The 72,089-nt window shown below is 37.5% G+C and overlaps 1 protein-coding gene and 1 long non-coding RNA gene across 9 annotated transcripts; both read right to left on the bottom strand.

Annotated features, from left to right (window-relative positions):
• Positions 1-16,548: 16,548 nt before the first annotated feature.
• Positions 16,549-20,111, bottom strand: LOC104111653 (receptor-like protein kinase 5). Its single transcript, XM_018776139.3, has 2 exons — positions 17,271-20,111; positions 16,549-17,187 (listed from the first exon to the last, which is right to left on the bottom strand). Exons 1-2 carry the CDS (start codon positions 19,975-19,977, stop codon positions 16,760-16,762), a joined length of 3,135 nt encoding a protein of 1,044 aa, XP_018631655.2. The 5' UTR covers positions 19,978-20,111; the 3' UTR covers positions 16,549-16,759.
• An 11,474-nt stretch (positions 20,112-31,585) lies between these two features.
• On the bottom strand, positions 31,586-35,645 carry LOC104102392 (uncharacterized). Of its 8 annotated transcripts, XR_687685.4 has the most exons (6): positions 34,991-35,645; positions 34,226-34,279; positions 33,699-33,917; positions 32,882-33,327; positions 32,476-32,732; positions 31,586-31,821 (listed from the first exon to the last, which is right to left on the bottom strand). It is a non-coding gene; the product is annotated as an uncharacterized lncRNA (long non-coding RNA). The 8 variants fall into 8 exon arrangements; XR_001970455.3 differs by having other exon boundaries at positions 33,699-35,079; positions 35,465-35,645; XR_001970458.3 differs by lacking the exon at positions 34,226-34,279.
• Positions 35,646-72,089: the final 36,444 nt, after the last annotated feature.

Below are 72,089 nucleotides of genomic sequence, written 5' to 3' on the forward strand. Positions count from 1 at the left end.
TAAATATGTTTAATATGAAGTATTAGACATTTTAAATTTGGTATTGAAGCAACGTATTAAAGATTTTAAAATATTATTTTGCTAAATTATTTATTCCTGAATATTTTTGTAGGATTTTTGTACTCATTGTGATGGAGCCGTGGGATCTTTATTATGAAAAAATATTATTGATGATTATGTTGGCATGAGCCAGGAGCTTTTTATAGTGGAAAATATCGTTGATTTATTTTGGCAAATTAAAATATTTGGGCATTTGATGTGTAAATTGTGATATATTGTGATATTGATACGCATGCGGTGGTATAAGGTCTAGGTATTGAAACGCATGCGGTGAAATAATGGTGGCTTGATACGCGTGGCTAGTAGGGGGAACTACTAAAAGTCATGCGGTGTGACAAGGATGGCTAAAATGCCGGATGCTATTTAGGAAAAAATGTTTATTTACAAATAAATTGTGAAGGCTCCCGCGGTGAGATAAGGAAATGAGATATTGTGAATTTATTTATTATTTGGAACTACGAGGCGGTACCTCGGGAGTGCCCTTGTTGATATTGATTTATGGCCGTAGTTGCCTTTGATTTTAGTTGTGATCTTTCTTAAAGTTGAAAATAAATTCTGTTTTGTTTCCACGAGGTTTTTATTTGCCATTATTTTGTGTAATTAAATGTGACATACTACTTGATTCATTTTCATTGTCATTTATCTTATTATATTGTTTAAATATTTTTACCATGTCATTATTTATTCTCCAATAGGACCTGACCTCGTCACTACTCTACCGAGGTTAAGCTTGGAACTTACTAGGTACCGTTATGGTGTACTCATACTACGCTTCTGCACATATTTTTGTGCAGATCCAGATACATCTTATCAGACCAGGCATCAGTAAACTAGCCGTACGAGAAGACTTCAAGGTATATATGCCAGCGCCTGCAGACTCGGGAGTCCCCTTCTATTCTTGTTATGTTGCTTCCTTATTTTCTTTAGACTCTGTTATATAGAGATATTGAGGAGAAATTCTTAGAAACTTGTGACTTATTTTTACCGGGTTTTTAGAGTTGAAATTGTTTCAATTGTTGTTTATTTATTTCAGATATTTAGTATTATTCCGCATTGATAAGGTTACCTAGTCTTAGAGACTAGGTGTCATTACGACATCCTATGCAGGGAATTTGGGGTCGTGACAAGTTGGTATTAGAGCTCTAGGTTCATAGGTGTCATGAGTCACAAGCAGGTTTAGTAGAGTCTTGTGGATCGGTATGGAGACGTTTGTACTTATCTTCGAGAGGCTATAGAACTGTTAGGAAATATTCACTTCTTTGATTCTCTATCATGCGGCATTGATTTAGCTTGAAACATATATCTTATATTCCTTTGTATTCACTCATGTATGACATTATGCACTCGGTATCAGTTGTGCGTCAACGGTTCGTGATGCCGTAGATGAACTACGAGGGAGCCAGAGATGCTCAAACATTGCCTCAACATGTGGTTCCGACTGAAGATGCGGGCGCATTGAGAGATCACCTAGTGAATCATGTGGGGGTGCAATGGGCATTGGCGTCTGGTTGATTTATACAAGCTGTGAAGGTTATTATTGTGGATCATCGGACGTTGAGACCTATGACTTCGTGCCGAGTGGGGGGAGTCCACTACCAATGGGTGGATTGCGGGGTCATGTGTTATATCAGGTTTGACCTGAAATGTATATATGTGGTACTGAAAGGTTCCCTAAAATTTATACATGTTTAAGGTCTGAGATTTTGTAGAGGATAAGGTTGGGACTTGAGGTATGTACGCCTCCTTAATAATCATATACTTCAGTACCAAAGGAGTTATAGAAACAACTCTAAATTTACAGAAGGTCTACTCAGCGTGGACGTCACGGTTGCGGATTTTGGGGTGCTTTGGAGGAAGTACACGTGAGACCCCAGGTGTTTCTCTCTTCTCTTAAGTAATATACGTAACGTGGCGTGGTTATATTAGGTATATATGATTGGGTATAGCACATTGGGAGAATAAGACTGAGAATATGTGGTAATATCAAGGAACTAATCTAAAGCTTTAAGTCAAAGGAATCCCTTAAACAAAGGTTCATGGTTAAAGAAATGGCTCGGGTAGCACCCCGCGTGTTCGGAAGGTTTAAGTTAACTTGCACCTGTGGGATAAGACTAAGAGTGTATAATATGCTAAGAATAATGTGTTATGAGATATTATAATATCACATTGGTCACATGTTAAGTTTTGGAGTCAAGCAAGTTGCGAAATAAAGGTCGGCAAAAGTTATCGTAAATTTCTCTAATAAATTTTCTAAACTTTAGGTCAAATGTATCAGATCATTTATCCCAATATATAAAGAGTTATGGGACCCACAACCTACCAAATTGAAGGTCTACGAGTCTAGTTTGCATCCAAATAAATCTCACATCAAACTGACATTGGGGTAAAAGGTTATGACTGTTTTACCACGGACTGTCCGGGCTGAAATCGGGTCGCGAACCAGGTCGGGTCAAACAAGTGGTATAAGTCGGAAAATCCGACTTTTAAGACCCCAAAATATTTCATCTTCGTCCCAAAATAGTGAGAAAGCTTAATAGAGGGTTTCATGGTATTCTTGAGTGATTAAGGTGCGTTTTTAACGATTTCTATCGCTAAAGTTTGCCCCTGTGCCTAGAAGCGCAATATCTATGCTTTGCAATCGTTTTCCCCTTCTATTAGCTGTGTTTGGAGCTATTTTTGGAAGATAGAAAATTGTTGTTCTTGCTAGTTCTTCAGGATTTATACTTGGTTTGCCAAGGTAATCATCTTGGGACTCTTTTATGATCGTTTTTACAAAGTTCTACGGGCGTTTCGTCAAGTTAGGGTCATATGGCAAATTTGCCGATTTAAACTCATTTATGAACTGTTTATAGGTGCGTATAAGCTGCATATATATAGTGGTTTCGAAGCTTAGGATGTAAGGAATAACTTTCGTGAAGGAACTATAGGCATTCGGACGTTCGTTGGAGAGGTATGTTAAGGCTAAGCTTCGTCCTTCCTTTTAGCACGAATTTTGGGAAATTCCTAAGACGCCAAATGTGATATTTTACTATTCTGTTGCTAGAAAGACCTTCTGTGAAAGGCATTGGTATCGTAGCTGAAGTATTTTCATGATGCTATTAGGTTGATATTCCACTCGTTCGGTTAAAAAGGGTATTCGACATCTATATATGTCATTTTGTCAGCTTTCTTAAATATATGTCCATATATATGAATTCTTATTCGTCTTTGGGTTGTGTGACTTAAAAATAAAGGCATTTAGTATTTGCGATCAGTCCTTCTTCCTTGTTAAAGTGTATTTTAAAATCTCTAAAGTGACACGTCGATTTCAAAATTCTCAAATATAATTTTTATGTTTAAACTACTAAAACATTTGATTTTTTTTGAAATACTTTCTTTTACTAATTATCAAGAAATCGGGTATAAGGACTAAGTGAAGCACCTTAAGCTTTTTATGAACATATTCAGAGTTAAGTTATCTTTCTAAAAGTCGAGTTAAGTTTTTAAACTTATTAAAAAAGATACGAGGTTTCATGAGACATTTGTATGCGATACGAAGGTGATTATGTGATTACGAGAATAAGAGTACCAATGAGCCAAGGTTGGCTAAGTTCTTGTTATGGCCTATTATGTGCATTCAAAGTTCATATCATACATGACATATTATACATGGACTTCGAGCTATAATCGGAGGTAAGGGGCATATTTGCCCGAAAGACTATATATATTGTACAGATGGCCACAAGTTGGCAATATGATACCGGTTAGCTACCGGGAGAGACCGCCATTGCTAGCATTTGGTTAGGTATGTCATGCATTTACATCAATATATACGTATTCACGACATATGATTACACGAGCATACCATGCATATTTTATTACTTTGAGGTCGGATGTCGGCCATGGAGGCTATCAGAGTTTCAGTGTCAAGTGGTATCTTTATTACCTTTTTACATCAGCTATGTATGATTCTACTTTCTGCCTTACATACCAGTATATTTTTATTCGTACTGATGTCCCGTTTCCTGGGGACACTGCATTTTTGTTTCGTGCATGCAGGTCCAGGTAGGGACTCTGATCGACCCCTCCCCTAGGATTTCGGGGTTCAGCTGTGAGTTGGTAAGCTCCACCTCTTCCTGGAGCTTTCATAGGATGGTTACTTTTGTTGTACAGTTTGCATATAGTTGGGCCTTATCCCGACAGTGCTTATGACACTCTTAGAGGCTATTGTGGACATAATATTCTGGGTTTCTTTTTGTTGCTTTCAGTCTCCAGCCCATAGGCTTGGCATGTATATATAGGTGTGTAGGCATGTATGTCTTCAGTCGCGGCCTCGTTAGCCAGCTAGTATTTTATTATTTTGGCTTGTCTACCTATGTTTATATGGCTTATTGTTATTAATGTCATAACCTTACGGTCTAGGCTTAGTATTTCAGATGTTGTGCTGCCCGATCTGTTGGGCCCCCAGTCTAGTTAGCTAGTATGTTTAGTGGCTAACTCGATCGAATACAATATCGAGTGCCAGTCGTGCCTCCCCTAGTTTGGGGCGTGACAGTACAGTTGTTGATGAGATTTTGGACTATGTGGTTCGTGCCAAGATTTGTCTGTATGGAGCTCTATGTTTGTCATCGTTGTGTATAAATAGGGGCAAGGGTTACCCCAAAGAAGAATCGAAGATTATGCTAAGAAATGGGTCAGCATAACAAAAGAAGAAATTTGCCTTGGGAGAGATAATTCTCCACCGGTGTTCGTGGCAAGCCTCAGCCAATGCAATACCGCCCACTTGGCTTAGTTCTCAGAAATGCTTTTGAAAGAGTTTGTTTCCCGGCCTCTCCATAATGCATGACGCATATGGTTTGAATGGTTGCGTCAGATCACCATTGACGGTGTCAGAATATGCCATCAATTTCAATAAGTTAGCCTGTCATACTCCTACTTTGCTTCCTACAGCCAGAGGGCGAGTCCACAGACTCATTAAAGGACTCAATTATGATCGTAAAATTTTGTACGACTTGGGAGCTATAAGCTGATACTTTATTTTTGCTAGTTGTACAAATTGCCAAGATGTGTTCGGGGTAAGGAAAAAGGAAACTAAGGAGACCAAGACATCTGGAGGTTCTGGGGAATTCAGTGGATTCTACTCTACAAGTATAAATCATTATGGCGGGGGCTCAGGCAGTCGGCCAGCTCAGTCCGCACATCGGATTACTCGGGGTACTCTAGTAAGTTCTTTTAATGCACCACCGACATGAGTTCCTACAATGGTTATTTCAGTTATCTGGCACAGACTCAATATGAGCAGCCTAACCCGCAAAAGGGTTATTATGAATACGGTGATACTAGGCACATTATGAGAAAATTATCCCAAACTTGGGAGAGACTTATTTCATCAAAGCACTCAGGCTACGTGCCCCATTGCAGTTACTACACCACCCACACGACCATTTAGGGGTGGAGGACATATGGGTAGAAGGCGTCCTAAAGGTAGAGACCCAACCATTGATATATTTGTTTTATGGTATGACGAAGGTCGCTACATCAGTTGGTGTCGTTACAGGTATGACCTTGATATAATATAAAGGAATAATTTTCTTAACTTGATTCGGTTCTGAGTATCGAGACGATTCCTCCTATTGTTCTCCACTTATGAGTGAGCTTTATAATTCTCTAATCTACTTATGTGTTTACCCCTATTGGGAGATTTTATGGAGATATCTACGCCTATCATTTTGTGTTGGTCACTAATAAGAGCTGCGACGCTAAATATGGCTTTCTGTTACTCATTTCGGTAAATTTTGATATAAATTCTGAATAATTAATTGCTAATTGTGAATTATATGCCCTACCATTGTAGGGTTCATTATGTGTTGTGATTTGGTGTAACCGAAATTATTTAAAAGGAGAAAATGAAAATTTTTTATTGGCACGATGTGCATATTATTTGTGATTCAGAACTAAGGACGAGATCCTCACATTTCTATATAAATTGATATGTTTAAACCGAGCTACGAGATGCGGTGGAAGTTATATAAGGACGAGATCCTTGTGAGGAAAATTCTTGTATTTAAGTTCTCCCTTGTGAAATTAAATTTGTACTATAGTACTAATAGGGAATCATGCCTGTTAGGCTTATTTGAAAATTCTTATATGAAATTCTCTGTGCATAGTTGTCAAATTCATGTTGTAATTATTAATTTTTAACCAACGAGGTATGTGCCCGCCCAGGTGACGTTAAATGTGACTCGTTAATTCGGATAAATAATTATGAAATCTTCATGCCTTGCATCTAGTTATCAGTATTGTGAAGGTTTGCAACGAGATTTTTGTTAACATGAGGTTAAATGATGATTCTATAATTGATTACGAACAACTATTAAGACCAAATTGACCCAAGAGGGTGCCCCATTTATAGGGTCAGACGAGTGTGAGTTGAGCTTTCAGAAGCTCAAGATCCCTTTGACTCCGACACAAGTGTTGGTATTACTTACATGTTCAAGGTCTTATACTGTGTATTGTGACGCATCGCGTATTAGTCTCGACGCGGTGTTGATGCAAGATGGTAGGGTGATTGCCTATGCGTCCAGATAGTTAAAGGTACATGAGAAGGATTTTTCGGTCCACGACCTTGAGTTAGCAGCTATTGTTCGTGCCTTGAAGATTTTGGCGGCATTATTTGTACGGTGTCCATTGTGAGGTCTACACCGATCACCGGAGTCTACAACATCTGTTTAAATAGAAGGATCTTAATTGCGGCAGCGGAGATGGTTGGAGTTGCTTAAGGATTATGATATCACCATTCTATATCATCCTGGGAAGGCCAATGTAGTGGCCGATGCCTTGAGTCATAAGGCGGAGAGTTTGGGTAGCTTAGCATATTTACCGGTAGCAGAGAGGCCTTTGGCCTTGGATGTTCAGGCCTTGGCCAACCAGTTGGTCAGATTGGAAGTTTTCGAGCTGAGTCGAGTTTTGACTTGTGTGGTTTCTCAATCTTCTCTTTATGATCGTATCAGGGAGCGTCAGTATGATGACCCCCATTTGCTTGTCCTTAAGGATACAGTTCAGCACGGTGATGCCAAGGAAGTCGCAATTGGAGATGATGGTTTATTACGGATGCAGGGCAGGCAATGTGTGCCTAATGTAGATGGTTTGTGTGAATTGATTCTCCAGGAGACTCACAGTTTGCGGTACTCCATACATCCGGGTGCTGCGAAGATGTTGCAGGACTTGAGGTAACATTAATGGTGGAGGAGGATGAAGAAAGACATAGTGAAGTATGTAGCTCGGTACCTAAATTGTCAGCAGGTGAAATATGAGCATCAACGACTGGGTGGATTGCTACAGAAGTCAGAAATTCCAGAATAAAAATGGGAGCGGATATCTATGGATTTCGTTGTTGGGCTCCCACGGACTCGGAGGAAGTTCGATGTAGTTTGGGTGATTGTGTATAGATTGACCAAGTCAGCTCATTTCATTCTTGTGATTACTACTTACTCTTCAGAGCAGCTGGCTCAGGTATATATTCGTGAGATTGTCAGACTTCACGGTGTACCGGTATCTATCATCTCTAACCGGGGTACACAGTTTACTTTACGATTTTGTAGGGTTGTACATCGAGAGTTGGGTACTCGTGTGGATTTGAGTACAACATTTCACCCTCAGACGGACGTGCAGTCCGAACGCACTTTTTAGATACTGAAGGATATGCTTTGTGTGTGTGTGATAGATTTTGGGGGTGCTTGGGATCAGTTCTCACCAATTGCGGAGTTTGCTTACAAAAATAATTTCCAGTCAAGCATTCAGATGGCTTGGTATGAGGCCTTGTATGGAAGGCGATGCCGGTCTTGAGTGGGTTGGTTCGAACCGGGCGAGGCTAGACTTGGTTCAGGATACCTTGAAAAAGGTTAAGTTGATTCAGGATCGACTTCCTACATCCTAATCTAGACAGAAGAGTTATACCGATCAGAAGGTTCGTGATATTGCATTCATGGTTGGTGAGTGGGTATTGCTCTGAGTTTTGCCTATGAAGGGTGTGATGAGGTTCAGGAAGAAGGCAAAGTTGAGCCCTAGGTATATTGGGCCTTTTGAGATTCTTGAGAGAGTTGGAGAGGTGGCTTACAAACTTGCGCTACTACCTAGTCTCTCTGCAGTTCATTCGGTATTCCATGTTTCTATGCTTCGGAAATATCACGGCGATCTGTCTCATGTGTTAGACTTCAGTTCAGTTCAGTTGGACAAGGATCTATCTTATGTTGAGGAACCAGTGGCTATTTTAAATAGGCAGGTTCGAAAGCTGAGGTCAAAAATATTGCTTCCGTGAAAGTTCAGTTGAGGGGTCATCCGGTCGAGGAGGCGACTTAGGAGACCGAGCATGATATGCGCAACCGTTATCCACACTTATTCACCAGCTCAGGTACTTTTTCTAACTCCGTTCGAGGATGAACGTTTGTTTTAGAGGTGGAGAATGTGATGATCCAAAATGTCATCCTTAAATTTAATAATTAATTTTGTGTTCTAAGACCTCGAAAAGCACTATTTATCAATCTTCGACTTGCGTGCACATTCCGTAAATTTTTTTTGAAAAGTTTTCAGGTGAAAAAATGGATTAAAATATGAATTAGAGCTTTAAAACTCAACTGAGTTGACTTTGGTCAATATTTTGAGCAACCGGACATGGATCAGTATTTTGACAGTTCTGGTAAGTCCGTATCGTGAATTGGGACTTGAGCGTATGCCCGGAATCAAAATCCGAGGTCCCTAGCCCGAGATATGGAATTTTAATAAAAAATTAAAAGTTTAAGTTCAAGTAGTGACCGGATATCGAATTATGTGCAAACGACCCCGGAATAGGATTTTGATGATTCCAACAGCTCTGTATGGTAATTTTGAACTTAGGAGTGTGATCGAAATTTTATTTGGAAGTCCGTAGTGGAATTAGACTTGAAATGCCGAAAGTTGAACTTTTGAAAAGTTTGACCGGAGGGTTGACTTTTTGATATCGAGGTCAGAATCTGATTCTGTAAATTGTAATAGCTTCGTTATGTCATTTATGACTTGTGTGCAAAATTTGAAGTCATTCTGGATTGATTTGATGTATTTCGGCACAAGATATAGAATTTGAAAGTTCAAAGTTCATAGATTTTTATTTGAGGTGCGACTCGTCATTTTGATATTGTTTGATATGATTTGAGGCCTCGAGTAGGTCCGCGTTATGTTATGGAACTTGTTGGTATGTTCGGATGGGGTTCCGAGGGCCTCGGGTGAGTTTCAGATGCTTAACGGATCGAATTTGGATTTGGAGGAGGAGCTGAAGCAGCTGAGCTGCTGGTGTGATCGCACCTGCGCGAAAAAGGGCCGCAGGTGCGAGCTCATAGGTGCGAGAAATGATTCGCAGAAGCGAAAATGCATGGGCTATCCAGGCACCGCGGGTGCGAAGACCGCGGGTGGAAAAACAGTCATCGCGGGTGCGAAGACCCCAGGTGTGAAGAAATCACCGCGGATGCAAAGACCGCAAGTACGAAGAAATCACCGCGGATGCAAAAATCTTGGACATAATGTTAAAAACAGAGAGGGTTCCGAGTTTTGCCATTTTTGGACCTTCAAGCACGTTTTTCGGGCGATTTTGAGAGAGAGTTCAGGGAAAGCTTGAGGTAAGTCACATGTGATCATTGTTAGTCAATTATATTGGATTATCATTGAATATTTCGAATAGATTACATGTTTTTGAGGTGAAAATAGAGGATTTGGACCTAGGGATTTCAAAATGAGAATTTGAGATTTGGAGGTCAAGTTTATGTCGGATTTTTGTAAAAATGGTATGGTTGGACTCGTAGTTGAATGGACGTTCATATTTCGTAACTTTCGTCGAATTCTGAGACGTGGGCCCGTGTTGGCTATTTTTGAGTTAATTTCGGATTTTTATTGAAAAATATTGTATTTTCTTACAGAATTAATTCTATAATTTTTGTTGACTGAATCAAATTAATTATGACTAGATACGAGTCGACCGAAATCGAAAAATCGAGGAAAAAATATACTACTTTGTTAAATTGGAGCAAGTCGAGGTAAGTGAGTTGTCTAACCTTGTGTGGGGGAAATTTTCCCTAGAATTGGTATTAATTGTAATGTGATGAAAGTCGTGTACACGAGGTGACGAGTGTGTACACGGACTAAATGTGAAGGATTATGTTTTTAAAATTGTGAAGATCATTGTTGCATATTAATTAATTTATTAAATCTTGTTATATTCTCCATCATTGATTTGATTTGTATACTTTAAATTTGCTTGATCTTTTCCTGTTAATTGTTTTACCTGTTTGGTTGAAATATAGTTTCTTTTATTCTGTGCATTATTTGATTTTAGTTGTGATCTTTCTTAAAGTTGAAAAGAAATTTTATTTTGTTTCCACGAGATATTTATTTGCCATTATTTTGTGTAATTAAATGTGACATACTACTTGATTCATTTTCATTGTCATTTTATCTTATTATATTATTTAAACATTTTTACCATGTCATTATTTATTCTCCAGTAGGGTCTGACCTGACCTCGTCACTACTCTACCGAGGTTAGGCTTGGCACTTACTGGGTACCGCTATGGTGTACTCATACTACGCTTCTGCACATATTTTTGTGCATATCCAGGTACATCTTATCAGACCAGGCATCAGTAAACTAGCCGTACGAGGAGACTTCGAGGTATATCTGCCAGCGCCCGCAAACTCTGGAGTCCCCTTCTATTCTTGTTATGTTGCTTCCTTATTTTCTTTAGACTCTGTTATATAGAGAAATTCTTAGAAGCTTGTGAGTTATTTCTACTGGGTTTTTGGAGTTGAAATTGTTTGAATTGTTGTTTATTTATTTCAGATATTTATTATTATTCCGCATTGATAGACTTACCTAGTCTTAGAGACTAGATGCCATCACGACATCCTACGAAGGGAATTTGGGGTCGTGACAATTTTCTCTTCTTCTCTCTCATCTTTCTCTCTAGGGTTTTTTCTTCTCTTTCACCATAGCTCGTAAATCTTCAAGCTAACATAAAGAAATAATTTGGACTTCTATTTTATTTTTTATTCCAAAGTAGCATATCCACATTTGTTTTTTAAATGTGTGATTTTGGATGAAACAAATCCTATAGTGTGTAATTATTTTTGAGAATTTAAAAAAATTATACAAAACACATTTGTGAAATGAATTTATATTTGTTCTAAGTTAATTGAAGCAACAGACGCTCTGAGAAATGCCATTAGCACTCGTATTTTGAAAATACCATTTATAATTCTGATTTCAAAAATACAACTTATAAATCGCATTTATGAAATACAACTAATAAAATTCTGAGATTCACTCTATAAGTTCCCAGCATAAACATAAAATCTTATGCAAGTATTGTATATTTTTAATGTTAACGATAGAACCAACATAAATAGGCTAAGTATAATGGGTAAAGATATAAATATCTTCGATTTGTCTGCTAAAAAGTAGGAAACTTGACACCATTATTTGTTATAATATTTTGTGAAGTTTGCAGATAGCGTAAATTATACTCTTTTTTTTCAATTTACGTGACATAGTTTGAATTAACATAAAATTTAAGAAATAAATTAATATTTTTAAAATTTGTGATCTTAAACATGTCAAATATTTGTGTGGTTATAAAACTTTTGACATTTATGACCTTAGACTTTTGGAAAGCTTCCCATTAATAAGAAATGTAAAATTAATCATTTTTAAATATAAGAATGTGACATTAATGTATTTTCGAAATTAATCGTCCATTTATTATATCATTTAAGAATAGGGCAACTTTTATAACTAGACAAGATTTAATAAATTATTATAAATTTATAGCAGCAAATCTATAATTATATGGATAGCAAATTCTATAGCAAAAAATTGATCCACACCCATTAATCATCACCATTTTCCATTCATTTTGCACATTTTTAGGGATACTATACTACTAAACATAAGCAAATGCTATTCAGATTTGTTCCGTCCCCTTTCATATGAGAATAGCTCCATTTTTTCTTTCATTTTTTTTTTCTTTTTTTTCTTTTTTTTCCTTCCAAAAATATGCCTCTTGCTTAGTTTTTACAATTATTTTTTTATAATAATTTTATACTATCACAAACAAATACTATATTCTGATGGTTATACACTGTATGATTATGGTATGTGCATTTAAGTGTGAACCAAGATAAATATAAATTAAAAATACCAAATCTTATAATTCACAAAAAATACGTGGTATATATATATATATATATATATATATATATATATATATATATATATATATATATATATATAATTATATACTTATACAATAAACGAGATCTAAAAAATATTATTAATTATACTAGAAATATATATAGTATATAATATATTCATTATATATTTATGAAATAATTACTGACATATAGTGTCACGACCCAAAATCTCACATGTCGTGATGACGCCTATCTCAATACTAGGCAAGCCAAAAATCTCAATAAACCACCATTTCTTTTAAATTTGAAAATAAAATAATTAAATTCAGCAGAAGAAATCTCAAATTTTCAAATATATCACTCCCAAAACCCGGTGTCACTAAGTACATGAGCATCTAATGTGAATATAATATTTGACTGATAAAAATACTGCCTAAAAGTATTGAATAGTACAATAACTGAAGGAAAGAGAGACAAGGTCAGCGGACGCCAAGCAGCTACCTAGATAGTCTCCAACTGATAGTACTCTGAAATCTAACAATCTCCATGTCCGAAAGCATCTGGGTCTGCACACGAGGTGCAGAGTGTAGTATGAGTACAACTAACTCAATAAGTAACAAGACTAACCTCTGGGCTGAAAGAAATGATGAGCTTCGCAGGTACAGTCCAGTAAAAATAATAATACAGAAATGTAGGCATGCTTTCAAGTTCAACAGATAAACTCAGTACAAGTGAAATATATCAATACTGCATAATATAAGGAATATGACATCTCAGTAGCAAGACCTCCTGTAGATACTGGTCACAAATTATTCGGTCACTTGGTACAATTTATGGCCAGTCCATCCCCGGGGTGTTCTAACCCGTATATATATATATATACACATCGACTGACAGCCAGTCATTCAGTACCGTATAAGGCCAATCCAGCCCTGGGATAATTTATCCCCAAATGCAAATGATACGGACAAGATCCATGTCCAGGTAAATTCATTACAATATAAATAAGTAAGGCAAGTCCATGCCCTAGGAAAATCCATCCCAAACATATATATAAGCAGTAAGTAAGGCAAGTCCATGCCTTGGGAAATCCATCCCGAATATATATAATCATATACGCTCACTGGGTGTGTACAGACTCCGGAGGGGCTCCTTCGGCCCAAACGATATAAGTCGACCGGGTGTGCAGACTCTCAGAGGGGTTCCTTCAGCCCAAACGTGATATAAAGCCAATATGGCCTACTGCAGGTGGGCAGTTCTGATCCGTATAATAATAAAATCAATGAGGCCTGCTACAGGCGGACAGCCCCGGTCCATTTAATAATAAAGCCAATAAGGCCTGCTGCAGGTGGAAAACCTTGATCCATAAAATAGTAAAGCCAATAAGGCCTGCTGCAGGGGGGCAGCCCCGATCCAGAACAATAATAATGTATAAAGCCATTATGGCATGCTGCAGGCGGGCAGCCCCGATCCATTTAATAATAACCTATATAAAGCCAAATGGCCTGCTGCATTGCGCAGCTCAATCCCATAAATATCCTCACAATGGATAATTATTACTGAGTGTGAAATATAGTTTTAGAACAATTAATTCAATAATATCACGACCCCATGGGTCCTAAAATATCGGCACATAGCTTAAACATGATCTTTATTACTAGCCTCAACTTAATTCTTCTAACACGTTCTACATGTTCAGATAATAACATGATTCTTTAATTTTTCTACTTTACAGGATTTATTCAAGACACAATTTATGTGGTGCACGTCTACATGTTTGTCACCTATCGTGTGAGTCACCTTCAACAATTTATATCATATCAAATTTGGGGATTCATACCCTCAGAACCAATTTTAGAAGTGTTACTTACCTCAAACCGTGTAATTAATTACTCCACTAGGCCCTTTCCTCGGGAATTTATCTCCAAATACCTCGAATCTAGACACAAATTATTCGATTCAGTCAATAACATTTATTGAAATTAATTCCATAAGAAAACCCATCCAATTACAAGTCCAACCATACTAATTTCACTCAAATCCAACTTCGAATCGGTGTTCAAATCTCAAAAATTTATTTTTATAAAATTGTAGAAATTCCTCTGATTTCTCTTAAAAAATCAATAATCTAACGCCGAAAACGAAGATAAATTCATGGAATATAATCACAAGGGAGTCAAGAACACTTACCCCAAGTTTTGTGAAAAATTTCCTCTCCAAAGTCGCCCAATTCGAGCTCCAAAATCCGAAAATGAAGAAAGAAACCAAAACCCATGATTTTATCTTCTGTCCAGTCACTTACTCTTCGCGATCGCGAAGCACAAGAATTTCCAGCCCAAAATTTGCCTTTCGCGATCGCGAAGCACAAATGCCCAACTCTTCCAAACATCCTCTAATATAATGGTCATAACGTTTTGTACAAAATTCCAAATTTCAATTGGTTTAGCTTTATGAAAACTAGACACCAAGGGCTATAACTTTCATTTGTTGCTCATCTCTCAATTCCTTATATATTCCGAGATAAATGCTTCCAAAGTCAGCCATGTACAATAAAAAATTTCCAAACTCTTCCCAGACAGCCTATAGTATATACATCATAACGTTTTTTACACAACTCCAAATGACAAAGGGCTTACCTTTCTGAAAACTAGACACAAAGGGATACAACTTTTATTTTTGGATCATCACCAAATTTCTTATAGATTGCGAGATATAAGCTTCCAAAGTGAGGTCAGTGCAACAGAAGTTTGTTCTACGCGATCGCAAAAAAGGCTTCCGCGATCGCGATTCACACTGCCCAAACAACAAAATTGCTCTTCGCGATCGCGATGCATACCTTTGTGGCCAAAAACCAGTAACTAAGAATGGCCTAGAAATGGTTCGAAACCACCCCGAAACTCACCCGAGCCCCTCTGGACCTCAATCAAATGTACCAACAAGTCCTAAAACATCATACGAACTTAGTCGAAGCCTCGAATCATATCAAATTCTATATATTGTGCTGAATCACGAATCGCACCTCAATTCAAGCCTAATGAACTTTGAACTTTCAAATTATATATATTGTGCCGAAATACATCAAATCAATCCGGAATGACTTTAAATTTTGCACACAAGTCATAAATGACATAACGAAGCTATTCCAATTTTCAGAATTGGATTCCGACCTCGATATCAAAAAGTCAACCCCTCGGTCAAACTTTTCAAAAATATAACTTTCGGCATTTCAAGCTTAATTCCACTACGGACCTCCAAATAATTTTTCGGACGCGCTCCTAAGTCCAAAATCACCATACGGAGCTATTGTACTCATCAAAACTATATTTCGGGGTCGTTTACACATAAGTCACCATCCAGTCAACTATTTCAACTTAACCTTCCAACATGAAATTTATTCTTCTAAACTAACTCTGAAATACCTTAAAACTAAAACTGACAATTCACACAAGTCATAATACCTCGTAGGAAGTTATTCAAACTTCAAATAGTTGAAAGGAGTGTAAATGCTCAAAACGACAGTTCGGGTCGTTACATATATCATATCTAAATAGAAATATTTAATTATATAAATAATACAACAATGATATAATCTATGTGTTTGCGCATATTTATTTTAAGTAGAGCATATTCTTTGTCAACAGATATTTTTGTATTCATATACACTATTAATTATAATTCAAAACTCCATTAAACAATTCCACTAGCTATCTGTTTCAACAATTCGAATCAAGTAGCACAACAGATATCAATCATATCTTTAAGTCTTCAAATGACTAACCTTAGGGAGAGAGGGAGAGGGGGCTAAGAGAGAATCGAGATGAGAAAGATAGAGTAGAAGATTACCTGAACGCCGTGGAGTTTGAGGATGGCCAGAAAAAGGCGGCAGGCTAGTGGAGATCACAGGGGAATACCTAGGGAGTGAGAGAGTGAGAGGGAGCTGCGTGAAGGGAATTATTAGAAAAATAAGAGGGGAGTTTGAGTTGTAAGTCTATTAGTACAATGCACAAAAAATGGGCACACCCCTTTAGAAGGTAGACAAGCACTATCATCTAAAGGTATCTTATTTATTCCAAAGTATAAAACCTTTTTCTGACTAAAAGTAGAAATTTAAAAGCAACTATTGATAGGAATAATCTTTTACTTGCTACTTCATTGTTAGACTTTAGCAGATTTAATGAACTTAGCGGTGAGATATATAGTTCCTTCCTCCTTTTCTCATATGTATTTTATTGACATGTGGTAGTTCACTAGTTCCTTTCAAATTGTTTTGTGTTATTGTGTGTTGTCGCCAGTTAGTTAATGAAGAAGAAAAAAATATCATTTGAAAGGAATAAGGGGTTTCTGTAGCAAAACAAGTCCAAGGTAGCAGAATTTTAGATCTAACATTATATTTGTACAATCTAGTTTTCACTACTTCATACGTTAGATATGCTTTAAAAACTGCTACACGGTTCTATTTTGGAGTCTTATTTTAAAAGCCTATCACTATCTCTATCTGTACCTCTACCTATATAAGTGATATAAAACCGACATCATCATTATCCTCAATCCTCTCCCGTCTGGAGTTCTTGAGGAGCGGTGAAGCATCACGTTCAGTTTCATTTTTCTTCTCTCCAGATACCAGCGTATTGTTACATTGGAGCAGGATTTGCAGAACTTGCTTCATGGTCGGCCTTGAAGAAGGAAATGTGCTAGTGCAGAAGATCCCGAGCTTAAACACATTGCTCATTTCATCCAAGTATTGTGGCTCCTTTATCGCCTCGTGTAAGACATTGACTATGGGATATCCTTGTTGGATACGACGCCACGCCCAGTCTGCAAGGCACGAGTCCTCGTCTCCATAATTGGCTTCTTTCCCAGTTACCAGTTCCAAAAGGATGACTCCGAAGCTATATACATCGATCTTCTCATTCACCTTAGTTGTACGCGCATACTCTGAAAAAGCAATATGGAAATGAAAACATATTCTAGACCAACTATATCGGAACTTGTAATATTGTAAGATAGTTGTACTTTACCTGGAGCGATGTATCCAAAAGAGCCAGCCACTGCTGTCACTGTATTATCTCCAGGCTTGGCCAGTATTCTGGCGAGGCCAAAATCTGCAATTTTTGCATTGAAACAAGAATCCAAAAGGACATTGCTTGATTTCACATCGCGATGAATAATAGGTGGCGAGCAGTCGTGGTGCATGTAGCACAAGCCTCGAGCAGCTCCAATTGCAATTTGCAGCCTCTTAGGCCATTCCAATACTAAATCAGAAACATTGCTTAACCTCTTATTCTGCTGAAGCCATATATCCAAGCTCCTACTCTCCATGTATTCATAGACAAGAAGCTTTGACTCTTCACTGGATATACAGCACAATAGTTTCACTATATTGGAGTGTCGAACTGTGCCTAATATTTGAACTTCAGCTAGAAACTCTTTTTCAAGCTTGTGATCCAACTTCTGGTTATTCCAAATCCTCTTGACAGCAACACAGTATCCTGAACGGTTTAATGGCACGAGGTAGACTTGTCCTGATCCTCCACTCCCGATTGTGTTCTTCTCAGTAAGATATGGTACAATATCTGCCTCTGTGAAATCTAACTTGTGAAATGAGGTGAACTTCCATGTCAAAACCAATTCTTGCTTTCTTTTCCTATAGCTTCTCAACACGAACAAACTATATAAAGCAGCCACCAGTACTGCTACTCCACCTACACTTGCAAGAGCAGCAAGAAGTTTGACCGGGAGCTTATCGGACTTCCCCGGTTTCCCCTTGCAAAAGCCAAGTCCTACTGATGGATCACTTGCACAAAGACCAGGGTTACTTAAGAAGCTCCGATCAAAAGCTGCATTCTCTAACTCAACGGGGATTCTACCAGTTAGGCGATTGGAAGAAAGGTTGAGTGAGGATAGCTTCAAGTTACCTATCTCAGGTGGAATTTCACCTGATAACAGGTTACTTGACAAGTCCAAGTCAATAAGGTTTGGTAAAAGGCCAAGTGCAGCTGGTATTTGTCCTGAAATCTGATTTCTGCTGGTTTTTAAAGTAGTAAGAGAATTCCAAGAGACTATCTTCGACGGAAAACTCCCGGATAGTTTATTACCATCCAGCAAAAGTTCTGTTAACTTTGGAAGAACAGTCAATTCTTCAGGAATTTTACCAGTAAAGAGATTATTGCTTGCTCTGAATACCCTTAAATTGTACCAAGTACCCATTTCAGCTGGTAATTCACCTGAAAACAGGTTGTTCCTGATATCAACCTGAGACAAATTTGATGCCACTCTTTCTGGAAGTTGACCAGTTAACAAGTTATCATTTAACAAGAAAGTTGACAAATTCTTTGCTGTCCACAAACCATCAGGAATCTTACCAGTAAGCCTGTTTTTTTCAACTCGAACGGCCCTCAAACTATTACAGTTTCCAAGAGATTCTGGTAGCTCACCTGTAAGATTGTTATTAAAAGCAAGCATCATAAGCAATCCCTTGTTATAACATAGAGCCTCTGGTAATTTTCCAGTAAAATGATTTTGGAAAACCTGGAAATCTCTGAGCATCGAAGACCGACCGAAATCTGGTGGAATTTCACCAGATAAACTGTTCCCAAAAAGCTTAACATCTACCAATACTGGCAATTTGCCTATGCCTATTGGTAAATTCCCTGATAATTGGTTCATAAACAGAGATAACCCTGTCATTTTTGTCAGCTCTCCAAAATTTTCTGGTATCTTCCCTGTTAAGCTGTTGTTAGCCAAATCAATAACCTCCAAATTGAAGGACTCAATAATCTGAGGAATCTGTCCTGACAATCTATTAGTGTAGAGATAAACTATGGTCAAATTCTTTGGCTGAAACAAACTGTTAGGGATGCTACCACTCAATCCATTCATGGATAAGTCCAAAAATTCCAAAGCTGACATGTTGCCAATGCTTTCTGGGATTTCTCCTATCAAATTAATTTCACTCATCCAGATATTTTTGAGTTTCTTCAACTTGGTAAAACTTGATGGTATTTCTTGAGGTGCAAACTTATTGAGATTCAGAATCAGAGATTCAAGATTCGTCAAGTCGCCAATTTCAGCAGGGAAAGAGCCATGGAAAGCATTTGAAGCAAACTGAAGTTCTTTGAGCTGTTTTAGACCTCCAATTGCTGGAGGAATGTCACCAGTAAAGAAGTTTGCTGTTATGTTGAAGTACTGAAGCTTAGGCGAAAGCAGGTTGATGTCATTAGGAAGGCTGCTGTTCATGAAGTTAAAAGAAAGGTCTAAGTATTCAAGATTGGAACAGTTGTAAAGAAGAGTAGGGAAAGGACCAGGGATGAGGTTGTAGTTAACATCAAGAAAGGTGAGGTTTTTGAGGTCACAAATAAATCGTGGTATTGGTTTGGAAATGTTGAGATTAACGAGACGAATGGCGCTGACTGAATTATCATGTGTGCAGCTGATCTCCGGCCAAGTGCAGTGGTCTGATGATGAGGTCCAGCGGTTAAGGAAGAAGGGAGAAGTGGTGGATAATTGTTGTTTTAGTTTAAGTAAAATGGTTTTTTCTTGATTGGAGCTAGGCTGGGAATTTACATTTACATGAAAGGTGAAAAAGACAAAAGTGAAAATGCAGAGAAGGATTTGGGGAGCTGGGATTATTTTAGTTTTGGACATTTTTCTGAGGAAGATAGTTTCTATGGGTGATGATTGAAGGAGTGTTGAAAATGAACCATGTTGTGGACTTGGTAATGGCATCCCTCATCCCTGCTAACTTATAAACTATTGACAGTAATATCATAATACTATTCAAATTCTGTGTTCATTTTTTTTTATCAATTTCCATTGGCTCGTTGTTAGTCTTCTTAAATCTTAATCAATCATTAAAGCAACTCTTATAAGGCGTTTGGACATAAGAATTGTAATATTCGAAAAAAATGGTCCAAAAAACAAAATTTCAAATGAAAATGTTATTTGAATTTTAGAATTGTATTTGGACATAAATTTCAGTTTGGGTTGTTTTTGAAGTTTTGTGAGTGATTTGAATGAAAATTTTGAAAAATAATTTTTTGCAGTTTTTCAGATTTTCGAAAATTTTCAAAATGCATATTCGAAGTGAAAATTGAAAATTTTATGAACAAACGCTGATTTCAAAAAAAGTAAAAAAATTTTAAAAAAATCTTCCATTAAATTTTATGTCCAAACGGGCAATTTAGTATTTACTTATTTTTCTATTTCTATCTAGAAGAGAGGTTTGTCCTAAGTGGAATAATTAGCTAGAAGACTAATCCTCAACCGTAAAGCATGATGTGATCTTTTTTCTCGCTGGTGGCGTAGACTTTGGGTCAGTCAACTAAATATATATACGTATATCTTTCTATTATACACACTTTACAGATTTGATCTCCAACAACTTTTTTCTTGTTTTCTCGTAGAATTTATAACCAAAAAAATCAGTTGACATGGAAGCTTAGTAGTTTAGTACACGTTAATTCAGATTTAGTGGTTCCAATATATTAATTGTTTATCATAAATAAACGTGACATTGGACTAACAGGTTGATTTTGTTATAGAGACCCTTACAATTAAGATTAATTAAAATTTCACAGGTATATTCTTCCCATGTTCTTACCATGTCCTCTGCAGCAGAATGTAAAGCAATTTTGATTATTCATCCAACTATTATTTTATAGTAATTTAAAATACCTTAGAAACACGTAAATTTTAAATTCTAAATCCGTTCCTCTGCACCCCTCCGAAATCTCACATATTTATTGGTGGCGTATATTATTTTGTTGTTAGTCAAGGAAGCCTCCTAGTTGAAACGTCTAACAGACATAGACTTATTATATACGGCAGAAAATATAGATAATAATGCCATTCACAGTGACCCCACTAACCATGTTATTATAGAGTACTTTACAAGTAGATGGCACGGTACACCTTTGTTGACTGAAGAGTCCTAAAGATAGTGCTCATTGACTTTGAATCCTTTTTGGTGAAGCAGCTTATTATCTTCCTTCCGTTTCATAAGCAATGTATTGGCCAAATTAAGTTCCCTCATCCACATAAATCCACAAGAAAATGTCTAGTACTACTACTAGTACAGAGTTTTTCTGCCCTAGTTAAATGCCAAAATCTCTAACCTACTCATTTTTTGGCCATTGCCTGCCCGTCATCGTCATCATTTGCATACATCATCTTCGTGATCGAAGATTTAAATTTTTTTAAGTTTAATTTTTAAGGTTCTTAATATTGAATTAATTATCTATATTATTATATAAGTATAAATATAATACCATTTTACCAAAATAAGCTTAAACTATTGAGCAATTTAATGACTTTATTTAGGATTAAATTGTAATTAACTATGAAGTCAATAAAATCGAAGAAAAAAGGGAATACTTTACTAATTTAACGCCAAAACCCTTCTTTGCTGCCGTATAGGAGAGTAGGAGACTACATGTGTATTTCTATGGCAACTCTAGAACCAAAGATCACAAATTTATAAGAATTCATTCTGTTTTTCAAAGTAAGCCACTTATATAAAGTAAAGTAATAAGATATAACTGTATAATCCTATGCGAATTAAATTTATCCTTCAAAAAATTATTGTGCTAGATAAACATTATTTTTGTCTTGATCGTATTTTTTTGTAATTTCCTCCTAAATATTAGTTTCATGAACAAGATGCAAAAGAATTCTTTTTGTGATACAATTTTTAGAAGATAACAAATTTAATGAGAAAATTCATAAAGTAATTATTATTTCCCAATTATTAAAGAACAACTAAGAATTTTTTTAAGAATATAAATGTGTGAGAAAGAGAAAGAAAAAAGTTGGTAAGAATCAATATCATTGATGATTTTGTAATTATAAAGATCTAAAAGTGGAATGTCAGATCGGTCTTTTAAACAAAGATTACAAATTTATAAGAATTCATTCCATTTTTCAAGGTAAGCCACTTATATAAAGTAAAGTAATAAGATATCACTTTATAATCCTATGCGAATTAAATTTATGTTTCAAAAATTTATTGTGTTAGATAAACATTACTTTTGTCTTGATCGTATTTTTTTTGTAATTTCCTCCTAAATATTAGTTTCACGAACAAGATGCAAAAGAATTCTTTTTGTGATACAATTTTTAGAAGATAACAAATTTAATGAGAAAATTCATAAAGTAATTATTACTTCCCAATGATTAAAGAACAACTAAGAAATTTTTTAAGAATATAAATGTGTGAGAAAGAGAAAGAGAAAAAAAAGGGTTGGTAAGAGTCAATACCATTGATGATTTTGCAAATATAAGGATCTAAAAGTAAAATGTCAGATTGGTCTTTTACTCTTTGTAAATAAATTTTATGATGGATAAAATTATAATTACGATTAAATATTCAAAAAAGAGGTGGACTAATCTTAAGAATCTGAATGAACAGAAAATAAATTATTTTTATGTTAAGACCAAATAATCAAATCTTTCAATTAATTATTAGCAAGAGAATCCAATTCAATTATTTTTTAAATTCATCATGAGTAAAATTATTTTTCAAGTTAAAAAAAAATCTTAAGGCACATAAATTTATTGTATAAAAGGAGCGGTAGAGATTAAAAGAAATTAGATCACAAAGTAAAAAAAAAGATTAATATGGTATTAAGATGGCCATATAAGTGTCTGAGAAAGCACAATCAAAGCTAAATTCTGAATAAGAACAAGCTTTCAAGACTATATTATAAAAAGCCGACTATGGTTTAGCGGGATTATCCTTTGTAGATGTCTCTGGCGGAATCGAAATAATATTCCTATGTCATTACTTGTAAATGTCAGATCAAGAGGCATGATACTGTTAGTAATAATAATAAGTGGTGTACCGACAACGATTTTATTATGAGATCGTACAACTTACTTTATATTTGTTATACCTCTTCAAAATATTAAAATAACCATCACAAATATATCAAAGCAGGGCAATAGTGCTAAATTTATAAGGAAAGACAAATTAATAATATGGGATGAAGCATTTATGGCTAAGCGTCAAAGAATCGAAATAATTGCCTAGAGTTCTAGAGATATATTGGATATCAATGAACCATTTGGTAGAAAAGTAATAGTTTGTGAGGTGGTTTCTGTCAAGTACTATTAGTAGTTCCAATATCGTCAAAATCAAAGACCATATAATCTAGCTTGCCAAAATTATACTTATAGCCTCAAATGAAAAAAATTCAAATGACAAGAAATGTAAAAGTAAGAATAGATCTAACATTCAGTGACTTCTCGCTTCCGGTCGAAAACGAAAAAGATGATTTGGTTCTTCTAGAACACTTGATTATCAACCACAATGGTAATAGTAGTGCATTTAATAAGAAAAAATATTATCATCATTAGATTAAATATAATTTTAAGTTTTATGGTAAAAATAAAATATTTTTCAGTTTTGATTCAGCAGAAGATGATACCAACAATTACTGCCAAAAAAATACTCAAATACTTTAATATCAAATGGCCTTCTACCATCCAGGTTTATTGTCAAGTTCATTATTTCTTACGTATGTTAGTGTCACCATATATATAATAGACTAAGGTAAAATTGATCTTCCATTGCATATAGGTTAATTTTGAAGAAAAATATGCCTGTCATGCTATTGAAAAACTTAAATTCGTCGAATAACATATGTAATAGTACACATCTAGTATATAAAAATTTTGACAATAATGTCATATACATGCGAAAATTATTATACTGGTCAATGTGCTTCTAAGTATGTGTTTATCCCTAAAATCAACTTTCGTCTTTCAAAACTAAAGAATATCCTTTTAAATTTGTATGAAAATATTTTTCAGTATGTTTATGTTTTATAATTATAAAAAATAAAGCACAAGGACATACATCCTAAATATTGGACTATATTTATAACAATATATTTTCTTGCACGAATAATTATATGTTGCACTTTCAAGAGGGATATCAATATTGACAGCAAGAGTTCTTGTTATGGAAGAACAACCAAAGCATTAGAAGGAAACATACACAAAAAAATATCGTCTACAAAGAAGTGTTTGGTAAGATACCATCACATTAGATACCTTTAAGCTACAATTATTATCTAATCAACATGATTAAATTGATCATTTGTGTAAGTTTTGATATTTATTTTTCATATTGAATTCACATATAATGTTAATGTAATAATATTTTTCTCATTAATTAATATTTTTCCTTCCTCCATATAAATAAATATTTAAAACATCATGTGCCATTATTAACGTGCAATGCACGTTTATATATACTAGTATTATTAAAGTTATGGGTTTATATCTAACTATTTATTATAATTTTAATAGATTTTTACACATAAATTTATAATTTGTGTCGAAAGTACATGAATTATTATTATTATTATTATTATTGTTGTTGTTGTTGCTGTTGTTTGGTTAAATTCTTCTTTATGGGTTATATGTACATGGATTAAACAATCCTAGGGACCTCCAAATTAAATTTCGAGCATACGCCCAAGTCCCAAATCATGATACAGAGCTATCGAAACTGTCAAAAAATTGATCTGGGTCCGTTTGCTTAAAATGTTGACCAAAGTCAACTCAGTTGAGTTTTAAAGCTCTATTTCACATTTTAATCTATTTTTCACATGAAAACTTTTCGAAAAATTTTACGGACTGCGCATGCAAGTCGAGGAATGATAAAATGTGCTTTTTGAGGTCTTAGAATATAGAATTACTTATTAAATTTAAATATGATATTTTGGGTCATCACATTCTCCACCTCTAAAACAAACGTTCGTCCTTGAACGGAGTTAGAAAAAAGTACCTGAGCTGGTGAATAAGTGTGGATATTTACTCCGCATGTCCGACTCAGACTCCCAGGTAGATGCCTCTACCGGCTGACCTCTCCATTGTACCTGAACTGAAGGATAACTCTTTGACCTAAACTGTCGGACCTCCCGGGCTAGAATAGCCACCGGCTCCTCCTCGTAAGTCAAATCTTTGTCCAATTGGACTGAGCTGAAATCTAACACGTGGAACGGATCACCATGATATTTCCGGAGCATAGACACATGGAACACCGGATGAACCGCTGATAAACTAGATGGTAATGCAATCCTGTAGGCTACTTCACCCACCCTTTCAAGAATTTCAAAGGGTCCGATATACCTAGGGCTCAACTTGCCCTTCTTTCCGAACCTCATTATACCTTCCATAGGTGAAACCCAGAGCAATATTCTTTCTCCAACCATGAATGCAATATCATGAACTTTACGGTCGACATAACTCTTTTTCCTAGACAGAGCTGTGCGAAGTCGATCCTGAATAATCTTGACCTTATCCAAGGCATCCTGTACCAAATCGGTACCCAACAACCGAGCCTCTCCCAGTTCAAACCAACCAACTGGCGATCGGCATCGCCTTCTATATAATGCCTCATATGGAGCCATCTGAATGCTCGACTGGTAGATATTATTATAAGCAAACTCCGCAAGTGGCAAGAAATGATCCCAAGAACCTCCAAAGTCTATAACACAAGCGCGAAGCATATCTTCCAATATCTGAATAGTGCGCTCTGACTGTATGTCTGTCTATGGATGAAATGCTATACTCAACTCCACCCGCATGCCTAACTCATACTGTAAAACCCTCCATAAATGTGAGGTAAACTGCGTACCTCGATCTAAAATAATAGACACTGGCACACTGTGAAGGCGGACAATCTCACGAATGTAAATTTCAGCTAACCTCTCTGAAGAATAGGTAACTGCCACTGGAATGAAATGTGCTGACTTGGTCAACCTGTCCACAATGACCCAAACTGCGTCAAATTTTCTCAGAGTCCGTGGGAGCCCAACAACAAAATCCATAGTGATACGCTCCCACTTCCACTCAGGAATTTCTAACTTCTAAAGCAAACCACCAGGTCTCTGATGCTCGTACTTTTGCTGACAATTCAGACACCGAGCTACATATGCAACTATATCCTTTTTCATTCTCCTCCACCAATAATGTTGCCGCAAATCTTGATACATTTTGGCGGTACCTGGATGAATAGAATACCTGAAACTGTGTGCTTCTTCAAGAATTAATTCACGAAGCCCATCCACATTAGAAACACAAATATGACCCTACATTCGCAGAACCCCATCTTCCCCCACAGCAACATGTTTGGCATCATCGTGCTGTACCGTGTCCTTAAGGATAAGTAAATAAGGATCATCATATTGCCTATCTCTGATGCGCTCATTTAAAGAAGACCGAGCGACTGTACAAGCTAGAACCCGACTGGGTTCTGAAACATCTAACCTCACGAACTGATTAGCCAAAGTCTGAACATCTGCAGCTAATAGCCTCTCACATACCGGAATATACGCAAGACTGCCCATACTCACAACCGTTTTACTTAAAGCATCGGCCACCACATTGGCCTTTGCGGGGTGATACAAAATAGTGATATCATAGTCTTTCAACAACTCCAACCATCTTCTCTGCCTCAAATTAAGATCCTTTTATTTGAACAGATACTGAAGGCTACAATGATCAGTAAATACCTCACACGAGACACCCTAGAGGTAATGCCTCCAAATCTTCAGCGCATGAACAATGGCTGCCAATTCTAAGTCATGAACAGGATAATTCTTCTTGTGAATTTTCAACTGCCTCGACGCATATGCAATTACCTTGCCATCTTGAATTAATACTGCACCAAGCCCAATGTGAGATGCGTTACAATATACCGTATACGATTCTGAACCTGTGGGTAATACCAACACTGGCGCCATAGTCAAATCGGTCTTGAGCTTCTGAAAGCTCAACTCACACTCGTCTGACCATCTGAATGGGACACCTTTCTAGGTCAATCTGGTCAATGGGCTTGCTATAGATGAAAACCCTTCCACGAACCGACGATAATAACCTGCTAAACCCAGGAAACTCCGGATCTCTGTAACTGAAGTAGGTCTAGGCCAATTCTGAACAGCCTCAATCTTCTTAGGATCCACCTTTATGCCTTATGCCGATACAACATGCCCCCAAAAGGCAACTAAGTCTAACCAAAACTCACATTTTGAAAACTTGGCATATAACTGATTATTCTTCAAGGTGTAAAGCACACTTCGAAGGTGCTGCTCATGTTCCTCTTGACTGCTGGAGTAAATCAAGATATCATCAATGAATACAACCACAAAAGAATCCAAATAAGGCTTGAACACTCGATTCATCAAATCCATAAATGCTGCTGGGGCATTTGTCAACCCAAATGACATCACTAGGAATTCATAATGCCCATACCGAGTTCGAAAAGCTATTTTAGGGACATCAGATGCCCTAATCTTCAACTGATGGTGTCAGACCTCAAATCGATCTTCGAAAATACCTTGGCACCCTGAAGCTGATCAAATAAGTCATCAATTCTTGGCAGCAGATATTTGTTTTTGATAGTGGCTTTGTTCAACTGCCGATATCTATACACATCCGCATAGAGCCATCTTTCTTCTTTACAAATAATACTGGTGCACCCTAGGGCGAGACACTGGGTCTAATGAATCCCTGATCAAGCAAGTCTTGTAACTTCTCTTTCAATTCTTTCAACTCTGGCGGGACCATACGGTATGGAGGAATAGAAATGGGCTGAGTGCCCGGAGCCAAATCAATACAAAAGTCAATATCTCTGTCGGGTGGCATCCCCAGCAAATCTGGAGGAAATACTTTTGGAAACTCACGAACAACTGGTACTGAGTCCATAGAAGGAGCATCCGCACTGGGATCGTGAATATATAAGCCAAATAGGCTAGACACCCTTTCTCTACCATACGTCGAGCTTTCATATAAGAAATAACCATGCTGGCAGAATGACCAGGCGTTTCTTTCCACTCTAATCGAGGTAACCCCGGCATAGCTAGGGTCACTGTATTGGCATAACAATCCAATATAGAATGAGAAGGGGACAATCAATCCATACCCAAGATGACATCAAAATCTACCATATCAAGAAGTAGAAGATTCACACTAGTCTCAAGATTACCAATAGTAACCACACACGAACGATAGACATGATATACTATAACAGAGTCTCCCACCGGTATAGATACACACACAGAAGCACTTAGAGAATAACAAGGCATAACCAAATATGAAGTAAAATAGGAGGACACATAGGAATAAGTAGATCCTGGATCAAATAGAACTGAAGCATCTCTATGGCAAACTGGAATAATACCTGTGATCACAACATCAGATGATTCGGCCTCAGGCCTAGCTAGAAAAGCATAAAATCGGGGCTGGGCCCCACCACTAACGGTCTGACCTCCACCTCTAATGGCCTGACCTCCACCTCTAATGGCCTGACTTCCACCTCTAGCTGCCTGACCCCTACCTCTAGCTGGCTGAGCAGGCAGTGAAGCAACCGGTGCCGGTTTGATGGCATAAGAATCTTGCCGAGATCTGTTACTCGCCAATCTAGGGAAATACCTCCGGATGTGACCAGTGTTTCCACACTCATAACACCCATCCTGATGCCATGGCTGCTGAAGCTGAAGCTGACCCAGATGGGCCGGATAACTACAGTAGTAACTCTGGAGTGGTAGTACACTGATAGGAGCTGAATGTGCACTGAATACTGGCTGCCCAGAGTCAGGCATAATAGGACCGTGACTCCCTGAAGCACCGGGAGATGCATGAAGTGCTGAATGAAATGGACTGGGAAGATGACCCCTACTAAAATTACCTCTGCCTCCAGACGAGGCACCACTGAAACCATCGAACTGACGAGGCCTCTTATCGGACCTCTGCCCTCTCTCCTGTGCAAGAATTATCTTGATCCTCCTCGCGACATTAGCAGCTGCCTGAAAAGAAATTTCACTTCCGGTCTCTTTGGCCCTCTGAAGTCTGATAGGGTGAGTGAGTCCCTCAATAAACCTCCTCACTCTCTCTCCCTCCGTAGGTAGTAAAAGGAAAGCATTACGGGCCAAATCCACAAAACGGGACTCATACTGAGTAACAGTCATACTGCCCTACTGTAGACGCTCAAATTGCTTGCGGAATTCCTCTCTTAGTATGATAGGGAGGAACTTTTCCAGAAATAGCTGAGAGAACTGCTCCTATGTAAGTGCAGGCGATCCGACTGGTCGGGTCAATGTATAATCTCTCCACCACTTCTTAGCGGAACCCGTCATCTGAAATACAGCAAAGTCGACCCCATTGGTCTCAACTATACCCATGTTCCGCAGCACCTCATGGCAGCGTTCAAGATAATCTTGTAGGTCCTCAGAAGGTGTACAACTGAAGTAAACTGGAAAGAGCTTGGTAAACCTATCCAGTCTCAATAAGGTCTCAAAAGACATGGCATGCCTATCACCGATCTGTGCCGCAACAACTGGCTGAATTATCCCAACTGGCGGGGCTGCTGAAGCCTGATTCTGGGGAGCCATCTGCTCCGGAGCGGGAGTAGTGGGAGTTTGTGCTCCTCCCCCAGTCTGTGAAACGGCTGGTGCCATTTACTCGGGGTCTCGTATCACGTCAAACAATGCTGGAATTACAATTCACACCCCGATTCAAACTTTGAGTTTTAAAATTTTCAATTTGCAAATCTCGTGCCAAAATATATTAAATGAATCCGGAATGACTTCAAATTTGGCACACAAGTCATAAATGACATAACAGAGCTGTTCAAATTTTCAGAATCGGATTCCGGCTCCGATATCAAAAAGTCAACCCTGTGGTCAAACTTGAAAATCTTTAGCCTTTAAATTACTAATTTTCGTTAAATGGTCATAACTTGAGCTAAGGACCTCTAAATTAAATTACGAGCATACGCCCAAGTCCCAAATCACGATACGGAGCTACCGAAACTGTCAAAATACTGATCCAGGTCTGTTTTCTCAAAATGTTGACCAAAGTCAGCTCAGTTGAGTTTTAAAGCTACATTTCTCATTTTAATCTATTTTTCACATGAAAACTTTCTAGAAAATTTTATGAGGTCTTAGAATACAGAATTACTTATTAAATTTAAAGATGATATTTTGGGTCATCACAATGCAAAATTTGAGTTCATTCCTAATTGATTTGGCAGGTTTCGACGCGAGTTATAGAATTGAAAATTTCATAAACTCATAAGTCCGAATCGACGCGCGATTTGTAGTTTCGTTGTTGTTATGTGTGATTTGAGACCTCGAGTAGGTCTATAATATATTTTGAGACTTGTTGGTGTATTCGGACGGAGTCCCGAGAGGCTTGGGTGAGTTTCGGAGTGGTTTCAGACCATTGTTAGATCATTTTTTAACTGCTGATTTTTGACAGAAGTGTGCAAAATTTCTAATGCGAGCTGACTTTGGAAGCTTATATCTCGCAATCTATAAGGAATCTGGAAATTATGAAAACATGCAAATTGTAGATCGTTGATTCTAGTTTCCATAAAGATAAATCTTTCTTTATTTGGACATTTGTACAGAAAGTTATGATCGATTGACTGAAGGCTGGTACCATAATTTTTGGCTTAAAATTTTTGAGACAAGTCTCATCTCACAGACGCGACTTGCCTAGACAGAATATATATGTCCGGAGTCCGATATTTTTGTTTATTTTTAGAGTTTTAGACCTCGGTTTTGGATGATTTCAGAGGCATTTTTATGAGTTTGAGTTGGGTAAGTATTCTTTATCCGAAATTAGTTATATTTCATTATTCCATACTCATTTACATCATGAATTCGTGAATTTATAGAAGAAAAATCAGATTTTTATAAAATCTTCCAAAAACGAAAATTTAAGATTTGAAAGCCAATCCGATGTTAGAATTCGATAATTTTTGTATGGTTGAACTCGTATCGGAATGGATGTTCAGATTTCATGAGTTTTTCTGGGATTCGATATGTGGGTCCCACTATCGGTTTTTGAAATAAATTTCGGATTTTAATCCAGAAAATTAGTAATTTCATATGGAATTAATAATTCCTACCACTACAAGAAAAGGGCCTTTAGCGAGGGAAAAACCGGTCGTTAGAAGTTTAAATCCGGTCGTTATAAACTAGTAACTACCGGAGAAAATCCGGTTGTCGCCGGTCGTTAAAAGCCTTGACGTTAAAAGTTAACGACCGGACTGTAAGTCAGTCGTTAAAGATTATTTAGCGACAACATAAACTCCGGCCGTAGTATGTATTTTTTAGCGACAGATTTTCCCTTCGCTAAATAGTCATTTCGGTCATCAAAAATATTTATGGAAGCAACAAATTCGGTCGTTTCAGGTGCTTTTAATGCCCAAATTGCCCTTCGCTAATGAGAAGTTTTAATAAATATAATTATAAAGCTTTATTTTATTGAATATTATATATTTATTTCATATGCTTTCATACACACACGACACAATCAAAAATATATCAAAATAATCAATATTCATATAAAACATCATCGTTAATACAAAGAACCGAAGAAACATAAACTGTCCAAATTGTATGACAACATTTTATCAACTCCAAAAAAGAGAAAAAATGCATCCAATGTACATAAGACGCCATTAAACCACTCCAACAAAATAAAAGATTTCTTGTATTTTAAATTTTTGCTCTGCACTTTCTTCAAGAATTGATATTCGGGCTTCAAATTCTTGATCTGCTAGAAGAACAAGATTATGTCAGTATAGTAACAAAGAATAAGCTATTAAAAAAGAAATAGGATAAATCAATATATTTTAGTGCTCAATCATTACACGAAGGATACAAACACTGAAGTACCTAAAACAACATGTGAACAATAACTAGTGATTGAACTCGCAAAGTACATTCGGGAATAAAAAAATTTCAAATCATCTTTTCCTTGCCAATGTTGTCAGAGTTGTTGAGGGGGATCTAAATCATCCTTTACAGTCACATTGGTTAGTACGAGCAAACTACTTTTCATCCCCTTTCTTGACGAGCTGAGTTGTCTCTCATGTTCATAAGAGGATCTAGAGTTTTAAGCATGTGGTTGCTTAGTACCACTGCACCATTAGCCCTTTGTCAAAATGAGTATGAAAATAGTATTATAATACCTTTTCCTAAAAATTATTTTAGAGTTTAGCTGAAGTAATGGTGTGGAGGCACCCACAGATAATATAATCTGCCCTTGCTCATGGCTATAGAGTTGACTTGCGACATGACTATATCCAGTCTAGTATCAAAACATTAGAAGCAACATCTAATTCGTTTCTTAATTTACGCACTGCATAATAACAATAACAGGCAAATCCATGGCTGAGAAATTAAATCGACTAACTAGAACACTTACAATTTGTAGACGATTCAATCTATCAAAATCTAGTTTCTGACTCCCAAAGACTTGCAAAACCTCTTCTCTGGCCTGTGCTTGCCAATCCCGATGCCAGCTGTTCAATTTCTTTAAAATTTGATTCTAGCAATATACCAAGCAGATCCTCATTATTCACCTCTCATTGCCTTTACTCTTTATCAATAATACCTCTAATTGAGGCTTGAGCATACTTTTTAATTTTTTTCATTCTTATGTTCCTCTTTGTTGGCAAAAATCTGTCAAAACAGTTTAATAAGCAAGAAATCAGAAAAGGGAAAGAGATATGCATCAACAAATTATCAAACACAAGAGCAGGAGTTAATCATATTGCACTGCCAAGTGAAATTTGTAAAGGAGTACTATGGTGATAGTTAGGGCAAATCACCTCCACCCTGGAATATAAACGGAGCATATAACTTCCATAAGATATTGAGCTTCTTCCTTTTGAAGTTCAAATATCCTTCTACCTTCTTCATAGCTACTACCGAAGGCTGTCCAAGAGATCATATCACTACTTAATTGTTGAAGTCCAGGCCATATATCTATCTCATGTGAGCCCTCAACTGCAACAATGTCTTCCCATTTGCTCAGTATCTCAGTACAGCTCAAACCAAAAGCTGGAAGCATATGCTATTTAAGAAATAGTTAAGAGAAAGCAAATGAAGGGACACTTATTCAAAATGTTTCGATTTTGTAATCAGTGTTGTCAAAGGCGCGCTTAAGCCCCGAATCGAGGCTCAAAACATGTTGAGTACTTCGTCTCACTTTGTGAGCGCTTTAGTGTCGCATCAAGGCTCTAAGGCATACTTTTCCTTGCCAATGAGTGTAATCCTGAAAATGCGACATTAAACAATTGATATTTCGCTTTATCGTAATTTTATTTTAATTTTTTTGTCCACATATTTGTTATGCATGCTTATAATTATTAGTCTTGAACTATATATACATATTTTTACTTTTTCTTCAGTTGTGTCTTTTTTTTATTAAAGCTCACGCTTTAGTTGCGCTTTGCGCTTAAAGCCCCAACGGACCTTAGAGCATTTTTGCACTTTCCGCCTTTGATAACACTATTTGTAATTAGGAATACAAAATGGTTCCAAATAAGTAATTAAAAAAATAATCACAATGAAGAGGAAATGCCGTTTCGATGAAAGAAAAGATAAAAATGGACTACTTAAGGAGAATCCATTGCAGTTACAAACCTTTAGCTTCTCTAGGTGGAAGGCAAGAGTGATGATATTTCTATGTTTTTCCCATTTGTCTTCCTCTTTCACTTACAAGTCCTTGTGCTAATAACTTGGTTACTGGATTTGAATGAGGCTTTTGATACAGATAGTTATTGGAGAATACTTTCTTTATAAGCTCGGGGTCCATGATAAACACCAGCAGTTTTGGACCCAACCATACAAAGGATTGTTTCCCTGCAACCAGAGTTTTCCCTATTAAATACTCAAAATGGAAGATGAATATCTTATCTATCCACCATAAAAAATTAAAGTAATAAGGGCTTTTGAAAGATGAACGGAGCAGAAAAGAAGAAGGTACCAAGCAACTTCTTCAAATCCCGTGTTCCAAAACAAACAGAAACTATTTGATAATCTAGAGAAAACATGATAAATATTCTTTTTTTTAATATAACTGATATCTCTTTTCAATCCGATAATACATATTTCTTGAAAATATAGAGCATAAAACCTTAACAAAACTTTCAATTTCAGATAAAGCTAACCTTTGATTTCTGCAACACTTTACTCATATATGGCCTGTATTTGAACTGCGTAGCCTTTTTGATCAAGATGCAACAATGTAAATAAAAGATACAAAAAGTACAATAATTTATAACGAAAAGATCTTGGCTTGTTTAGGTCCATATATTTTCATTCGAATAATAGGAGGGTATGCAGAACCTAAAACTAAATTCAGACTCATGACAGTTATTTCACATGGATAATATATATAAAGCAAGGATCTTTGGAGAAATTTTAAAAAATCCCAAGTTTGAGGTAAGGTTGAAACAATCATTACAGGATCAAACACTGAAAGAATTAAACCATTTACTTAAAAGGCAGACAACACAAGACTGAAAGAATGTTCATAAGTTTAAACATATAAAAGTGTTTCCCTTTCATGAGTTACTAACAATTTGTTTGATTTGTTTCCTTGTTGATAATGTAAATGGCTCATAGAGCAGAAAACAAATGCACATTTATATTTAGCCCCAAATTTACATTAAGAAATGCTACTCTGTTCAACTTTAACTTTTCCATATATAGATAAAGGAATGATCAATCTAGGGGGAAAAGTGAACCTATATCATGTAATCATTTCCACAAGTACTGGACAACAATTCTCTAAAAGAGATTGTGAAAAATTAAACACATTGCAAAAAACCATCACAAGATTTGTTCCAACAGGCTGTGAACTGAAAACATAATAATTCAGTGAAGCAAAAATTCAAACACCAAATAGATATTTAAAACTCAATAGAATATACCTTTATATGGTAACGCAAATCACTGTTAAGCTTCCATCATCAAAACCACTATCGAATTTTCATGCATTGAGCTTTATCCTTCTAAGGCCCTAAATTATTGAGAACTCAATTGGAGAATGACTGAATCTTTTACTCAACACAAAGGAAAACAGAAGTCACGCCATGAAGAAGGAGAAAGCAAGAGAAGAACACAAATATAAAGCAGTAGAATAGATAGACATGACGATATGGTGATTACACATTGAAACTGACCTTTCTGAAAATTCTTGTTTCTTAAGCCCAGATTAAAATAATTAGAACATTATTGAGCACAAATAAAGATAATTGAAATCGATCATACAGAAAATTATTGATTCTTAACCGGCCATGCCACAAATTCTTGAACAACAATTTCACCAAAGTGAACACCAAATCACAACCCTATTAATTTCAACCAAAAATAACATATAAAAAGAGTAAATTTTTAAATCTTACCTTGATGAGAAGAAACTCTAAAATGAATAGTTGATGCTTACAGAGGTGACTAACGATTTTCTCTTATCCCATAAATTTAATCTTGATAGTAGTTTTAGGTTTTCGTCGAGCAGTAGGCTAAGAGTCTTTTTGGAGGGCGAGTGGGGTGGGCGTAGGGTGAGTTTGGGGGAAAAAGAGGGAAAACATTGCACCTTTTTTTATTAATTAATTATAAGGATCAAACATTATTCCTTTGTTAATGCCAAGCTAAAAATTGGCTTTAACGACCGGAAAAAAAGGTCGGTCGCCATAGATACATCTATAACGACCGAATCCATATCCCTTTGTTAAAACATGGTCGTTAAAAATCATATTTCTTGTAGTGTACAATTTGTGTTGGGAATATTGAATTGTTATGAGTAGATTTGAAGCTTTCAGATATCAATTTGCGAGGCAAAGGTTTATGTGAAGACCCAAAATGTCATCTTTAAATTTAATACAGAATTATATATTCTAAGACCTCAAAAAAACTATTTATCATTCCTCGACTTGCGTGCGTAATCCGTAAAAGTTTTTCGGAAAGTTTTCATGTGAAAAATGGATTAAAATGTGAAATAGAGCTTAAAAACCCAACTGAGTTGACTTTGGTCAACCTTTTTAGTAAACGGATCCAGATCAGTATTTTGACAGTTTCGGTAGCTCTGTATCATGAATTGGGACTTGAGCGTATGCCCGAATTTTAATTTGGAAGTCCCTAGCTCAAGTTATGACCATTTAACGGAACTAGCAATTTAAAGGCTAAAGATTCCAAGTTTGACCACGGGGTTGACTTTTTGATATCGGAGCCGGAATCTGATTCTGGAAATTTGAACAGCTCCGTTATGTCATTTACGATTTGTGTGCCAAATTTGAAGTCATTCCGGATTCATTTAATATGTTTTGGCATGAGGTTTGCAAATTGAAAAGTTTAAAACTCAAAGTCCGAATCCAGGTGAGAATTGCAATTTCAATATTATTTGATGTGATTTGAGACCCCGAGTAAGTCCGTATTATGTTATGGGACTTGTTGGGATATTTGGATAAGGTCCCAAGGGGCTCGGGTGAGTTTCGGACGAGATTCAGATGGTTTAGAGCATGTTGAAAGCAGCAAGTTCTTGGCAGAACCTGGTGTAATCGCACCTGCGCAATGGTGATCGCAGGTGTGCAACCGCATCTGCGAGAAGACAGTCGCTTCTGTGAAAGAGGCACTGGCCAGTTGCATCACTTCTGTGGAGAAATGGGATGCAAATGCGCGACCGCTTCTGCGAAGGCTGTATTGCTTCTGCGGAAGAGACCGCTTCTGCGGTTGTTTGGTCGCTTCTGCGACGTCGCAGGTGCGAGAGAAATGTCCGCAGATGCAGAACCTCGCCTGGCAGCCCTACTTCGCAAATACAAGATTTTTCTCACAAATGCGTGACCGCAGGTGCGAAATATAGCCCGCAAATGCGAAAATGCTGGGCAGAATACATAAAATCGGGCCTTAGCCATTTTTACTCATTTTTTAGTTTCAAGTCTCGGATTTGGGCGATTTCAAGGGGAATTTTTACGACTTTGAATTGGGTAAGTGTTCTTTAACCAAAAGTGATTATATTTTACAAATTCATGTCTATATTCATCATTTATTTTGGATTTAGATGGAAGAAATCAGATTTTTTATAAAATCTTTCAAAAAAGAAAAGTTAAGATTTGAAGGTCCATTTGATATCGGAATTGGATAATTTTTGTATGGTTGAACTCGTATCGGAACGGGTGTTCGGATTTCGCGAGTTTTTACGGGATTTGAGAAGTGGGTCCCACTGTCAAATATTTTAATGAATTTTGGATTTTTTATCCGAAAAATTTATAAATTCAGATGGAATTAATTCCTACGATTAGTATTGAATATATCAAATTATTTGTGAATAGATTTGAAGCTTTCAGAGACAAAAATTAAAAGAAAAAGCTGTGGTTGAATAATTGATTGGAATTTATAAAGCGAGGTAAGTGTCGTGGTTAACCTTGACTTGAGGGAATAGAACCCTTAGATTATTTGTTCTGTGAATTGCATGTGAAGGACGTATAGGCAAGGTGACGAGTATTTATACGTCGTCAAATTAATTATTTGCTTGCTAACTTGAAAAATCATAAATTATTTTAAAATATAAATTAATTATTATAATAATTGTTGCTCTCCTATTCTTTGTCAAATATTAATCCTTGAATTCACGCATTAATTGTTACATGCTATTTGAATTATGTGTTTTAATTGTTAGTTGAAATTTAGCATATTAAATATTAAACTGCCTATTTTCTCCCCGATTTCTATAATAATTTGCTATTTGTCATTGTTTGTTTCATAATTAAATCATAATTGTTGTATGCTTGTTGTCTTATAGTTTTATGTTAATTGTTGTATTTATTGGGGAAATTTCTTGTATAAGAATTGATTGAAATAGATATGTTGGAGGATCGGGTTGCGCGCCGCAACAGACTTATTAAAAAGTCAATATTGGAGGATCGGGTTGCACGCCGCAACACACTTATTAAAAGTCGATATTGGAGGATCGGGTTGCACGCCGCAACAGACTTATTAAAAAGTCCATATTGAAAGATCGGGTTGCACGCCGCAACAGACTTATTAAAAGTCAATATTGGGGGATCGGATTGCACGCCGCAATAGACTTATTGAAGAGTAAATATTGGGGGATCAGATTGCACGCTGCAATAGACTTATTTAAAAGTCTATATATATACTTGATTAAAATAAATATATGACAGACTTGATAAAAAGGAATATATATTGGGAGAGCGGGTTGCACGCTGAAACAGAATTGAATGTCAATATATTGTGAGAGCGGGTTGCACGCTGCAACAGAATTGGTTGAAATGATAATGGATTATGACTGCTGAGTTGGCTTCAATTATTATAAATGAGTCACCTGTTTTATTTCTATTATTTGTTGGTGTCATTAATATTGCGTACAGGTTAATGTAAGTGAACCGCCTTAGCCTCGTCACTACTTTGTCGAGGTTAGGCTCAACACTTACCAGTACATAGGGTTGGTTGTAGTGATACTACACTCTACACTTCTTGTGCAGATTTTGGAGTTGGTCCCAGCGGCGTACCATAGACTTGCTAGGATTTCAGCTATTCGGAGGAGACTTGAGGTATAACTGCATGGAGTCCGCAGTTCTGAAGTCCCCGTCTATTTTACTTTAGCTGTGCGTTTATTTCCAGATAGTTTATTTTTATTCAGACCTTCATTTGTATTATTCTAGAAGCTCGTGCACTTGTGACACCAATTCTGAGATGGTATTTAGACACCGTTGTTTTTATGGGTTATTTTACTATATTTCAAATGTTGCTTCCGCATTTGTTTCTTTGATTATTAATAATTTAAAGATTGTTTAAAAATTAGTTAATATTATTCTAACATTGTCTTGCCTAGCAAGTGAAATGTTAGGCGCCATCACGGTCCGAAGGTGGGAATTTCGGGTCGTGACAATTGGTATCAGAGCACTAGGTTACATAGGTCTCACGAGTCACGAGCAAGCTTAGTAGAGTCTGAAGGATCGGTATGGAGACGCCTGTACTTATCTTTCAGAGGCTATGAAGTTTAGGAACAATATTATTTCTTTCTTATTCTGTTGTGCGATTTTATTCTATCATTGATGATTGAACCATTCTACTCTTATTCTCTCGCAGATGGTGAGAACACGTAATATCTATACCGATGGACAGGGACCAGAACCCCTGGTGGCAACTATGGCCAGGGGTAGAGGTTGAGGTCGTGCTAGAGGACGAGGCAGAGGCCGAGGTAGATCTGAGTCCAGAGCTCGAGCAGCTGCACCTGTTGTAGAACCTCAGGTGGACCTTCAGGAGGAGGTTCCAGTTCAGAATGTACCAGTTGGACCAGTTCAGGTCCCGGAAGGATTCATAGCCACTACAGTACTTCGGGACACTCTAGTCCGTTTGGTAAGTCTTATGGAGGGTGTGGCCCAGAATGGTACATTTCCAGTAGCACCAGCCATCTCACAGGCTAAGGGAGGAGCACAAACTCCCACTACTCCTGCTCCGGAGCAGATGTCTCTCCAGAGTCAGGCTCCAGCAGCTCCGTCAGTTGGGGTAGTTCAGCCAGTTATTGCGGCATAGATTGGTGATAGGCCCGCCATGTCTTTTGAGGCCTTATTGAGATTGGATAAGTTTACTAAGCTCTTTCCAGTTCACTTCAGTGGTACACCTTCTGAGGACCCACAAGATTATCTTGAATGCTGCCACGAGGTGTTGCAGAACATGGGTATAGTTGAGACCAATGGGGTTGATTTTGCTGTATTTCAGATAACGGGTTCCGCCAAGAGGTGGTGGAGAGATTATACATTGACCCGACCAGTCGAATCGCCTGCACTTACCTGGGAGCAGTTCTCTCAACTATTTCTAGAGAAGTTCCTCCCTATCACACTGAGAGAGGAATTTCGCAAGCAATTTGAGCGTCTACAATAGGGTAGTGTGACTGTTACTCAGTATGAGTCCCGTTTTTTGGATTTGGCCTGTCATGCTCTCCTTTTACTACCTACGGAGAGAGAGAGAGTGAGGAAGTTTATTGAGGTACTCACTCACCCTATCAGACTTCAGATGGCCAAGAAGACCGGAAGTGAGATTTCTTTTCAGGCGGCTGCTAATGTCGCAAGGAGGATCGAGATGGTTCTTGCACATGAGAGAGTGTAGAGGTCTGATAAGAGGCCTCGTTAGTTCGGTGGTTACAGTGGTGCCTCGTCTGGTGGCAGAGGTAATGTTTGTGGGGGTCATCCTCCCAGACCGTTTCATTCAGCACTTCATGCATCTCCCGGTCCTTTAGGGAGTCACGATCCTATTATGCCTTACTCTGGGCAGCCAACATTCAGTGCACATTCAACTCCTATCAGTGCACCACCACTCCAGAGTTACTACAACGGTTATCCAGCCCATTTGGGCCAGCTTCAGCTTCAGCAGCCATGACATCAGGATGGGTGTTATGAGTGTGGGAACATTGGTCACATCAGGAGGTATTGCCCTTGATTGGCGAGTAACAGATCTTGGCAAGATTCTCGTGCCATCATACTGGCATCGGTTGCTTCACCGCCTGCTCAGCCAGCTAGAGGTAGGGGTCAGGCAGCTAGAGGTGGAGGTCAGGCTATTAGAGGTGGAGGTCAGGCCATTAGAGGTGGAGGTTAGATCGTGTGAGGTGGAGGCCAGCCAGTCAGAGGCCGTCCCAGGGACGCAGTTCAGAGTGGTAGGGCCCAACCCCGATTTTATGCTTTTCCAGCTAGGCCTAAGGCCGAGTCATCTGATGCTGTGATCACAGGTATTATTCTAGTTTGCCATAGAGATGCTTCACTTCTATTTGATCCAGGATCTACTTATTCCTATATGTCCTCCTATTTTGCTTTATATTTGGTTATGCCTTGTAATTCTCTGAGTGCTTATGTGTGTGTATCTACACCTGTGGGAGACTCTGTTGTAGTAGATCATGTCTATCATTCGTGTGTGATTACTATTAGTAATCTTGAGACTAGTGTGGATCTTCTACTTCTTGATATGGTAGATTTTGATGTCATCTTGGGTATGGATTGGTTGTCCCCTTATCATGTTATATTGGATTGTCATGCCAAGGTAGTGACCCTAGCTATGCCGAGGTTACCTCGGTTAGAGTGGAAAGGAACTCCTGGTCATTCTGCCAGCTGGGTTATTTCTTATATGAAAGCTCGGCGTATGGTAGAGAAAGGGTGTCTAGCCTATTTGGCTTATATTCGCGATCCCAGTGCTGATGCTCCTTCTATTGACTCAGTACCAGTTGTTCGTGAATTTCCAGAAGTATTTCCTGCAGATTTGTCGGGGATGCCACCCGACAGAGATATTGACTTCTGTATTAATTTGACTCCGGGCACTTAGCCCATTTCTATTCTACCATACGGTATGGCCCCGCCGGAGTTGAAAGAATTAAAAGAGCAGTTACAAGACTTGCTTGATCAGGGATTCATTAGACCCAGTGTCTCACCCTGGGGTGCACCAGTATTATTTGTAAAGAAGAAAGATGGCTCTATGCGGATGTGTATAGATTATCGACAGTTAAACAAAGCCACTATCAAAAATAAATATCCGCTGCCAAGAATTGATGACTTATTTGATCAGCTTCAGGGTGCTAAGGTATTTTCGAAGATCAATTTGAGGTCTGCTTACCATCAGTTGAAGATTAGGGTATCTGATATCCCTAAAATAGCCTTTCGAACTCGGTATGGGCATTACAAATTCCTAGTGATGTCATTTCGGTTGACAAATGCCCCAGAAACATTTATGGATTTGATGAATTGGGTGTTCAAGACTTATTTGGATTCTTTTGTGGTTGTATTCATTGATGATATCTTGATTTACTCCAGCAGTCAAGAGGAACATGATCAACATCTTTGAAGTGTGCTTCACACCTTGAAGAATAATCAGTTATATGACAAGTTTTCAAAATGTGAGTTTTGGTTAGACTCAGTTGCCTTTTTGGGACATGTTGTATCGGCAGAAGGCATAAAGGTGGATGGGCTTCATGAATTAATTCTTGAAGAAGCACACAGTTTCAGGTATTCTATTCATCCAGGTACCGCCAAAATGTATCAAGATTTGCGGCAACATTATTGGTGGAGGAGAATGAAAAAGGATATAGTTGCATATGTACCTCGGTGTCTGAATTGTCAGCAAAAGTACGAGCATCAGAGACCTGGTGGTTTGCTTTAGAAGTTAGAAATTCCTGAGTGGAAGTGGGAGCGTATCACTATGGATTTTGTTGTTGGGCTCCCACGGACTCTGAGAAAATTTGATGCAGTTTGGGTCATTGTGGACAGGTTGACCAAGTCAACACATTTCATTCCAGTGGCAGTTACCTATTCTTCACAGAGGTTAGCTGAAATTTACATTCGTGAGATTGTCCGCCTTCACGGTGTGCCCGTGTCTATTATTTCAAATCGAGGTACACGGTTTATCTCACATTTCTTGAGGGCTGTACAGCGTGAGTTAGGCACGCGGGTGGAGTTGAGTACAATATTTCATCCACAGACAGACGGACAGTCAGAGCGCACTATTCATATATTGGAAGATATGCTCCGCGCTTGTGTTATCGACTTTGGAGGTTCTTGGGATCATTTCTTGCCACTTACGGAGTTTGCTTATAATAATAACTACCAGTCGAGCATTCATATGGCTCCATATGAGGCATTATACGGAAGGAGATGCCGATCGCTAATTGGTTGGTTTGAACCGGGAGAGGCTCGGTTGTTGGGTACCGATTTGGTACAGGATGTCTTGGATAAGGTCAAGATTATTTAGGATAGACTTCGCACAGCTCAGTCTAGGCAAAAGAGTTATGCCGACCGTAAAGTTTGTGATATTGCATTCATAGTTGTAGAAAGAATATTGCTCCGAGTTGCACCTATGAAAGGTGTAATGATGTTCGGAAAGAAGGGCAAGTTGAGCCCTAGGTATATCGGACCCTTTGAAATTCTTGAAAGGGTAGGTGAAGTAGCCTACAGGCTTGCATTACCACCTAGTTTATCAGCGGTTCATCCGATGTTCCATGTGTCTATGCTCCGAAAATATCATGGTGATCCGTCCCATGTGTTAGATTTCAGCTCAGTCCATTTGGACAAAGATTTGACTTACGAGGAGGAGTCGGTGGCTATTCTAGCCCGACACCCGACAGTTGAGGTCTAAGAGTTATCCTTCAGTTCGGGTATAATGGAAGGTTAGCCGGTAGAGGCATCTACCTGGGAGTCCGAGTCGAACATGCGGAGTAAATATCCACACCTTTTCTCCAGCTCAGTTACTTTTTCTAACTCCGTTCGAGGACAAACGTTTGTTTTAGAGGTGGAGAATGTGATGACCCAAAATGTCATCTTTAAATTTAATAAGTAATTATATGTTCTAAGACCTCGAAAAACACCATTTATCATTTCTCGACTTGCGTGCTCAGTTCGTAAAATTTTTCCGAAAAGTTTTATGTGAAAAATAGATTAAAATGTGAAATAGAGCTTTCAAACCCAACTGAGTTGAATTTGGTCAACACTTTTAGCAAACGGACCCGGATCAATATTTTGACAGTTTCGGTAGCTCCGTATCGTGAATTGGGACTTGGGCGTATGCCCGGAATTTAATTTGGAGGTCCCTAGCTCAAGTTATGACCATTTATCGGAACTAGCAATTTAAAGGCTAAAGATTCCAAGTTTGACCACGGGGTTGACTTTTTGATATCAGAGCCGGAATCCGATTCTGGAAATTTGAACAGCTCCGTTATGTCATTTACGATTTGTGTGCCAAATTTGAAGTCATTCCGGATTCATTAATATGTTTTGGCACGAGGTTTGCAAATTGAAAAGTTTAAAACTCAAAGTCCGAATCCAGGTGAGAATTTTTCGATGTTATTTGATGTGATTTGAGACCTAAGTCCGTATTATGTTACGGGACTTTTTAGGATATTTGGATAAGGTCCCGAGGGGCTCGGGCGAGTTTCGGACGAGATTCGGATGGTTTAGAGCATGTTGAAAGTAGCAGGTTCTTGGCAGAACTTGGTGTAATCGCACCTGTGCAATGGTGATCGCAGGTGCGCAACCGCATCTGCGAGAAGATAGTCGCTTCTGTGAAAGAGGCACGGGCCAGTTGCATCGCTTCTGCGGAGAAATGGGGCGCAAATGCACGACCGTTTCTGCGAAGGCTGTATTGCTTCTGCGGTCGTTTGGTCGCTTCTGCGACGTCGCAGGTGCGAGAGAAATGTCCGCAAATGCGGAACCTCGCCTGGCAGCCCTACTTCACAAATGTGAGATTTTTCTCACAAATGCGTGACTGCAGGTGCGAAATATAGCCCGCAAATGCGAAAATGCTGAGCAGAATACATAAAATCGGGTCTTAGCTATTTTTACTCATTTTTGAGTTTCAAGTCTCGGATTTGGGCGATTTCAAGGGGGATTTTCACGACTTTGAATTGGGTAAGTGTTCTTTAACCAAAAGTGATTATATTTCATAAATTCATGTCTATATTCATCATTTATTTCAGATTTAGATGGAAGAAATCAGATTTTATTATAAAATCTTTCAAAAACGAAAAGTTAAGATTTGAAGGTCCATTTGATATCGGAATTGGACAATTTTTGTATGGTTGAACTCGTATCGGAACGGGTGTTTGGATTTCGTGAGTTTTTTTCGGGATTTGAGACGTGAGTCCCACTGTCAAATATTTTAATGAATTTTGGATTTTTATCCGAAAAATTTGTAAATTCATATGGAATTAATTCCTATGATTAGTATTGAATATATCGAATTGTTTGTGAATAGATTTGAAGTTTTCGGAGACAAAAATTAAAAGGAAAAGCCATGGTTGAATAATTGATTGAAATTTATAAAGCGAGCTAAGTGTCGTGGTTAACCTTGACTTGAGGGAATAGAACCCTTAAATTATTTGTTCTGCGAATTACATGTGAACGACGTATAGGCGAGGTGACGAATGTCTATACGTCGTCAAATTAATTGTTTGCCTGCTTACTTGAAAAATCATAAATTATTTTAAATTATAAATTAATTATTATAATAATTGTTGCTCTCCTATTCTTTGTCAAATATTAATCCTTGAATTCCTGCATTAATTATTACATGCTATTGGAATTATGTGTTTTAATTGTTATTTGACATTTAGCATATTAAATATTAAACTGCCTATTTTCTCCATGATTTCTATAATAATTTGCTATTTATCATTGTTTGTTTCATAATTAAATCATAATTGTTGTATGCTTGTTGTCTTATAATTTTATATTAATTGTTGTATTTATTGGGGAAATTTCGTCTATAAGAATTGATTGAAATGGATATATTGGAGGATCGGGTTGCACACCGCAATAAACTTATTAAAAAGTCAATATTGGAGGATCGGGTTGCACGCCGCAAGATACTTATTAAAAGTCAATATTGGAGGATCGGGTTGCACGCCGCAACAGACTTATTAAAAAGTCCATATTGGAGGATCGGGTTGCACGCCGCAACATACTTATTAAAAGTCAATATTGGGGGATCGGATTGCACGCCGCAATAGACTTATTGAAGAGTAAATATTGGGGGATCGGATTACACACCGCAATAGACTTGTTTAAAAGTCTATATATATATTTGATTGAAATAAATATATGACAGACTTGATAAAAAGGAATATATATTGGGAGAGCGGGTTGCACGCGATAACAGAATTGAATGTCAATATATTGTGAGAGCGGGTTACACGCTGCAACATAATTGGTTGAAATAATAATGGATTATGACTGCTGAGTTGGCTTCAATTATTATAAATGAGTCATCTGTTTTATTTCTATTATTTGTTGTTGTCATTAATATTGCGTACAGGTTAATGTAAGTGAATCGCCTTAGCCTCGTCACTACTTCGTTGAGGTTAGGCTCAACACTTACCAGTACATGGGGTCGGTTGTACTGATACTACACTCTGCACTTCTTGTGCAGATTTTGGAGTTGGTCCCAGCGGCGTACCATAGACTTGCTCGGATTTCAGCTATTCGGAGGAGACTTGAGGTATAACTGCATGGCGTCCGCAGTTCTGAAGTCCCAAAATCCAACTAGTCGTGATGGCACCTAACCCAACCCTTTAGGTAAGCCAATTACCAAATGTCCAATTTCAATGAAATTAATTAAAAGAAAATATCTAAAACCAATACATTTCCGCAAGAACTGGTAGTACAAATCATGAGCTTCTAAGAATAGAGTTTATAAAGCGAAAATGAAATAAATACATAGTCTGTTTGAATAGTACATAAACAAAGCTTTTATAAATCTAAGGCTACCATGAACAAGAGGCAGCTACAACAGGAACGCAGGTACATCTTCAAATCCTGGAACCATCGAGCACATCAACAACAACAGCCAACATCTGCACGTAATGTGCAGAAGTATAGTATCAGTACAACCGACCCCATGTACTGAGTAAGTAACAAACCTAGCCTTAGGTTGAAAGTAGTGACGAGTTTCTACCAAGGTCGGGTCCAAAACCACTAGTCCACAACAGTCCATAACAACATAAAGCAAATAATACCAGAAGTAACTCAGAGATAAAATGCTCAGCCAAATCATGATTTCAAAAATAGTTGTTCTTCCTTTCAAGTACATCAGTGAAAACCCAAATCATTTGCCGAAGTTTCCAAAAATATGAATAAGTTTGAAAAATAATAATTTTCCCAAAATCCTTTCAATAGTAAATAAGATGTTTCATCTTCTTTTGAGATAACCAGTGTAAAACAAATGCATCACTATGCCCATCTGTCAACATGTGTGAGAAATCATGAATGCTGTGATACCGTACATCATGAGAAAAATACATCTCTATGCCTGTATGTCATGTGTGCATATCAATGCAATGTACCTCAAAGATAAACTCATGTACTCACACTCTCAGAGTACTCAATCTCCCTTTCTCACACATTCCACTCATCATGCCCAATCACTCGGTACTATATATGGCCAATCCGACCCAGGGAAGATCCATCCCGGAATATAAGCATCAACTGATCATCAGTCACTCAGTACCGAGTAGAGCAAATCCAGCCCATGGAGAAGATCCATCTTCAGGTATATAATACTTTGGACAAGGTCCATGTCCAGGGAAGATTCATCCCTCAATAATATCAACCACGCTCACTGGGGGTATGTACAGACTCCGGAGGGGCTCCTTTAGCCAAGCGCCAATAACCGCATGGACAACTCACGTGCCATAGTATCAATATCAGAATCAATCAGGCCCTCGGCCTCACTCAGTCATCAATCTCTCCAGTCTCTCTCTCATAGGCTAACAATGTCATGAAAATAGCCCAAAAATGATGATATAATGTATCAATAAATAACAGCAGAGACTGAGATATGATATGCATATGAATGCGTATGACTGAGTATAAAATGCAATAAAAACAAATAACTTAATAGCATAAACGACCTCGGTGGGTCCCAACAGGATAGACATGTAGTCTAAACATAGTTTATAGCATGAATCACATTTTGATAACTCTAGTACGTAGAGATTTCATGATTTCAAACAAGTTCAAATAACTACACAGTTCACACGGTGTAGACCCATACGCCCATCACCTAGCATGTGCATCACCCCAACACAAAATACATAACACGTATAATCAGGGTTCATACCCTCAGCTCCAAGATTAGAAGAGTTACTTACCTCAAACAAGCCAAATCCAATGTCGAGCAAGTTAAACAATGCTCCAGAAATTCCATTCCACGCGTATCAACTTCCGAACAGCTCGAATCTAGTCACAATTAGTTTGATTCAGTCCACACAATTTTATAGGAATTAATTCCATATCAAAATACTAATATTTTTTCACAAAATTCGAAATTACGCCCCCAAAATCACCCGTGGATCCCACATCTTGAAATCTGACAAAACTCACAAAATACAACAATCCATCCAATTACAAGTTCAACCATACTAATTTCACTCAATTCCGACTCCGAATCGATATTCAAACTCGAAAAAAATTCATTTTATAAAGTTTCTACAATTTTTCCCAAATTTTTACCTCAAAGTACTAATCAGATGATGAAATCATTGATATATTCATGTATATTAACCAAATTCGAGTTAGAATCACTTACCCCAATGAATTTCTTGAAAAACCCACAAAATATCGCCACAAACCGAGCTCCCTAAGTCCAAAATGTGAAATAATACCCTAAACCCAGTTTATATAGTGCACCCTCTGAACTCCCACTTCGCGGTCCGCAAAATTCCAAGCGCGGCCGCGAAATTCTGCTGCGGTCCGCGAAATTCTTGGTGGCTGCACTGCCATGCTTTAGTATTGTGGCCATAACTTTCTCTACATATATCCAAATGATGACTTCTTTACCTTTTTGGAAACTAGACACGAAGGGCTACAACTTTGGTTTTTAAATCATCTCCAAATTCCTTATAGATCAAAAGATAGGCTTCCGAAGTCGGACCGGCGAATCTGCAGAACTCCCTGGAGCGCGGCCGCGGACAGAATTATGCGATCCGCGAAATTTCAAGCACGGCCGGGAAATTCTGCTGCGGTTTGCACTCTTATGTGCGGTCTGCGCCCCTCCTTCGCCTCAACACCCAAAAAATGTGTGGCCCGCACCCCCAAAAGTCTTATTCCTCTACCCCAATTTTGAAGGGCTGTGAAAAATTTAAAAGCTTAGTCCACCGGAAAAAAGGAAGGAGCCATAGAGAAGGGGAAGATGACATGATGGAAGAAGAAATACTCACCAAGGAGAAAATCTAATGGAAGAAGAGATGAAGAGAAAGGGGAAGGGAGGGATCTGAAGAAGAAGAAGAATAAGAAGAAGAAGAAGAATATAAGAAGGGGGTTGGGGGGGGGAGGGAGAGAACAGAGGGGGAGGGGAACGAAGGGGAGGGTGACAGATGAAGAAGGAAAGAGAAGGGTGGAGGAGAACGAAGGGGAGGGGTATTATGCTAGTATTTCTTTTATTTATTAATTTTTTGATTTTTGTATTTTTAATAGAGTAAAATCATCAATTCACGCATCAAATGTGCATGTAAATCACTCATTTTTTCCACTTCAGTCATATCAATGCCACATAAACTCGGTCAATAATCATAAGGGTTTAAAAGTCTTGTTTTGATTAAGTTGAGGTGTTTGGATAGAACTTTGTGGAGTATAGGGACTAGGATGACAATCCGAAACAAGTACACTACTAAAAATCACATGTTTACCGACGCAAATTACCGAGGGACGTCCCTCGGTAACAAGGCTTTACCGAAGGAAGTCCGTTGGTAAATGATAGGTAGGTAAATCTTTCCTCGGTAAAATAAACCGACAGAATCCCTCGGTAATTACCGATGGACCCCATCGGAAAGCCATCGGTACCTTTCTGACAGCATTTGGTCAAATAGTTTTACTTACAAACGGATATCCGTCGGTATATTATAAAATAATATAATATCAATAATATCAATACCGACGGATATCCGTCGGTAAATTAAAAATAATAATTTAATATTACCGACGGATACCATCAATATATTTAGAATTTTAATTTAGTAATTTAAAAATTAAAAATATGAATAAATTCATATTCCGATGGATATCCGTCAGTATGTTCAACAAAATTTAAAAATTTGGTTTAAGCCTACCGACAGACTCCCTCGATAATTAAGAATTCTGGATTGAAAATGAATAAGTTTTTCGACGGACTCTGTCGGTAAGTCCCTCGGTAAATCTGGTATATTTTTGGCAGGCAGTGCTTATTTTTGCTGCACCACCTGCGAGCCAGAATATTATAATAGAAACAGAAATGCAACCGAAACAAGTTGAGGTGTTTGGATAGAACTTTGTGGAGTATAGGGACCAGAATGACAATCCGAAACAAGTACAAGGATTTTCCAAGCCTTTAGATTATATACTGTATATCTCATTTTAATAGAAAAAATAAACACCGTGAAAAAAATAATATCTTCATACAATCCTTGCAATATTAATAAGTTACTAATCATTGTATTACAATCTCCAAATAACTTGTTTCTAAACAATCAACCACTTAAGTACATGAAACCTAGAGGATTGGGGTAGGGAGAAAAAGAGTATATGTATATGAAAGGTTTATTAATGAATGACAAATATATGTAATACATGAGGGGTGTTTTAGTTTAATTATAAATAAATAGCAAGTCAAGAACAGCATGATACAAATTCTCAAAGATGCGATAGCTCATATCAATGACGACGAGAATATTGACAGTGTAACCCAAAGGCAATAGGCTAAGTAAGATAAAGGAGTTAACCCTCTAGCTTTCAAGAACTAATGCTAGTGCAGAAGCAGTGATAGTGAAAACCGCAGCCAACATCAAACAAATAGAAGCAACACTAGCTTTTAAAGACACAGAAATATAGAATTCTTCAGCGTAGAAAGCAGAACGTTGGAGTGATAACAGAGCTGCCAAACTTATGAAGGAAAACAATATTGCTGAATAAACGACCGTTATGAACTTGTAGAAGGTGTTGTCTTTGTCGAGAACAGGTATACCAGAATTCTGATCGAAACCTCCAGGTACTGTAAATACTGCTGCATAATTCACTGTACAGAAAAGGGTTGCCACAACTATGATTCTGTTGATCATATCAATACTCTCCCTCTGTGCTGCTTTTCTAAACGCAAATGGTTCTCTTCGAATAATTCATCAGCTGTCTTCCCATCTCTATTTCGGACGTACCTTAGATGCGGGTGGCAGTCCATCCTTGTGTGCTGAGGATGATATGCATGCAACTCATTTTATTCATTATATCGATCGAGTACTAATTTACATATGCCATTTTAACTTGAGACAGAAAAAAAAGAGGCGCTTAACACTACTAGAAATTCGCTAAAAATTCGACCAAAAATACCGACCAACGTTGGTCGGTTATGGCAAATTACCGACCAAAACGCGACCATTACGGTGTGGACGGTGTTTTGATGGTCGGAATGGCTTACCGACCAAAGTTGGTCGGAAATTACCGACCAACTTTGATCGGTATATTAAAATGACCATCTGACACGTTTAATTACTTACCGACCAACTTTAGTCGGAAATATATTTTATTAATTTAATTTTACCGACCAAAGTTGGTCGGTTTAACTAAATTATATTTTTTTATTAATTATTAAAATTAAAAAAAACCGACCAACTTTGGTCGGTAATTGAAAAAATATATTTTTTAAAACTAATTAAAATTAAACATTACCGACCAACTATGGTCGGTAATCTCAACAATGCAAGCAAAATACCGACCAAAGTTGGATGGTAGTGTTGAATTCTGGGAATTCAATGTTTATTAACCGACCAACTTTGGTCGGTATTTTGGAATAATTTATTTTTTTTAATTAAAAATCGACCAACGTTGGTTGGTTTTTCTGGGATTAATTTTGGCATAAAATGCCTGTTTTGGCAGCTAAACCACCTGCCAGCATACCAATACAACAACACAATAATAACAACAACACAACAACAACAACAACAACAACACAACAACAACAACAACAACAACAACAAAAACACAACAACAACAACACAACAACAACAACAACACAACAACAACAACCAAAACATTCAATAAATATTTTAAAACCAACAAATTAAAGTTCAATTGAACCAAAAAATCCAAAACCAAGTTAAAACTAATTACAACTAGTTCATAACTGGTTCTATTTGTCTAGTTCAAAGTATATAAAAGTCAAGGGGTGTTTTGTACAACATCATCATCACTGTCTGATGAACTTTTATCTACAAGACGATATAGAGAACGGTCTTGTGGAGGACGGGAAGCACGATCATGGGGAGGACGGGAGGAACGATCACGAGCAGGGCGGGAGGAACGATCACGTGGAGGTCGACCCTCTGGAGATGACTCACGAGATCGGGGCAACGGAAAAGCTCCACTAGATAGGAGAGTTCTGATCTGAGCTTGCATGCCAAGGAATTGAGCATCTCTAAGCCTTTCTCTTTCCTTGGCCGCTTCTAGCTCTGATGTGAGCTTTGTCACTGTCTCCCGCATAGCGGAGAGGCTCTCCCTATTAAGTTGCTCGCCTTGCGAGGAAGTCCCTATTCCTCGCATTCCACACTTATAGCGATGGAAGTTTTTAGTAGGAAGCCCGTATATCTTCCCCCATTTTGGACCGCCAACAGACTCCAACCATATTCTTTCAGCATCCTCGTCCGAAGGTTGGGTTGGCTCACCCGATTCACCAGCTGGATGACTACGGATGAAATTATCCATGTTACTTTGGTAGTGACCCTATATTATTTTAAATTAAATCAGTATTTCAAGTTGCTTATAAAAGTAAATTATAATACTTAAATAAAATTGAAAGCTTACATATGCAGTCGAGGCCCGGTCCTCGACCCACCTATCTTGATCCCCCTCTTTCTTCTTCTTCACAACATGTGTCTCCTTGAATAACTCATCATGACTCATTGGATGCCCGTACTTCTTTTCCTGAAAACAAATTAATTTAATTAATAAACAGAATAGATATACTTAGAAAAGTAAAATAATTTAAGCAATTACGTACCAATCTTCTTTTTATTGTCCCTAGGCTGATCGCACCTCCAGTGTGCAAGGAGCCTCCCTTCTCGGATGCGCGAGCTTTCTTTCCTTTTTCGCTCCTCTCTAAGAACTCTGCGGTAAGCCATTGCCTTTGCAAATCATTCCACAAATTCTCAAGTAACCAGCCAGGCCTCTTGTTCTTCTTTCTAGCATCCGAGAAAGCATCCGCCAATCTCTTGCGAGCTTTATGATGAAAATTTGTAGCCACTTCCGCGCTATAGCGGTCTTCCCATACACACTTGCTCTGTATTTCAAAAGTTAAATATTAGATGGAAACATCATAAATATAAATTATTAAACTGTTTAAAAGAACATTTATACCTTAAATTGATTGAAAATTTGCTCCTTCAGTGAGAATGGGCAATCAGTCCAAGTCGCATAAGGGCCATCATAAAGCTTTCTGATGGCATTGGTGATTATCCTCGTAGTCTTATTACCCGGCATGAACCTGCAATTTAACAATAAAAACACATTAATATCTTAGTAAAAATGTTACAAATCAATAGACGCAAAAATAATGAATAACACTTACCCATCACCCTCAAGGACTATGATGATCCTGCCATATCGATCATAATGCACTACCTCGTCATCACTATCCGAAGCATGTGTATTAGAGGCATGTGAAGACGGTGTAGGTGGGTCAGAGCTAATGTCTCCCAGGCAAAGGCCTGCAATAGATGGAGTCGATGATGAAGATGGTTGCGATCCCTGTGACTGCGACATAGCTGGACGCGACCCAAGTGGATGTGATACCGATGGCTGTGACCCGAGTGGCTGTGACCCGATTGGCTGTGACCCGAGTGGCTGTGACATGGGTGGATGCGATCCATGTGGCTGTGATATGTAGGGATGTGATCCATGTGGATGTGATGTAGATGGCTGTGAGGCAGCTGGACTGTATGTCGGACGTATAGTCCTGTGGCCCTGTGATGGAAGACTGGGTGTCTGAATAAAGGTGTACGGCTCGTGATGCTGTGGCAGCTCAGTATAGCCGTGTGGTGGAGGATAAGACATAGGCATCTCTGAAAATGGTGGACAAGAGGGAGTATTATTTTCTACCCTCCTCTTTCCCTTCCTACCCTTTTCTCGACCCTGAGAACTAGTAGGGTCATTGTTACCTTGACCCTTGCCTGCCATCTGCATAATATAATACACATTTAGATTGAAACATATAAGAAACTAGCTATAAAACGAGAGTGCTTTAAAAAACTAACTTTTTAATCCTCATCGACGTATTGTTCCTCGTCCGAGAATTCTTCGTCCTCACTTGTTTGAGCTTCATCAGTTGATTCCTCGTCCTCATTTTCTATAATTGTTACTTCATTTATATCAACTTCTTCCAATATGCGTTCAGGATGTTCCAAATCATTTTCTAACTGATCGTCCACTATTTGGTGAATATTGGAGATATCGTTTTGATATGCAACATCTAACACATTCTCGACTTTCACCCTACCTACAGGCTTAGTTTTTATTACAACCCACCAATCGGACTTATTCCGCCGCAATGGATAAGGAGCATAATACACTTGCCTAACGTTATGTGCAATTATGAAAGGATCATAGCGATCATACTCCCTCGTATGATTAACCTCAATTATGTTGTATTGGTTGTGTACTCTTGTACCTCTTGTTGGATTTGGGTCAAACCACTTGCATCTAAAGAGTATCAATTTCTTATATGGCCAACCTGTATATTCTAGTTGTAATATTTCTTTGACCACACCATAATAATCAATATCTCCAACTTGGTTGCCATCACCACCTTGAACCCACACCCCGCTGTTGTTGCTATTTTTATTTTTAGAGCAATCCTCTGTATGAAACTTATAACCATTCACTACGTACTTAGACATTGTTGTGACCTGAAGCCCAGGTCCCCAAGATATATCTTTCAAAAATTGATTTACACCATTATTTGGATTATTTACCTACATAGAGTTAAAAAAAGTCATAAGTTAGCACAACTTATGAATCAATTTTTATACATTCACTACATATGTATATATATATATATATATGTACACTTACAAACTGTTTGAACCACCTATCAAATCTCGTATATACAGCATCATAGCCAAATTGACCCAAGAAGTGACTGTGACATATCAAATATTTTTAGTAGTTGCATCAATATGTAGTCACAGTAAATTTTACATTTTGATAACTAATAAATCAATACTTACTTGAGAAATGGTACAACTTCGGGACAATTTAGCAACACATGAAGTGTAGCTGACTTGTACTCCATATCACTCAAACTTCTCTTTCTAACATCCTTAGAACATCGGCCTGGTTGATTGAATATGGACATTGGTGGATATAATGGATCATTCACACATTCGACCGTGTGCCTATTGGGCCTATTCCTAGAACATGGCACGTTACTCTCAAAATAATAAGAACAAAAATGTGCAGTTTCCTTTGCAAGATAGGCTTCGCATATAGATCCTTCAATCTTATTCCTCTGCTTAACAAATTATTTGCATTTGCCAATTGTCCTACATAATCTTATGTTAGCCAATAACATTCAAATAAAATAGAATATTACATCAAACTTATAATATTACCTCTCAAAGGGATACATCCATCTGCATTGAACAGGCCCTCCAAGTCGTGCCTCGTGTACAAGGTGTATTGGAAGGTGTTCCATCACATCAAAGAAACCACATGGGAATATTTTTTCCATCTTACTAGAAATTACAGGGATGTTTAGGTCCATCCGAAGTAGGTTTTCTTCCCTTAATGTGGTAGAACACAAGTTTTTGAAAAACAAACTAATCTCTGTGATGGGTTTCCAGATTCTTTCAGGAAAACCACAAAATGCAATAGGCACTAAGGTCTCCATGAAAACATGGCAGTCATGACTTTTCAAATGGCTCAACTTCCCTACCTCCATATCTACTTTTTTCCAAGATTCGACGCATAACCCTCAGGCAATCTTTAATTTCGTAACCCAATCACAAATTTGTCGTCTTTCCTCCAAAGTGAATGTGTAACTTGCTTTGGGCTTGAACACCTTACCATTGTTTGCTGTCTGCAAGTATAATTCAGGCCGCCTGCAATATTCTTGTAAGTCCATTCTAGCCTTCGGGTTATCTTTTGTCTTACCTTTAACATCCATTACTGTGTTGAACAAATTATCAAAATAATTCTTCTCAATATGCATGACATCAAGGTTGTGTCGAAGAAGATTATCCTTCCAATAAGGCAACTCCCAAAATATACTCTGTTTCGTCCAATTATGATTAACACCATATCCGGAGAATCTATAAGGTGGAGCCTCAGTAACTTTACTGAAGTTCTGGACCCTCTCCCAAATTTCCTCACCTGAAAGTATCGGAGGTGGAGAATCATATTCCATTTTATTCTTTTTGAATGCACTTTTCATCCTTCTAAACTCATGATCATCAAGCAAGAATTGACGGTGACAATCAAACCATGATTGCTTTCGGCCATGTTTCAAAGTGAACGCTTTACTATTTTCCATGCAGTAAGGACAAGCTAGCTTCCCAGAAGTCATCCACCCAGACAACATTCCATACGCAGGAAAATCATTAATAGGCCACATTAAATTAGCACGCATATTAAAATTCTGCTTGGTTGATATGTCATATGTTTCAAAACCATCATACCACAATTGTTTTAGCTCATCAATCAAAGGTTGCAAATATACATCAATCAAACTTTTCGGATTACGTGGACCGGGAATAATACAATTTAAGAATATATATGGACTAGTCATACACAACTCAGGTGGTAGATTATAAGGTGTAAGAAAGACAGGCTAACATGAATATGGTGTCGCAGATATAGAAAAAGGCGTGAAGCCATCGACACACAGACCTAACCGAATGTTCCTTGGTTCACTAGCAAAATCTGGATATGTCCTATCAAAGTACTTCCAAGCTTCTCCATCTGAAGGATGACACATAACACCAGGTGGTCTTCTATTTTCAAAATGCCATCGCATATGAGGAGCAGAACTCATCGACGCATATAACCTCTTTAACCTAGGTATAAGAGGTAAATAATGCATTGCCTTGACAGCAACCATATTCCCGCTGGAAAGCCTCTTAAAACGAGGCTTTTCGCAAAATTTACAACTGTCTAAAGTTGCATCATCTTTATAATATAACATGCAACCATCTTCACAACAATCAATTCTCATTGACGAAAGTCCCAACTTAGAAACCAATCTCTTCGCCTTATAGAAATCACCAAGTAAGTTGATATTAGGGTCAACTAGTTCACTCATAAGGTCAATGAAAAAGTCCATGGCTGCTTGAGAAATATTCCAATTAGATTTGATACTTAGTAATCTAACTGCAACAGACAGCTCAGAGTGCGGACTTCCTTCACGTAGTGGACGACTAGCTTCCTCTAACTGTTCATAAAAACGTTTTGCGTCATCATTAGGAGTTTGTTCAACATTTTCATTGGGCTCACCTCCAAAAGCATCCGCAACAATATCCTGAATTCTAGAATCAAGATTTGTATTCTCCACCGACCTACTACTTTCACCAACAACCATGTTATGAAATATCCCACGGCTACCATCGATCTCTCCATGATTAGTTCACACAAAGTAATTCTCTATAAACCCCTTCCTATAAAGATGAAGCTTAACTTCCTCCGATTTTTTAAACTTCATACAATCGCACCTGACACAAGGGCACCTAATTACTCCTTCACTTTGGTATGGTGGAAGTGACATTGCATGTCTAATAAAGTCATCAACCCCTTCTACAAAATCCTCCCGCAATCCCCGCCGATTAGGATAATTTCTATTGTACATCCAAGTACGATGTTCCATCTATACAAATAAAACAAGAACAAATTAATTTATTCTACAATTATAAATTAATTATATCTTTTTAGTTAATTCAAGATAATTATTTTTTCCTAATTATACCAATTCATATCCTAAAAGTTCAATTCATATCCAAAAGGTCCAATTCATATCTTAAAAGTTCAAATCATATCCTAAAAGTTCAATTCACAAGAACAAATCCTAAAAACTAAAATTTCAATTCATATCCTACGAGTTTAAACATAAACTAACTAAACTAAAGAAATTCAACCCATACCCTAAAAGTTCGATTCACAAGAACAAATTAATTTATTCTATAATTATAAATTAATTATATCTTTTTTAGTTAATTCAAGATAATTATTTTTTCTTAATTACACCAATTTATATCCTAAAAGTTCAATTCATATCCAAAAGGTCCAATTCATATCTTAAAAGTTCAATTCATATCCTAAAAGTTCAATTCACAAGAACAAATCCTAAAAACTAAAATTTCAATTCATATCCTACGAGTTTAAACATAAACTAACTAAACTAAAGAAATTCAACCCATACCCTAAACTAAACTAATTCATAAATAATTGACTAATTAACAAAACTAATTAGTTAATAAAACTAATTAAAAAAACTAATTAAAATAAGGCCTAAACCCTAATCCTCAATAAAATGCAATGTTCAAATAATTGAAACACTAATCAATTGAAACTAATTCATAACTAATTAACAAAACCTGGAAATAATAAATAAATGAGTTGTAATTCAAACCTAGAATTTGTAGGAGATGGAGGAGGAGATCGAGGGGCGGCAGTGGCAGTGGCAGCGGCGACGGCGACGGCGCGGTGACGGCGAGGGTAAGGGCTGGACGGCGAGGGGGAGGCCTGGACGGTGAGGGGGAGGGGCTGGGAGAAGGAGAGAAGGGAAGGAAGAAGAGGAAAAAATTTCAGAGAAATGGGGGTTTCCCCCATTTTTCACTTTTCTGATTTTAGAATTACCGACCAAAGTTGGTCGGTAATTTTGGTCGGTACATTAAGTGCTGTCCGTTTGACCAAAAACAGACCAACTTTGGTCGTTTTTTTTATAAATTTTTTTTAAAATCTTTAACCGACCAACGTTGGTCGGTAATTTTAAATATAAATTAATATTTTAAATAATAAAATAATTATTAAAATTTAAAAAATTGGATCCAGATTACCGACCAACATTGGTCGGTAATCCAAAATTTTCTTGTCTGACCAGCTATTGACCAATTTACAGACCAACGTTGGTCGGTATTTTGTTTTAAAAAAATGTAAATATTTTTTTTCCCCAGTTTGCGTCCAACCTGGACGGTTTTTGGTCGCATTTTTTGACCGACCAACGTTGGTCGGAAATAATTGATCGGTTTTTAGCAGATTTTTAGTAGTGCTTTACGCAAAATTATAGTATTGAGCTCTGGTAATTTTGATGATTAACAAACAATATTGTACTAGTATTTGGTTGGTTGGTTAATTACTAGTTAAAGAACCTAGTCCTACGTGTGGTTCTTTTAACAAGGTTCATGCATATATTTATATATGTCACTTTCACGCGTAAATATTTCACTTAAGCTATAAATTAAATGACCTAGTAACCGCCTAAATTCAAAAGAAATTGCTAATTATAAGGAGCCCAGTTTTATAAGAAATAGTAGAACTGCATGCGTTAGGAGTTGTTTAGGCAAGCCATATGGTTTAATTTATATACTTCCTCTAAGCCTTGCTACTAACATTGGTCTCATGTATATAGATTGTACTCCTATTAGTTTGCCTTCTTGCAGTATAGTATTATATATATACACTTAGATCGAGAGAATTATGAGAGCAAGAAGCAATCCTCAGTGTACGTAGGATATATATATCAAGCCGAAAAACCAAGTCTTGTGTTTGAAGTTTGTCTATTCATTATATATAGTAGGTATTTTGAGTTGTAACCTAATTCGCTTATTTAAGAAGCTTTTTGTTAGGTCATCTTCAGAGAATCGTTTGTACTTCTAGGCTAGAGTTAGCTTGGAGGCATGCATTGCTACGTACAGTCAAATATGTACCAAATTAAAAAAAAAATTAATAATAATATTTACTCAAGGTCGAAAACTTTACCTTTAACCAATATATGTCCCAACACATCTCACGTGCTATATCAGTATTAGACTCTTTCACTGGCACAACTGAAGAGTGAGTAGATGGAAGTTCCAAACTTGATGGAACTCCCAAACTTGATGCTAAATGAAGTATGGTGTTCCCATATTTATCAACTTCTGCTAACATTCTATCCTTGTAATGACCAAGTTTTTTCTTCAAAAAATCATATAGACGTAAATTTTTTTGTTCCACTGCTATATGCAAAATGTTCCTTCCATTTTTGTCTAGTGAATCAGAAACTTGAGGTCGTGCTTTTAAGATTGCAGTTACCAATTCGGTAATGTCCAGTTTTGTGGCTTGTATTAGGGGATTGATCATATGATTTGTTGAAGAATCAAAATGAGACGAGCTTGTATAACAAATCCAATCTTCTTTCGATATTAATCTTTCTGCTAGTAACAAAGCTAGTCCATGTTTTTGTTTCTCACTATCAATTCTTCTCAACCATCGAAGACCTGTACATTACCAATAGGAAGTAAACCTCATAACAAAGTAATAATTAAATATTAGCTATAGAGTAACTATATGTATGGCTTCCATGCTAGTAATGTAAGTCAAGTGGTATATGAGTAGATCAAACCGTCTAAACAGGTTTCAGCTAAGAAATTAGTAACACAAAACCGACAAATAATAGACACAATAGCTAACACAAAGATGGTCTCTTATATATTAGGAGCTAAAACATAATTAAATAAATAAAAGTATACATATTCTCCCAACTAATATATATAATCTATACTTTTAGATGAGATGATTATACACTTCAATGTGCATGATATCGGAGAAAACAAAGGTCCTATTTTCAAGTACTCTCATTGCCATCCATGATAAAAATGAATTCATCTTTATGTGTTTGGCTCGTAAACCAGTTTTAATACAAGTATTATTGACGTATTATTTAACCACATTAAATACGTACGTGAATAAATAAAAAAATACGTACGTGAATTGGATTACATGCAAAACGAAACCATATAAGTAAAGCTTTCTTGAAAGTGGGACACATAGGCAGTACCTAAAATTGCTTGCAGCCAAGATGACCTTTCTCGTTTGATGATACCACTAGCTCTTAAATCATGTTGCTCTTCCAGATTCACATAACTTTCAAGATGTAAAAAATAATAGTTGTCAGTAGGAGCTAGGTTAAGCTTATAGTCTAAACTTTATTGTCAAAATTTTAAAGGAAATCAGGAGGAGGATAGGAGGATAAAGAAATCGAACAAGCATTCAAGCTTTGACAGAAAAGGGTCAAATTCCTCCATGTACTCTTAGATATATATCGATCAAGCAACTTTAACTTGTGCTTAACTTTTCGTCTAATATTACCCATTTTTCCTTTTAACCCACATGAAGCTCAAATGAAATAGAACTAGTCGTTATATAGAACGCGCCCCACGCGCAATTCACATCTCCAACTTCTGAACATATCACATGGCAGTTCACGCGCCGACGGGATCCATTCCGTCGAGTGCTATCCATCCCACCCACCACTCACCTGATACCAATACTTTCGTTGAGCAACTACAAGATTTCAATCCTCAAGCAGCTCAATCGGAAGGAAGACGCATCAATAACTCTGCCCCGCACCTGACTTTTAATACCCCCACCGATAATTCTGCCCCTTCTACTCCGACTATGGCTGCTGGAGCACCTTCATACGCAAACAAGATCAAAATTACAGCCCCTCCTCCCCAACAAACAAGACCTAGAATTTCACCAGCCAAACAGACAACAAAGATGGGGAAACCAGCTATAATTTTCTCTCGCAAAGATTATTTCAAAATCCTAGCATCCGACTGTAGATTCACAATTTTGGGTAAATTTACTTCCACTCTGCCTAAGATTGAAGTTATTAGAAACTTTTTCATTACCCAAATCCCATTCAAAGCTACCGTTAAGATTACCCATGTGGATTCCAAGCATATATATATTGATGTGGATAATCTATATGATTATAATTTGGTATACTTTAGAAGATCCATTGATATAGGGGAATATCACTTGAGACTTTTGAAATGGACACCTGATTTTCTTCCTAGAGAAGAAACTCCAATATTCCCTATTTGGGTAGTTATGCCTATGCTACCTTTGGCATTGTTATCACTGGGAGGTAGTGAATCAGATTGTAGAACAAATAGGTGTGATGTTATCATTAGACAAAGCTACTATGATCAAAACAATAGGTTGTGAAGCCAAAGCTACAGTAGAAGTTAACTTGACCAAAGCTTTACCGGCTAGTGTTTGGGTTGGTTACGATGATGGAGATGAGGACGGTTACTGGCAACCTCTGGAATATGAGGGAGTACCAGACTATTGTCAATATTGCAAGGAAGTCCAGTGTAGAATTAAGTCAAGAGATATTGCCATTAATACCAAAACTGATGAGGAGAGACATCGACAAGGAAATTCCACGGAGCAAAGAGAAATTGGCAAATATAAAGCAGAATGCAGTCAACACCATAACAAAAATGCATCAGGTAAGGAACAAGGTTCGACTATGCAACAAGCTCAAGTTAACGAAGAAGAACAATGCAGACTCAACCTATGAGAATAATGGAAAATGTAAGATGGTTATGCAGGGAGGAGCCAAGACAAATCCGAACAAGCAACAACCAAATTTCAAGAACCAAAACAGAAACAAACCTATAATACAAAGGTATGTACCAAAGACTTTGGAACTAGAGGAACACAATCAGATCATAGCTCTACCTGAAGCAAATGAAAAAAATAATCATGTTTGTGAGGAAACTAACCCTAATCCTGTCCGTGGAGAAGAAGTCACACCAAACTTAGAAGCGGAGGAACAGAATAGATCTACAATTACTCCTGAGAAGGTTGATGAAACTGGAGGTTCTATGGATACTAGTAGGGGCATAGTTGAGCAAGTACCTGAATCACCTAGTAATTTTCAAATGCAGAACATAGGTGATGATATAAAGGATATCTCTGAACAAATTCCTATGGAGATTGATTTCCAGAACAAGGAGGTTTGAACTACCATGATCCAAGAGAAACCTACTGATATAATACCAAATCTTGATAATGTCCAAAATAAGGCTCACACGGATCGTAGCAGTGCTACTCCTGATACTATACAATGTAATAACAATTCTATCAAATGTAATAGGCTAGCCCAAAACCAAACCAGCCAAGATACTTTACCAACTCACATTGAAGATAGCCCACTAAGCTCCAGAGCTAGAAAAAGATCTAAGATAAAGAAAAGAATGCAGGAGTTAGCTTTAAATATGCAAGGTAACTATCCAGATTCTAGTCAGGGATTACAACTATTTGTGGAACTCCATGGAGGACATGTAACCAATGAAATTATTCCTGATAAGAACCTGGTAAAATATACAGGACAGAACGTTAAAGAGGATGAGACTGGGTATGACAATGAACAACAAGTTTCAATTGCAAGCTCAGAGGAAACTACTGAAGTTCTTAACCAGACTTCTGGCCCTCAAAGGCAAGAACAAGAAGTTCAAAAAGAAATCAACAAAGTTGTTCAACAAGGGAATTTATCACCAAGAAGTTTCAAAATAAGAATACAACCAAAAATCAAAGATCTTTCAAAAAGATCCCAAAGAACCTCAAAAAAGAAGTGTCGATGATCAATGTCCTAAATTGGAATATTAGAGGGATGAAATCCCAAGATGCTACTGAGAGGTCACACTTTACTTATTCAAATACACAAAATCTCATTATTTGCTATTCAGGAACCATTTGTGGGAGAATCCAACATCAACTACTACATCAGGGGCTTTGGCATGGCAGATTGCTTTTCCAATATAAATAACAAGATATGGCTCATCTGGAATAGTGATATCAATTGTGAAATTTTGAAGAATGAAGAATGAAAAATAAATTATCAATTGCAAGATTATGCATATATAATACTATTGATTCACCCATGTACATTTCTATTGTGTATGCTAAATCTACTATCAATGAGAGGGAAGAGTTAAGGGATGAAATGAGAAATTTTGATGCTTTATGTGTAGTTCCATGGGCAGTTTGTGGAGACTTTAATACCATCACAACTCAAGAGGAAAAGAAAGGAGGCAATCCTTTTTAACATAATGGAAAGTATGCCTTTCATTACATGTTTGGATGATTGTATGCTTATGGATGCAGGATACACCGGAAACAACTTCACTTGGTGTAATAACCATAAAAATAAGCATAATAAGATTTGGAAGAGGTTGGATAGACTCTTGATAAAAAATGAATGGGAGGATTTGTTCCCTATATCAAATATACAACATCTTGCTAGAATTGGACCTAATCATTGTTTACTTCTCTTTCAATTCAAGCTAAGAGATGAGGATCACCCCAAGTACTTCAGATTCTTAGATTTTTGGATTGAACAAGAGGGATTCAAAGATATAGTCAAACAGACTTAGAATACACATATAGAAGGAAGTGCTTGCTGGAAAGTTCAACAAAAGCTTAAAGCAGTTGGCAAAGCTTTAAGCCAATGGTCTAAGGCTGTTATTGGAAATATTTTTGATGTGGCAAAGAACATGGAAAGCAAGATTGATGAGAAAGAACAGAAGCTTCAGATAGATGATAATGATACAGATAAGATTGAGATTAACAAGCTCAAGGCAGAATATATTATACACACGAAGAAGGTGAATTCTTTCTGGAGACAAAAAGCTCACTGAAAGTGGAATCTTGCAACGACCCGGCCGATCATTTTGTAACGACCCGACTTGTCATTTAAGAATTAATACCCAGTTTAGTGACTTAAGGTCTAGAGCAATTTCGCAATATGTATTATGAACCGCGGGTATGGTCGAGTTTGAATTTCTGAAGATTCAGAATTTAATTAAAAGAAACAATTCTTATTTAGAAGCTTAAATGGAAAGAGTTAACCGGAGAGTTGACTTTTGAGAAAACGACCATAGAATGGAATTTTAATGGTGTAAATAGCTCCGTATGGTGATTTTGGGCTTAGGAGCGTGTCCGAAAAATTATTTGAAGGTCTGTAGAGGAATTTGGCTTGCAATAGCGGGGTCGGAATGTGATTTCGAGAGTTGGAAAAGCTGCGTTATATTATTTGGGACTTGTGTACAAAGTTTGAAGTCATTCCGGATAGATTTGATACGTTTTAATACAAAATATAGAAGTTGGAAGATTTAAAAACATATAATTCGATTTAGCGCACGATTCATAACTTCTGCATTGTTTGACGTGGTTCGAAGCCTCGACTATGTTTGTATTGTATTTTGGGGCATGTTGGTATAATTGGTTAAGGTTTCAAGGGCCTCGGGTAAATTCCGGATGGTTAATAGATTTATTTTGGACTTGAAGGAACTGCTGGAAATCTGCCACTGTTGTCATCGCATCTGCGATGAATTTGAGCGCAGATGCGCCATAGCAAATGCGAGATCAAGGTCGTAGAAGAGAAAAGGTCATTCCTGAGAAGTGTTCGCAGGTGCGAAATATACCCTGCACCTGCGAGATCGCAGAAGCGAGCAAAGAAGGCGCAGAAGCGGACGGGCATCGCAGATGCATATAAGGCATCGCAGAAGCGGAGATATTTTCGCAGATGCGAGGGTCATCCGTCTAGAATCATAAGGACCAAAAATGGTCATTTTGCCATTTTCATTTTTGGACTTTTGGTGCTCGGATTTGGGCGATTCTGGAGAGATGTTTCACAAGCTTGGTTGGGGTAAGTGTTATATAGCCCAAAGTGTTTATATTTCATGAATCTATGATTATATTCATAATTTAATTCATATTTTAATGGAAGAAATCAAGAATTTTGTATCATCTTCCAAAAATAAAAATTTAAGATTTGGAGGTCGAGTTGTTATTGGAATTCGATAAAATTGGTATGGTTGAACTCATATCGGAATGAGCGTTCGGATTTCATGAAAATTATGTATGGTTCCAAGGGGCGGGTCCCACGTTGACTTTTATTGACTTTTTGGGAATAAATTTTTAAGTCAACGTATTATTATCCAGAATTATTTTCGATGAATTTTAATGAAGTTATGTAATTAGTTTGGATAGATTTGAGCTGTCCGAAGGTCAATTCAAGCAAGAAGACAATTTTGGAATATCGGCATAACTTCAAAAAGATAAGTGCCTTGCTTAACCTCGAGTGGGGGAATTACCCCTTAGGCATCGAGTATTATATGCTATCTGTGAAATGTGAAAAGCCATGTACGCGAGGTGACGAGTACATACTCGGGATTATATGTGTAAAATTCATTGAGTTAAAGTCTTGGGCAAATTGTATAGTAATTTGGATAATTGTTGGTATATATTTAGTCATCTATTTGTCGTGCCTAAATCCTTGTTGTTGAATATGTTGTTATATGGCAATTTTATGTGATTGTTAGTTGATTATTTATGTAATTCCATGCATTTGTTGGTCTTATAATTATTGGAATTTAATTTCATTATGGATTTTTCCTATGTAAATAATTAATTAAGTGAGCTTAAGAAGATATGCTAATATAATTATCTAAATTTGGATTAATGAAGGATACTGAATAATTTCTATCTTTGTTGATTGTTTTTGTGTTGTTATATACATTGCGTGGAGCCTTCGGCTATTTGTTGAGAAATTAATTGATTTTGTAATATCCATGGAATTTGTTGTGGCCATTGGGCAAACTATAATGTGAATTGATTTTTGTTATATTGTCGTGATAATTTCCCATTTAAATTGTTATGTTGTGTTAGTTATAATTTTGAGGAGATAAGGGTGGTATTTTACCGTTAATATTATGTGGGTATAAGGGTGGCATTTCATTGTTATTGTGTTTGTTGGAATATTGTCTGGGCGGAGCGATAAGGGCATCTATAGGAGCGATAAGGGTGGCAATAAGAGCGATAATGAAGGCTATTGATATTGTCTGGGCGGAGCGATAATGGTGGTTATAGGAGCGATAAGGGTGGCAATAGGAGCGATAAGGGTGGCTATTGTCAGGGACGATATGTGATGATGTGGAGTTATGGTGTTGATGATTTTCATGTGATGTTGTGATTTTTTTGTGTTCATTTTTATACCTTGTGCAATTTGTCTTTTTGTTGGTAAATTGATAATAATCCGATTTATATTGAAATTGGGAGCCTGTGGCTATTGCCAGGCAGATTATAAAATGAAATGTGGGCACGAGGTGTCGTGAGTAAATAATGAGGATATTGACACGTGAATTGTCCGTGCAGTTGTGATATGAAAAGAGGGCATGAGGTGCTGGAAAAATATAATAATTTAATTATGGGCACGAAGTGCCATAGAAATATGAAAAATGGGCTGAGACCTGTGTTTACGAAAAATATAAAAATGGGCCGAGACTCGTATTTTTATGATTATGAAATGAGGTGTCACATGGTGACCTTTTAATTGAAAGAATTGTATTCAAAATATTTAATTGGAAGGATTTTTATTCAAAATGAATTATATGAAAGAATTATATTTGAAGAGATTTATTGAAAGAATTTTATATTCAAAAAATATTTATTTGAGAAAATTATATTTGAAAAAGAGTTTTATTCGAAAGAATTATGTATGAACGACATTTATTTGAAGGGCTTGATTTAATTAGGTATAATTGTATTTATTAATTATTGAGCGATATTAATGGTATTCTTGTTGTCTGATGTGCATATCACTGGCTTTTTTATGTTGCCTTATTGTTATTTGTTTTCTATTATTTTGTATATTATATTGCACAGGCTATTAGACTAGTGAGTATCTTGACTGTGCCTCGTCTCTACTCCATTGAGGTTAGTCTTGATACTTACTGGGTACCGACAGTGGTGTACTCATACTACACTTCTGCACATTTTTGTGCAGAGCCAGGTATTGGAGATATCAGACTTAAGTAGAGTTAAAGCGGGATCGTAAGGATTCAAGGTAGAGCTAATTGGTCGTCGTAGTCCCTTGGAGTTTTTTCATTTCATTGTATTGTTAATTTGTAATCAAACAATATTGTATATTCGGTTCTCGTGATCATTCCATGCATTCAATTAGAGTTCGTGACTCAGTACTACCAGTCTTTGGAGGTTGTATATTCATATTTGTTCTGCTGTTAGTTTTGATTACTTATTTAATTTTAAAAAATGGCTTCAAAAATGTAATTGAAATCGGCTTATCTAGTCTTTGAGACTAGGTGCCATCACGACGCATGTGGTGGGATTTTGGTTCGTGACAAGTTGGTATCAGAGCTCTAGGTTCATAGGCTCTACGAGTCACGAATGAGTCTAGTAGAGTCTTGCGGATCGGTACGGAGACGTTTGTACTTATCTTCGAGAGGCTACAAAACTGTTAGGAAATTTCCACTTCTTTCATTCCTGTCGTGCGAATTTGTTGATTGTGGAATTTGAGCTTTTGTATCTCTATTCTCTCATAGATTGTGAGGACACGTGCTACCGATTAGCTGAGCAACATCTGCACATACTGCTAGGGTTATAAGAGGTCGTCGCCGAGGTAGAGGCCGAGGCAGAGGTCGGGCAAGCGCCACGACTGGATCACATATCAGAGCAACAGTTGAGGAGCCGCCAGTAGCTCCAGTTGGGGGACAGGTACCAGAAGCACATGTTGTTACCCCCGGACTTCAGGAGACTTTGGCACAATTCCTGAGTATGTTTGGTACATTAACTCAAGCGAGATTGATCTCTGTTGCACCAAATATTTTGCAGATTGGGGGAGTAGCTCAAACTCCTACCATAACTCCAGAGCAACAGGTTCACATTGGTCAGGTTCCAGGTGTAATACCGGCACAACCTGTTATTCTGGTTCGGCCTGAGGTTAGGTCAGAGGCATCAAAAGAAGAACAAAAGAGACTTGAGAGGTTTAAGAGGTATAGTCCACCTACTTTTAGTGGCACAACTACAGAGGATGCCCAAGAATTTCTAGAAAATTATCACCGTATTCTCCGCACCATGGGTATTGTGGAAGTGAACGGAGTTGCCTTTACTACATTTCAACTCTCAAGCGCAGCGTATCAGTGGTGGCAAATCTATGAAGAAGGTAGACCAGCCGATGCAACACCTCCAATTTGGGCTCAATTTTCAGAAATGTTCTTGAAAGAGTTTGTTCCCCAGACTCTCAGAGATGCGTGGGGCACAGAGTTTGAACGGTTGCGTCAGGGCACAATGACAGTGTTAGAATATCCTATAGGGTTCAGTGAGTTAGCCCTTCATGCACTTATCTTAGTTTCTACAATCAGAGAACGGGTCCGTAGATTCATTGAGGGGCTCGATTATGATAATAAAATATGTATGGCTTGAGAGTTGCAAACTGATACTCCATTTCAACAAGCAGTAGAGATTGCAAAGAAGATTGAGGGTGTGTTAGGCGAGGAAAGGGAGTCTAAGGATGCCAAAAGGTCTCGAAGATCTGGAGGTTTAATTGGATTTTACTCTTCAGCTAGGACCCATTATAGCAGAGGCTCGAGCAATCGGCCAGCTTAATCCGCACATCGGATTACTCGGAGTGCTCCAGTAAGTTCTTACAATGCACCACCGGCACGAGATTTCTATAATGATTGTTTCATTTATCCGGCACAGACTCAGTCCGAGCAACCGCGACCTCAGAGGGGTTGTTATGAGTGTGGTGATACTAGGAACATCATGAGAGATTGTCCCAGACTTGGGAGGGGTAGATTTCATCAGAACACTCCAGCTACAAGTTTTATTCCAGATAATACTCCACGTGCACAGTCAGTTAGAGGTAGAGGACAGGCGGGTAGTGGGCGCCTAAGAGGTGGAGGCCCGCCCCGTTGATATAATCGCTATGTTTTGGCCGAGGCCAATACACTAGATGGTGTCGTTATAGGTACGATCCTGATTTTTTTATAAAAGGATATTTTCCCTTAATTTGATTCGGTTCTGAATATGAGGTGAGTCCTCTTATTATGCTCCGCTTATGGGTGAGCTTCGTAATGTTTGTGACACACTTATATGTTATCCGTGTTGGGAGAATTAAGGATGTGAGTCCGTGTCTGTCATTTTATTTTTGGGCACCATTGAGGGCTATAAGTCCAAAAGTAATATTTATTATTCATTACTGTGGGTTTAATGTGTTTCGGAATAATCGATTCCAATTTTTATAAATTATATGCCCTACAGGTATGAGGGTTCGTTATGTGTTATGAAAAAAAAATGTTTACAAAAATTTATTGAAAAGAAGAAAGAAAGGAAATTGAAATTTCAGTTGGCACCATGTGCAAAATACTTGTGATTCGGAGTTGAGGTCGAGATCCTCGCATTTTTATATGATGTGAAATATTTAAATCGGGCCTCAAGCCGCGGTGGAAGTTATATAAGTACGAGATCCTTGTGGTGAAATATTTATGAGTTTTTTGTGAAATTTAATTTGTACAATAATATTAATAGGGAGTCATGCCTGTTAGGCTTATTTGATAATTCTTGTATATTTTCTGTTCATATTCAGCCATTTTCGTGCTATAAACATTGAGTTTTAGCCTATGAGATGAGTGCCCAGGTGGCGTCAAATGTGACTCATTAATCCGAGTAAGTGATCATGAGGTCTTCATGCCTCACATTCTGTTTTCAGTGTTGTGAAAATTCGAAACGAGGTGGTGGTTAATATGAGATTAATTGATGATGCTGGAATTAATTATGAATAACTTTTAAGACCAGAGATGTGGTGATGAGCATACATATGATGTACTTCATGTCCTGATATCATTATGATAATGAAGTGCTTGTAATGTTGAGATTAGTGTTATTGATATTTACATTATGGTACCTTGTTGGGTTGTTGATGTGTTGTTAGGAGTTGTTTTAATATTACTCTGGTAGGTGGTTACGCCCAATTATATGGGAGACTCTGCCGAAAATTCTGGAAAATTAGGAAGTTAGTAAAATTTGGGGAATTGAGATGTGCAAAAGAAGAGACAAATTATGTTATGTGTTTGAGGGAGAATGATCCTAAGAGGGGAAGAATGAAACACCCCAGATATTTTTTTGAAGTAATTCAACACTATCAAGAAAGTTGATGTGTGCATAGGCACGAGTTGCTATTGCCAATTGAATCTAATACCGTGCGTTGTTGTGAAAATCAGGCCTTTTGAAACTGTTTGGAGTGTAAGGAATTGATCTTAAAGTTTACAAATATGGATAAAAGAAATAATCTCAAATGAGATGGTATTGTCAGGCTTATCTCAAATGCGGTAACGTGGGATCAACCGTGAGTATATGTGTAAAAGTAAAATCATCAATTTGGTAACCTCAAAATAATTCTTAGCATGTTAATGGAAGAACGTTTGTTTAAGAGGTGGAGAATGTAACGACCCGAGTTGTCGTTTTAAGAATTAATACCTCATGCAGTGACTTAAGGTCTCGAGTAGTTTCGCAATATGTATTATGAACCACGGGTGTGGTCGAGTTTGAATTTCTGAAGATTCAGAACTTAATTAAAAGAAACAATCCTTATTTAGAAGTTTAAATGGAAAGAGTTGATCGGAGAGTTGACTTTTTGAGCAAACGACTCCGGAATGGAATTTTGATGGTGTCAATATCTCCGTATGGTAATTTTGGACTTAGAAGCGTGTACGGAAAATTATTTGGAGGTCTGTAGAGGAATTTGGCTTGAAATGGTGAAAGATGATCTTTTGGGAAGTTTGACCGGGGGAGGGGGTTGACTTTTTGATATCGGGGTAGGAATGCGATTCAGAGAGTTGGAACAGCTCCGTTATGTTATTTGGGACTTGTGTGCAAAATTTGAAGTCATTCCGGATTGATTTGATACGTTTTGTCGCAAAATATAGAAGTTGGAAGATTTAGAAACTTATAATTCGATTCAGCGCGCGATTCATAACTTCGGCGTTGTTTGAAGTGGTTCAAAGACTCGACTAAGTTCGTATTGTATTTTGGGACATGTTGGTATAATTGGTTAAGGTCTCGAGGGCCTCGGGTGAATTCCGGATGGTTAATGGATTTATTTTCGACTTGAAGGAACTACTAGAAATCTGCCACTAGTGTCATCGCATCTGCGATGAATTTGAGCGCAGATGCGCCATCGCAAATGCAAGGTCAAGGTCGCAGAAGCGAAAGGGTCATACCTAAGAAGTGGTCGCAGGTGTGAAATATACCCCGCACCTGCGAGATCGCAGAAGCGAGCAAAGAAGGCACAAAAGCGGACGGGCATCCCAGATGCACATAAGGCATCGCAGAAGCGATTCTCGCAGAAGCGGAGATGTTTCCATAGATGAGAGGGTCGACTGGGCAGTGCACTTCGATGGTGCGCATTTGCGGTCGCAAAAGCGAGTCTGCAGATGCGACGACTAGTCCGCAGGTGCGAAACTAGATAGAATCATAAGGACCAAAAATGGTCATTTTGCCATTTTCGTTTTTGGACTTTTGGTGCTCGAATTTGGCGATTCTAGAGAGATTTTTCACAAGTTTGGTTAGGGTATGTGTTATATATTCCAAAGTGTTTATATTTTATGAATCTATGATTATATTCATCATATAATTCGGATTTTAATGGAAGAACTCAAGAGTTTTGTAAAAGCTTCCA

The sequence above is a fragment of the Nicotiana tomentosiformis genome, chromosome 8 (assembly GCF_000390325.3).
Source record: "Nicotiana tomentosiformis chromosome 8, ASM39032v3, whole genome shotgun sequence".
NCBI classification, from domain to species: domain Eukaryota; kingdom Viridiplantae; phylum Streptophyta; class Magnoliopsida; order Solanales; family Solanaceae; genus Nicotiana; species Nicotiana tomentosiformis.

Coding starts and splice junctions, on each gene's coding strand:
- LOC104111653 (XM_018776139.3), bottom strand. CDS start 19,977: ATGCCATTACCAAGTCCACAACATGGTTCATTTTCAACACTCCTTCAA. Junction 17,188..17,270: donor TTTTGGATACATCGCTCCAG/GTAAAGTACAAC, acceptor TTGCTTTTTCAG/AGTATGCGCGTACAACTAAG.